This window comes from Scyliorhinus canicula, chromosome 24, assembly GCF_902713615.1.
Source record: "Scyliorhinus canicula chromosome 24, sScyCan1.1, whole genome shotgun sequence".
Classification (NCBI taxonomy): Eukaryota; Metazoa; Chordata; class Chondrichthyes; order Carcharhiniformes; family Scyliorhinidae; genus Scyliorhinus; species Scyliorhinus canicula.
This window is the reverse complement of record NC_052169.1, coordinates 12,725,259-12,797,347: the sequence shown is the minus strand read 5'-3', so window position 1 is coordinate 12,797,347 and position 72,089 is coordinate 12,725,259. Positions and strand designations below refer to the sequence as shown.

At 46.9% G+C, this 72,089-nt stretch overlaps 1 protein-coding gene and 2 pseudogenes across 2 annotated transcripts; 1 reads left to right on the top strand and 2 right to left on the bottom strand.

Moving 5' to 3' along the window:
* The window catches only part of LOC119956811, a 115,900-nt pseudogene extending 97,888 nt beyond the window's left edge, over positions 1-18,012 (bottom strand).
* LOC119956965 lies at positions 5,901-6,091 on the top strand (annotated as a pseudogene).
* A 15,556-nt stretch (positions 18,013-33,568) lies between the features above and the next one.
* Positions 33,569-66,268, bottom strand: rec114 (REC114 meiotic recombination protein). 2 transcript variants are annotated; one of them, XM_038784518.1, is made up of 7 exons: positions 66,079-66,268; positions 64,338-64,430; positions 52,053-52,136; positions 43,079-43,270; positions 39,876-39,962; positions 38,162-38,332; positions 33,569-34,125 (listed from the first exon to the last, which is right to left on the bottom strand). In XM_038784518.1, the coding sequence occupies exons 1-7, from the start codon at positions 66,256-66,258 to the stop codon at positions 33,961-33,963; spliced, it is 972 nt and encodes a 323-aa protein (XP_038640446.1). In that variant the 5' UTR covers positions 66,259-66,268; the 3' UTR covers positions 33,569-33,960. The 2 variants fall into 2 exon arrangements, with proteins under 2 accessions (XP_038640446.1, XP_038640447.1); XM_038784519.1 differs by lacking the exon at positions 38,162-38,332.
* Between the last annotated feature and the right edge of the window lie 5,821 nt (positions 66,269-72,089).

The window sequence follows — 72,089 nt, the reverse complement described above, 5'->3', positions numbered from 1 at the left end:
GTTTGGCCTTTCAATCCGCGCCTCCTGAAATTATTATATTGGCGACGAGGATTATGCACGGGACTCTGAGCAACCTGGTCGAATCATCCAGGACCTTTGTGACAATTAACACCCATAAGGGTTCATAGGAAGATACATGACTGCCCTTCAGAGTATTGTCCGCAGGTGCTATTTTTCAACACGTGATGGAGAACATTCTCCAAGGGCTCCTGAAGGTGGCAGTATACTTAGAGGATGTACTAATCACGAGAGCCACGGAAAAAGAACACCTAGCAAGCCTGGAGGTGGTTTTTGAGATGATTTTCTGGCACAGATGTCCGACCCTGGAAGACAATCAGGGCATATCTCTCCCAGCATCTGCTTGAATTAAATTTATTTGAAGCTCACCGACACTGTGATTGATTGATTGTGGCTTTTTTTAAACCATGACACCAAGAGAACTCAGTCCAACCAAAAGGGAGTCTGAATCTAAATAGTGATTGGAGGGCCAGTTCCATTATTTGATGGTAGCAACTGTGCTGTGCTAGGAGAGAAGGCCTCAATTGTGATGAATTTGAATTCCTCTTCCCGGGTGTCCCACGCCCCCTGCTCAACTTGCCACCTCTGCACCAATAGCTGGTTAAGGTTCAGTACTGAGGGAGTGCCGCACTGTGCCACCTTACAGATGAGGCATTAAAACCCAGGCTCTGTCTTTCACCAAAGATGGTTGATCAAAGAGCAAGGTGCTCCCCTGGCCAACATTGATCTCCCAACCCAACGCCATCACTAAAACAGGTTAAGCTGCAGATTCGGCACATCGTGGTGCGTGGGATCTTGCTATGCTGCCGCCTTGCCCTGTATTATGACTGCAAGTAAGACGTAGGAGCGGAAGTAGGCCATTCGGGCCATCAATTCTGCTCTGCCATTCAATGAGATCATGACGGATCTGATGTGATAATCCTCAACTCCACTTTCCCACCTTATCCTCAGAACCTTTGATTCCCTCACTGCCTATCTCAGCCTTGAACATACTTAACGACCCAGCCTTGACAGCCTTCTGCGGTAAAGAATTCCACAGACTTGGGCAGCATGGTGGCACAGTGGTTAGCATTGCTGCCTACGGCGCTGAAGACCTGGGTTCGAATCCCGGCCCCGGGCACTGTCCGTATGGAGTTTGCACATTCTCCCCGTGTCTGCGTGGGTTTCATCCCCACAACCCAAAGATGTGCAGGGTAGGTGGATTGGCCACGCTAAATTGCCCCTTAATTGGAAAAAAATAATTGGGTACTCTAAATTTATAATGGGCGACCACCTACTCTGAGATTATGCCCTCTATTCCTAGAGTCTCCCACAAGAGGAAGCATCCTCTCATCATATACCTTGTCAAGACCCATGAGAATCGTGTGATGAATATAGGAATTTCAGATATATTGTATTATATGTATTTGCTGCAGTAAGAATTAAAAGCCTGGGCTAGTATGTGCCTGCTGCAGTAATGCTTATAAAAATCCTGGTTTGCAAGACAGCCAGGCTTTGTGGCTATAGGAGGAGAAATTAAAATGTCATAAAAGTAAGGACCAGTAGAATTTTGTTTATGGAAAGAAGGTTCCCAGGGGTGTAGATAATTAGAGATATTGTGTTTAGTGTTAGTCAGATGATCTAGTTAATGGGAGGAACCAGAGGCTGAAGTAGCCAAATGTTAAGTTTGGGTTCAGGTAAAGATTTGACTGTGAACAGGTCAGCAGCTAATCTAAAAGCAATTTAGTTAAAAAGGCTTTGACTGTGAACAGAATAGCAGTTTCTGAAAGGCTGGCAGGTTAAACAGTAGTTTGACACAGGCAAGAATCTTCAAGCTGGTTCCTGAAGGGTCTCTCTATCAACGCAGTTTATCCAAGTCTCGCATTAAAGCAAGCATTCCTGGATTGGCTAACTGTATTTAAAAGTGGATTTTAACCTGATACAGGTCTTGTTTGAGTAGGGATAAAAGATAGCAGTTAGGAGTTAATGTTTCATTTAACTGGTAACTGTAATCTATTTTTTCTGTGATGAAAAAGTTAGTAATACTGTACTGTGTTAGTAATAAGTTAGTGTGTATATACCATATCCCTGTTTGTGTGTGGAATTACTCCTGGATCCAGATAAGGATGACAGATTTCCTTCCCTAAGGTGTGTTGTTCCTCGTGTCTTAATAAAGCTCGTAGTCTCAAAGTTGGTGAAGATGCTTTATTGTGAATTTGTTCTTTCTTCAGAGCTTAAGTTACGGCTACCTCAAATGCTGCCTGCTTGTGTCTGTGTCCTGCTTTCAGTTCTGCCTTCCGTGAAGTGTGTCCTCACTTCCTGTCCCTGTGTATATATATAGCTCTCCCGTGCTCCCTCTAGTGCTTGCTCAGTTGTATTGCATCTACTCAGATCTACAATCACCACATAAGGGGCATTGATTAACCAGATGGATTTATATGACAATCAACAAAGAGTTTCATGGGCATCATTAGACTTTCATTGCAGATTTTTATTGAATTGAAATTTCACCGTCTGCCGTGGTGGGATTCCAACTCAGATCCCCAGAATATTACCCTTGGTCTCTGGATTACTAGTCCAGAGAAAATACCCCAGCGCCACTGCCCCCCCCCTCCCTCCCCCCCCTTTTTTCCCCTCCACACTCCCCCCTCCCTCCCCCCCCCCACTCCCCCCCCCCTCCCTCCCCCCTCCCTCCCCCCCATCCCCCCCCACTCCCCCCCATCCCCCCCCCCCCCACTCCCCCCCATCCCCCCCCCCCAATCCCTTGACCTAGGAAGATGCAGGAATTCTGCGGAAGTCCCAAAGATTCAATCCAGCTTACCAAAGTAAACAAACAGCACCGTCCTGTTTCTGTCACACGGTATTCCCGATATTCCCCGCATTGCCACATTGCTGATTCTCCGGGGGTTGGGTAGCTCTGGTTCCTGTATAGCTTCGAGCACTCCATCAGCATAATTCGCAGGAAGCAGACGTACAAAGGGGGCACCTAGACGGAATGCAGCAAGACAAAATATTTTTGACAAAAGCCATCAAAACACCTCACATAAAACTTTAGCCGGCATGGCACCAGAACTGAGAGGCTACAACTAAAAGGAAGAACTGGACAGGTTAAAACAGAAGATCAATAGGCAATTTTTAGAGGTCTTTAAAGTTATGAAAGAGCTTGATCAGGTAGAATTAGAGATGTATTCCCTTTGGGCAGCACAGTGATTAGCACTGCTGCCTCACAGCACCAGGGATCCGGGCTCGATTCCGGCCTCCCGTGACTGTCTGTGTGAAATTTTCACATTCTCCCCGTGTCTGCCTGGGCTTCCTCCGGGTCCTCCGGTTTCCTCTCTCAGTCCAAAGACGTGCAGGTTAAGTGGATTGGCCATGATCAATGCGCGGGGTTTACGGGATGGGGTGGGGATGCGATCCTGGGTAGAGTGCTGTTTCAGAGGGTCAGTGCAGACTCAAGGGGCCAAATGGTCTCCATCTGCACTATAGGGTTTCGATAGAAGACCCAAACTTGGAGCCATAAATGTAGAATCATCACTAATAAAGCTAAAGGGGAACTTAAGAGAAATGTCCTAACCAGGAAATGTGGAAGTCTTTAACACTTGGGGTAGTTCAGGTAAACAGCATAAGTGGGGGCCACATAAGTACAAGTGGGAGCAAGGAATAGAGGGACATGCTGGTAGGGTGAGATGGTCGGTTAGGAGGAGGCCTGTGTGGTGCATTGACCAGGTGGGCCCAATGGCCTGTTTCCGTACTGTAAAATTTGACGTAAAACTTTTTACTATAGAGTGGTAAGCTCATTTGGCTCGATGGCTGGTTCGTGATGCAGATGGCGAAAACAGCGCGGTTTTGATTCCCGCACCGGCTGAGATAATTCATGAATTATCAACCTTCTGAACCATGCCCCTCACCCGAGATGTGGTGACCCTCATGTTAAATCACCAGCAGTTATCTCTCTCTCAAAGGAAAGAGCAGCCTACAGTCCTCTGGGACCGTGGTAACATTTACTGCTTCACCTCACCTATATTTTCACAGATTTATTATTTTGTTTTTCCAATTAAGGGGCAATTTAGCATGGCCAGTCCAGCTATCTTGCGCATCTTTTGGTTGTGGGGGTGAGACCCACGCAGACATGGGGAGAATGTGTAAACACCAAACGAATGGTGACCCCGGGCCGGGATCGAACCAGAGTCCTCGCCCAGGTGAGGCAGCAGTGCTAACAACTGCGCCACTTCACAGAATTTTTTTTAAGGCCGACGCAAGTTAGAAAATATATAGAACATAGAACATAGAACAGTACAGCACAGAACAGGCCCTTCGGCCCTCAATGTTGTGCCGAGCCATGATCACCCTACTCAAACCCACGTATCCACCCTATACCCGTAACCCAACAACCCCTCCCCCCCTTAACCTTACTTTTATTAGGACACTACGGGCAATTTAGCATGGCCAATCCACCTAACCCGCACATCTTTGGACTGTGGGAGGAAACCGGAGCACCCGGAGGAAACCCACGCACACAGGGGGAGGACGTGCAGACTCCACACAGACAGTGACCCAGCCGGGAATCGAACCTGGGACCCTGGAGCTGTGAAGCATTTATGCTAACCACCATGCTACCCTGCTGCCCCTTGTACTATATCTTGTACTATAATCTTCTCGGTAAGTACACAGTCCATGTTAACCAACAGGCCAACTGCGGTCACACCCACCCACTCCCAGAAACCAGGTGGTAGATGACACCCAATATTACATGGATTGGATTGGATTTGTTTATTGTCACGTGTACCAAGGTACAGGGAAAAGTATTTTTTTGTGAGCAGCTCAACAGATCATTTAGTACATGAAAAGAAAAGAAAATACAAAGAAAATACATAATAGGGCAACACAAGGTACACAATGTAAATACATAGACACCGGCATCAGGTGAAGCATACAGGAGTGTAGTATTAATCAGGTCAGTCCATAAGAGGGTCGTTTAGGAATCTGGTAACAGCAGGACGAAGCTGTTTTTGAATCTGTTCGCAGATGTTCTCAGACTTTTGTATCTCCTGCCCGATGGAAGAAGTTGGAAGAGTGAAGAGGCCAGGTGGTTTTCTCTTCAATTCCTCCCAGATGTTCATCCCACGGTGAGTCAACTGGTCTCACTGGAACCTGACTTCCAATCGGCTATTTCCAAACTCCCCTCTCCTTGGAATCTTCTCCCTAAGAATGCTTCCTCTCAGATGCCTCCAACAAAGATCCGCTTCCAGGATTTCTATCTCTCCTAGCATTATTCCTCTGCCTTGGATTTCCGTGTGTATTCAAGCTTCCACACAATCTCTCAGGTACCCGGCCATGTCAGCAGAACACCACTGCCTCACAGGCTGTATGAAGTTATCACCTATCGAAGTGTTACTTCAGATGTTTGGTTTCCCACTTTAAATCTGGTTACTGCCGCTGTCTCTTTACCACAGAGCACCCTCTCTGCTTGTTACTTTATCTTCACCCAGCAGGACCTTCTTCAACTGCTTGTGGATTGTTCCCTTCACTTAACTGTCTTCCTGAGGCATTTATCTTGTCCCAATTCCCTGGTTGTCTGGACATTGTCTCGTACTTCTGGGAAGTCTGCATTTCCCCGCAGCTCCTTTAGCCTGTCCAGCTTCTTCTGGCTCCAGCTTAAAACTCAACTCAAAAGTTCTTTCTAACCCATGGTGGACCCTGGTTGCTAAGCACCAGCCTCGTGTTTCTTTAGGCCTGTTTACTTTCACGCCGTAAACCCTTTCATCGCAATGCAGCCGCGGTTTGAAATGAAACCAAAACCCACAGACCTGCAGGTACCTTTGTTTAACATGGGGGTACCTGAAGTTTTCGCCCTTTCTTAGACAGAAACACAAAATTAAACTCACTTAAAGCTACACCCCAAAAACAGAGATTACTTAAAACTACCTCTGTTTCTTGACAAGTGTTAAAAAAAAGAGCACTTCTGCAGTCAAAGGTGTTTGAGCCACTGGTTTGTCAAAGTAATATGCCTGCACGGTAACCCCTTGTTCTGACGTGAATAAACTGTTACTTCAGGCTGTTTATGACATCAGAATTTCACTGCTGTGTGGAACATGTTTGTCAAAATCCATCTGGTTTAAATCTTGCGGAAAAATTTCACTTGTGGCGGCTTTTGCTTGGAGTTTCCCGCCGGCTCTGACGGTGAGTTCCCTCGCCAGCTGTCCAACCACACTTTTTGGGCCCTGGGTGATTTCTCACCAGTTTAGCCCACACTTAGAATTATTGTCACCACTGGGGAGCTGAACTCAGAGGTCGGGCCGCCATTTCGAAAGGGTGTCCCGATCCTGAAGTGAGCTCAGGGGCAATGTCACCCCCCTTTAACCCCCCCCCCACCAAATGTGAGGACAACTATGGGGTCCCTGGGGGGGGGGGGCTCCTCTCTTCAGGCCTCCCCCACACCCACTTACAGGCCCCTTTCCAGGACCCCCACCCATTACCCCTTTCCAAATTCCCAGAGGCCCCCTCCTTACCTGCTTTGCACCCCTCCACCCTCATACCCTCCTTTCATGAGTATGACCCATGGCAGTGCCACCCGGGCTCCCATGCACTGCTACCCAGGCACCCTGGCAGTGCTCCTACCAGCTTGGCTGTGCCACCTAGGCTCCTTGGCAGTGCCAAGGTGTCTACGTTCTCAGGGGGAGGGTCAGGGGGCCACCATGCACATATTTGGCCAACCAGGGGCCTCTGATGGCTTGTAGACCCCCTGGGTTCTGTTCTGCCTGTTCCTCGTTTGCATGGGCCAGTACTGAACAGCACCTGGCAGGTGACTCCCTGGGGAGGCAATTAGGGGGCACCGGTAGATCGCGGGTAAGTGGTCTTAGTATGTTTAAGGCCTACTTCTGCAAGCGTGGCTTGGTTTTGCCCATTGTAGGCGGCTTCCTGATCCTGCAAGGCGGAGTGACTGTCTGAACCAAGACACTCCTTTGTGTATGTTAGCCCAGTCGGCTGTTCCACACTGGGCTGTGGCTGTTTGGTCAGTCAGCATGGAGGAATATTTGCAACAATTAAAAGAAGAGTAACAGCACTTTGCTCGTGTATTCTCTGCCCAAAGGCAGGTCCTTGGCACATTGGCAGCTCGAACTGTTTTCTTGTCAGTTTTTGGCGTTGGTGGTTTGCCAATGCCTTCCACCATCAGGGACACGGTGAGGAGGCAGGCCCTCGATCTACCTCAGAATTTGTGTTACAATTGGATGTACCTCAAACTTCACTTCAATCACAGGAATCCTTTATCACAGTCGCGCCTGAGGATGACAGTAATTTAGACAAACCTGGAACAAAGAACAAAGAGTGCCGAACATTTTCTCCCTGACTAACATGGGGACCAAAAAAATTAATCTCTTACCCACTGTGCCCCTGCTGTGATGTGCGAGATTGTTGTACCATCCATCGTAACGCTGAATCTCCCAGTTCAACACAGCACCTAAACCAAAACGAGACAGCCCGATTAAAGTTGAAATGATCGTATTCATTAATACGTTGCTCTATTTCCGTTGTTAATAGAATTAAAATTGAACCAGTGAATGACGATTGCTAATAGACTGGTTTGGGGCTGGTTTAGCTCATGGCTAAATAGCTGGCTTTGAAGGCAGGCCAGCAGCGCGGGTTCAATTCCCGTACCAGCCTTCCCAAACAGGCGCTGGAATGTGGTGACTAGGGGCTTTTCACAGTAACTTAATTGAAGCCTGCTCGTGACAATAAGTGATATACATACATAGACATTTTTAAAAATTTGTACATTGGATATGGACATCACTGGCGGCATCACAATTAATAGTCCAGCCTTGATTGCCCTTGGTGGTCAGTAACCTTCTTAAACTGCTGCTGTGAGTGGGGTGAAAGTATAGCCTGCAGTGCTGGGAGCCAGGGCTTTCCAGAATTTTACCCTGCCTTGATGAAGGAGCGCCGATGCAGTTCCGAATCAGGGTGATGATGTGTGGCTGAGAAGGGATCTTGCAGGTGGTGGTGTTCCCATGTACCTGTCCTGTGAGAGTACCTTTAAGAAATAGGTGTTTAAGAAACATACCTTTATGAAATGGGTGTTTATCAGTGATGCCGAGAGTGGGTGGAGCTGGCCTGTCTGTGAGCTTTGTACTTTTGTTTTAGGCTGTTTGCTACAGGGTGTGTTTTAGTTTTGTTTTCAGTGTTGGAGCTGAAGCCAGACAGAACAGGTGCACTGTTGGTCTCTCTGCCATGAAAAGACTATCTCTTGATCATTCGGTGCATTCAGAATTATAAATGTTCTCAGTAGTGAATGTAAACCTAATGTGCTTCTTGTTAAAAGGTGTTTCTTTTGTCTTCTGGATTTTGTTTGGGAAGTTAATAAGGATTACTTAGTGTTGTTGTCTTTGGGGGTTGTATTTGAATTAATGGTTGCTAAGATGTTCACTGTATGTTTTCAAAAGGTTAACTTGAGTTCATAGAATAAACATTGTTTTACTTTAAAAAATGCTTTTCCATATCTGCCCTACCACACCTGTAAAGTGGACCGTGTACTCCCCATATCACAATCTATTAGAAGTTGTGGGTCAGGTGAACTCCATGATACACTTTGGGGTACTCGAAACTCTGGCCCATTACATGCCTGTTCCCCTTGTCCTTCTAGGTGGCAAAGATAGCAGGTTTTGGGGCGGGGGATTGTCAAAGGAGCCTTGGCGAGTTGCAGTTGATCTTGTACATGGTACACACTGCTGCTACTCTCTGCCCACTGTGAAGGGAGCGAAAACAGCTTCTTTCCCATTGTTACCAGGTTGCTAAATGACCCTCTTATGGACTGACCTGATCGCTTCACCCATCTTCTCTACACAGCAGTACTACCCTGCTGTATGCTTCATCCGATGCCTGTGTCTATGTTGTGTATTGATGTTTGCCCTATGTTTTATTTCCATGTATGGAACTATCTGTCTGGACTGTACGCAGAACAATACTTTTCACTGTGCCTCTGCACATGTGACAATAATCAAATCCAAATCGACAGTTGGCCATAGCATTTGACTTGGCTATCTTTTACTGCAAACAGCATAATTTTTAAACATTTTAAAAGTTTCTGTTGAATTTTATCCCTGTGCGGAAAGGTTACTGCACCACAGGGGTGATAACACTGACCGATAGGTATCTTTTATGAAAACAAACACAAAATTAACCACATTAGCAACAGAGAAATAGTTTTATAGTTAAGTTACAAGAGTTCTTAAGTAAAAACAACTTTAACTTACTTCCTAAACCTGCTACTATATTCCAAGTAAGCAAACCAATTAAATTCAAATATCACACAAAGATAGTTACAAACAGGTTGTTTACTTGCTTTTCTCTGCACAGGATCTTTGGAGAGAGAACCTTTCCGGACCAAAGCTGGTACATCTCTGTTCAGAGAGGCCTGGCTCCTCACCTAATACATCACCTGTACTCATAGCATAAGGCATTGTTTACCAGGACCAAACACAATACCCTTCATAAATCAACGACACCCCAGTTGTCCTTTAAACATAAAAGGTGCAAAGGAGATTTACCAGGACGTTGCCTGGAATGGAGAGTAGGTCTTACGAGGAAAGGTTGAGGGGCTGGTTTAGCACACTGGGCTAAATCGCTGGCTTTGAAAGCAGGCCAGCAGCATGGTTCAATTCCCGTGCCAGTCTCCCTGAACAGGTGGCGGAATGTGGCGACTAGGGGCTTTTCACAGTAACTTCATTGAAGCCTACTTGTGACAATAAGTGATTTTTCATTTCATTTTCTCATTAGAACGGAGAAGGATGAGGGGCGACTTGATAGAGATTCATAAGATGGTCAGGGGAATAGATAGAGTAGACAGTCAGAGACTTTTTCTCTAGGTGGAACAAACCATTACAAGGGGACATAAATTTAAGGTGAATGGTGGAAGATATAGGGGGGATGTCAGAGGTAGGTTCTTTACCCAGAGGGTAGTGGGGGCATGGAATACACTGCCTGTGGAAGTAGTTGAGTCGGAAACATTAGGGGCCTTCAAGCAGCTATTGGATAGGTATATGGATTACGGTAGAATGATGGGGTGTAGATTAATTTGTTCTTAATCTAGGACAAAAATTTGGCACAACATTGTGGGCCGAAGGGCCTGTTCTGTGCTTTATTTTTCTATGTTTTTCTATTAGCTAGCTATCTGTAAACATGTAAATGGTTCTCAAATCTATTAGCAGAACACGTCACCAACAAAATCACCTCACCTTTACCATAGAATCATAGAATTTACAGTGCAGAAGGAGGTCATTCGGCCCATCTAGTCTGCACCCTATCCCCATAACCCAGTAACCCCACCTAACATTTTTGGACATACTAAGGGCAATTTATCATGGCCAATCCACCTAACCTGCAAGTCTTTGGACTGTGGGAGGAAACTGGAGCACCCTGAGAAAACCCACGCAGACACGGCGAGAACGTGCAGACTCCTCACAGACAGTGACTCAGCGGGGAATCGAACCTGGGACCCTGGAGCTGTGAAGCAACTGTGCTAACCACTAAGCTACCGTGCTGCCCCCATGGCACCTAAATCACTGCTTTAGCAGGCATACTGTCTGTGTGCATCTTAACCGAGGTTTTAATAACATTACTGCATAAAATATGTAAAATCTGATTTCTTACATTCATCACACACCCCCATGAACCTCCTCTTCTTGTTATGTCCCTTGCCACCTCCTTCGCACTGTGCATCAGTGCTCTGTTCCAATTCTTCTACTCCTGCACACTCTTGTCTCTAGAACAGTTCAAAGGGCCTCTCACAGAAACGTTAAGTTGGCTTCCAACTGCTAATGAACCTGCCGCACCTTTCCTATTATTTTTAATGAAACATTTTTAATGTGTTGTTTGACAGTAGTAACTCGAGATGGTAAAGTAATATTCGCCTCTGCCTCTGAATTTGAAATAATCCTCTGCCGCCACTGTCAGGTGTAACAGAATACAAAAGCATGTTTGAGTAATTCAATCATGACCTGCCATGCAACATTCTAAGTTATTTTTTTTTGCTGCTATTAATTAAAATGCTTCTTGTCACGTCGCCCGTCCTGAGTTGGGTATTTATGATAAATTCTTTAACTACACACCTTGAAGTTGCAAAATGAAAAGCTGCTTTGCATTTCTGAGAAACGCCCCAGCAATGTTGCTGCCACTGTATTGTTGCGATGCAGGAAGGGGATGTGATTTTGAAAGCATCTTGAACAGACTAGAAAACCGAGAGTGACTCAGGATGCAGAATACGCAGTGTCCACGGTTACAGCGCTGCTCGCTCAACGCTGCACCCTCCTACCCTGAGCCACGGCTACTGCATGTTAACAAAACCCCCCAACCCTCCCCAAGCCCGTAAATAAAAGCTGCCTGGCAACAGGGAAAGCTAAAACCTGACCAAAGACCAACAATGATTTTTTTCCACTGCGAGTAATTGTGTTGGGAAAGAGCTATTTTCCAGCACTACAGCCTAAACTTGACACAAAATTGAACACAAAACGTAACGCAATAAAACACAAGTTAAGGTGCAATTAAGGCAATAAATAAGCTCACAGCAAACCTCCTTTGATGTAGTCAGTATGTAATTCATTGGCCAGATATAATGGTCCTGTAATTCACATTCATTACACTCCATGTCTGGTAAATACATTAATAATCTTTATTATCACAAGTAGGCTTACATTAACACTGCAATGAAGTTAGTGAAAAGCCCCTAGTCGCCACACTCCGGTGCCTGTTCGGGTTCACAGAGGGAGAATTTAAAACATCCAATTCATCTAACAAGCACGACTTTCAGGACTTGTGCGAGGAAACCGAAGCACCCGGAGGAATCCCACGCAGACACAGGGAAAACGTGCAAACTCCGCACAGACAGTGACCCAAACCGGAAATCGAACCTGGGACCCTGGAGCGGTGAAGCAACAGTGCTAACCACTGTGCCGCCCCTATACTGAAATTAACACAAAGAAGGGTGGGATTTCAAACAAGATAGGAAGATCTCACTGAAATGTCGTAAAAGATATAGAAAGACCACTCGGCTCATTGAGTCTGCACTGGCTCTTCAGAAGAGCATCCGACCCATGTCCACGCCCCCATCCACCAGGAGGAGACCTACGCAAACACGGCGAGAATGTGTAAGCTCCACACAGAAAGTCACCCAAATCCAGAATTGAACCCGGCTCCCTGGCACTGTGAAGCAACAGTGCTAAGCACTGTGCCACCCCCAGCAGGAAATCCCCAACTTGTGAACTTTCTTAGCAGAAGACGGGCTAACGAAGAGATCTCTGTCAGGTCAAATTTCACCAGATGTGTTCCATGCACACATCTCACATCCTCATCTGCGGGCAATTGTGCACAAACATGTCAATAAACAAATTAGAAAAAAAGTTTTTTTTTTTCATTCTTCTGTCACGGAACGTGGGCATTCCTGGGCATTTGTCGCTGATTCCATCATTGCCCTTGAACTGATTGGCTCATTAGGGCCATTACAGAGGGGCAGTTAAGAGTTAACCCCATTGTTGTGACTCTAGAGTCACATGTGGGCCAGACGAGGGAAGGACGGCACATTTCCTTCCCTCAGGGACATCAGTGAATCAGGTGCATTTCTATGGCGATCGATGATAGTTGCCATGGGTCACGATGGCCAAGACTAACTTTCAATTCCAGATTTAGCAATTGAATTTAAAATCCACCAGCTGCCGTGAGGGATTTGAACCCATGTCCCCAGGGCTTTACCCTGGGCCTCAGGATTACCAGTCCAGTGCCATTACCACAACGCAGTCATCGCCCCCACCATCGCTGCAGAAACGTGTGTCAGTGAAATTCAAGCCCCTTCCTATTTGTCTGACCGAATTTCTATTATCTTTCGTTTCTTGACATTTTAATCTCAAGCAGTCATTTTAAATTTAGGGAGGTAAAATTTTGGATGAAAATTCCGTAGAGCGCTTTGGATCACTGCAATTTCCTGTCGCCAAAACTTTGAGAGCTGCTTGAAAATCCGTCAGCATTTCGGGGTCACGATTCTGTGCGTCAGCAAGCTGCGTTTCTGTTAAATTAGATGCGCAACTTTCTGTTGCCCCCAACACAGGGTTAACTTTCCAGCAGATGTACAAATCTGCATTTGGAATTGCAAAATAATTATGACCTGTTGACAGTGCTATTCGGATTGGGTTTGGATAGGTTCCGAGCCATTCAGGACAGGATTCTGCAAGTTCACAAAAATCGCCCCTCAAGTACATAATTGCTCACGTGTTGAGCAAAGAACAAAGAGAAGTACAGCACAGGAGCAGCTCCTTCAGCCCGACAAGCCTGTGCCGATCTTGATGCCCTAACTAAAACCTTCTCCCTTACTCGGTCTGTATCCCTCTATTTCCTCCCTATTCATGTACCCATCCAGATGCCTCTTCTTAAATGTTGCTAATGTGTCTGCTTCCACCACATCCTCTGATAGCGAGTTTTAGGCATCCACCTCTCTGTGTGAAAAACGTACCCTGCACATCTCCCTTAAACCTTCCCCCTCTCACCTTGAACCTGTGCCCCCCTTGTAATTGACACTTCCACCCTTGAAAAAGCCTCTGATTATCCATACTGTCTCATAATTTTGTAGACCTCTATCAGGTCTCCCCTCAGCCTCTGCCTTTCCAGTGAAAACAATCCTAGTTTATTCAACTTCTCCTCACAGCCAACACCCTCGAGACCAGGCAACATCCTGGTGAACCTTCTTTGCACGCTCTCCAAAGCTTCCACATCCTTCTGATAATGTGGTGACCAGAACTGCACGCAATACTCCAAATGTGGCCTCACCAAGGTCTTATCCAGCTGCAACATGATTTCCCAACTCTTGTACTTAATGCCCCAGCTGATGAAGGTAAGCATGCCATATGCCTTATTTAATCAGGCGCAAATACCTTATTCTTTGGGCCTCCTTTATTTGAAAGGATGGCAGCAATAAATGCCACCATTTGTATTGCTCACGTTCCATCTCCCAAAATGCATTGGGAGTAGCAACTTACTGGTAAATGGAGAGCAACACAGGAACAGAGTCCAGGAAATGGCCCGTGGTATTAAATTATTCGTTACTTTCTCCATCTTCCAAGTTCAAAGGTTTAGGCCTGTGGAGTTTGGTGTCACCGCCCGCATCTGTCAAAGAAACGGATCTGGAAAAGAAAGTGTTAACGTTGTAACCTGTATGGAACTCGCTGTTACTCTTTTAAATGCAATGACATGAAATCTGACGCCGGTGCAATTCAATTTGTGCAGTCACGGGGGGTGGGGGGTGGATGGGTGGGGGGGTACCACAATTTTGGGACAGAGCAGCACTCTGAGAAGGTGTAAAAAAAAAGGAATGATAAGGATGACACCAGAGTTGCCAACCAATGACTATCAGCAAATATTGAACAGGCTGGGGTTCTTTACCCTGTGTAAAACCAAGCTGAACTAGGTAAGAAGTTCTTTGAAAAGATGAAAGCGTTTGATACTTGCTTCACTCGTGGGGTGTTTGGCGGAGTGGGTGGGGTGGGGGGTGAAATCCAAAACCAGGGAACATATATAGGAGATAGGCACCAATAAATCCGACTTGAGAATTCAGGAGGAACTACTTTCCCCGAAGAGTGGTTAGAAATAATATTGATGTATTAGGATATGAGGAGGAGGCACAGACCACCTGGGCCACATGGCCTATTACTGCGCTGTGGTCGTTGGACTAAATTATGCGAAGAGATCACAAAAGTCCATCGCCTACCGCTGTTTGCCACTTGCTGTTGACCAATACCTCGGCAAGATTGTGACGATCTAAGGTTAAAGAAGGCATACCCTTTTCAAAGAACACAGGCTTCAGTGTTTTTAGATGTTGTATATCTTGGAAATCAGATAGTATGGGTGTACCATTCAAGATCGGTGACATAACATGACAAGAGAAGTAGCAGAACAGGCTGTCAGCTCATCAGATTAATGTTTTACATTAACCTTCTCCCAGCCCAATTCATGTAACCTTCCATAATCTTCCATTTCTTTCTGTTCTACACGCACTCATCTAACATCCCCCTGAAGACATATTTGGCATTTATTTCAGCCCCCATACATTCTAACCATTCTGGGGAAAGAAATTTCTCCTCATTTCTGTCAAACAGCTGAATATCCAATCTACCAAATTAGGCAGCAGGAGACCTTCTGGTGGTTCACAACTGTTTTATGGTGATAATTGAGGACAAACACTGCTTTGCACTCTACCCTTCTGGATCCGCTCCCTGTCCAAAATGTGACGCGCCTACTGGGGGGAAAAGCCAGCTCCTACATCAGTGGGGCATCACCTGCTCTCATTTTCCTCTCTGAAGCTAGTCCTGGTTCACTCTGACAGGGACCACCATTTATTTTATCTATAAATTTAAAGTATCCAATTCATTTTTTTCCAATTAAGGGGCAATTCTGCGTGGCCAATCCACCTACTCTGCACATCTGTGGGTTGTGGGGGTGAGACCCACGCAGACATGGGGAGAATGTGCAAGCTCCACACGGACAGTGACCCAGGGCCGGGATCGAACCTGGGACCTCAGCACCGTGAGGCAGCAGTGCTAACCATTGTGTCGCCCGGCGACCACCATTTCTAACATTGTCAATTTCCCTCGTGGATTTGTTGGTGACCATCTGCTTTTAATGGTCTCTTGTTTGTGGACCCCCTCCGCTTGTTCCACTCAATCAAACCCATTTAGGATTTTAAACTCTGCGATTAGGTTACCCTGAGCCGCTTTCTTTCCAGAGAAAAGGGCCCTGCCCATTCAGTGTTTCCCAGCAGTTTTTATCACTCACTTGCGGTGTCACCCTCAGAAAGGAAGTAGTCTCATCTCAAAGCAACAGAGTAATATTCAGGTTTAAAGGTCAACATAAATAAGGAATTTACACCATTTTGTTTTAATAAGTTGACCATCATATTTTGCCTTTATACCCTTGCAGTTATTCAAACCAGTGTCTTCCCTGTGGGAAGTTGGATCCAGAGCCCATCATGAGGTCCATTCACTCATGGTTCAAACCCATCTACAACCAATAGTTTTCATTCCTCAGAATCCCTATCATACATTTTCTCCGTGTATTACTCCTGTCAATAGATGATGAGGTTTTCCTGGCTGTTGAATCATGTCAGAGCTACTTACTGCCGTCGTTCCCCAAAATGGTCGCTCTCGAAAACAGGTTCAGGACTCATCTAGCATCCAGCCTTGTTTCGTTGCTGCTTACGGTTGCACATTACCAGCCATGTCCCACCAATGTTTAACATGTCTATCGACAATTCAATCAAATGTAAATATCACCGCAGTCAGCTCTCCCCTTTTGAGAGCTGACCTCAGCCAAGGTGCAAAATTGAGAAGGCAGGGCCTTCATGAATAACCTCAGCCTGTACAGCAATTGAACCTATGCTGTTGGCATTGCTCCTGCATCACAAACTGAGCGTTTGCAAATAAACTAACCCTTTAAGTTCATCCTATCGCGGGTTTGCTGTGGGGTTATTAGTAGAGAAGTGGATCACAGCAAAACCAAGGGGTTTGGAAATATGATAAAAGCGGAAGAAAATCAAAACATCTTTCCTGTTTATCTATTGGTGGTGAGGAAATTAGTGCTGTTTAAAATAACTCCCGCCCCCGCATCGTAACAGTTGTAATATAATCACATGTGGTACACAATCCGCACAAAGCAAAGGCTTACAAATGGCAACAAGCAAATCTATTTTGTTGGTTGAAGGATTAGCAGGGGCTTAGCCAAAAGGTGGCACATCTGGCAATGCAACATTCCCTCAGTCCTGCACTCAAATATCTCAAGTATGTGCTCAAGTCCTGGCTGTGGCTTAGAAGTAAGATTGCTATCACTGCACCGGGGCTGTCGCTATGTTGTGGGTTTTCAACTCACAGTCTGAGTATTAAAACTGGAGATCAGCTGTCCACTATGGAAACTGCCTGTTTGTCATTGAGCTCAAACTAAATGAAAATCGAGTGATTATCATATCAAGCGGCTGGTTTAGAATGCCAGTTCGGCGCCCGGGTAGTGAGTTTATGTTTGCCAGACCGGTCCCCACCATAAAGTCCCACCGCCCATTAACTCCCACTGAAATGAGAAAACAAGAAAAGACAACACAAGAGACGGCCATTCGGCCCATTGTTTCCACGCCATTCAATCAGGGTCTGACTGCATAATCCCGTCTTCCAGTCAGAGAGACAGAAGGGAAGGGAAAATCAGGGAAAACGAAGAGCAGCAAAGTGTAGCCGAAAACAAATGCTGAAATAGCGGAAGCATGTGACTGGGGATAATGGAAATCAGCAACAGAACACCAGCTCATGAGATGTTACAGATGAGGGGAGAGAGATAGATAGAAAATAAAATAAATAAGACAAAAAAATTCACTGAATCATCCTGAACATTGTTCCACATTCTATATCTTATACAGCATTAACAGTGTCAGTTTATGAAAATTTTGATTTCCATTCGGACCAACTCTACATAACTGCTACTTTTGTTATGTATAAAAATGTTTTTAGATTATTTAAAATTGATTTCATGGATGTAACTTTTACATTGCATGTGAATTTCAGACTTTGCTCTTCATTTACAACGTAAAAGGTAAAAAAATTAAATACTGGAATCAAAAATGCTAAATGAGATAAGAACATACCTTTGTGAAAACTTGCTTGCTATCTGTTATACATACAGTCTCACAATCAACAGACAGCTAGATCACCCCTGCTGATTTGCTACACAGCGCTTGCTTTAAAGCCGATGAAGAACAATTTGGTCTGGGCTGATTTATATTCCTTCCAAAGAGGCTCAGGAGGAACGACTTGGGATTACACAAAATCTGTGACGACCTCATTGTGGCACATACTGCAAAGGAACACTCCTTTAAATGTGTCACTCGAGTCACTGTTGAAATAATTCCTGTATGGCACACCCCTTTTTAATTGACATAACAAAAGTATGCAACAAATATTTCATTCCAGTTTTCTTTTGAGAATCTTTTCCTCTATCCACCCTGCACCAAAAATGATTGTCTCAAAGCCAAAAGTTTCCAGCCGAATAAAAATATTTTAAATCCTGTTTCCCCTTTGTTTTTGTGCAATGGTAGATTTTCTGCTTATCTGAATCAATACCGCAGCCCACTTCATACCAACATTCTGGGCTGGATTTCAAATAGGGCAGAGTATTCTCCTGGTTCTCGAATATTATCCCCACAGTCCAGGACACCAAAAACAAATACTCGGATTATTTGATCTGGCATCTCATTGCTACTGATGGGGTCACACTGCAGTTTGTCCGTTTGAATAATGACTGAATTTCACATTGTGATACATTGTGTGAAGGATTGCTATAACAATCCAGTTGTTGTTGTAGCTCAGTGCACACACACACACACACACACACACACACACACACACCTGCCTCCCAATCAGAAGGTTCAGGGTTCAAAGTCCTGCTGAAGAAACTTTGGAATGCAAAATTCGAGGCTGACGCTCCAGCTCATTATTGTCGGGGGTGCAGTTGAACTGGGGCACCACAAGCTCAATGGATAAGATGACCTGCATTGTTTTGAAGAGCTGTTGTCCTGGTCAAAATTTAGCCCTTAAAGAAAAGACAAACCTCTCTGTATTGTACAGTAAGTGAACACGACCAGTAATGCACATAATTATTTATAATTATAAATACCAATAAAAAGATTTTTTTTTAAGTTTAGCCCTTAACTAATATCATTATATGGTCATTAGCTCGGTGTTATGTATCGGACCTTTGAGTTGTACAAATGGGCTGTTTTGATACCTTCAGTGACTGGAAGGTGCTGAGATCATCTGAGGCTGTGAAATACATGTACATGTTGCTTTTGAAGTCATGGCTCCAGACATAGGGGCTGGATTCTCTGATTATGAGGCTATGTCCCCATGCTGGTGTGGGAACGGTGGTGTTTTCCGCCAGATAAATTGGCCACCGATGCTTCGTTTGGCTGGGGGCTAGCATGCCGGCAGCGTAAAGCACCCGGCTCTAGCTGCCAATATGACCCGGGGAATTGCCGGGTGCGTGGCTGCGCATGCGCACGGCGGCAGACTGCAGCAGACCCAGCCCTCGAAATAGTGCCCCCCCCCCCACTTTGGCCGGCTCACGCTGCCCAGACCACCCCCCACCTCCCCACAGTGCCCCCAGCCGCTGATAAAGTACCCCCCCCCCCGCAAATCGGCCCTCCCCCCGACTGTGCCGATGCTGGACTGAGTCCGCAGTCGCCAAGCCAAGTTCCCGATGGGTGAGATCACACGCGACCGACGCCATCGGGAGCTCAGCCAGTTGGGGGCTGAGCATCGAGGGGGGGGGGGGGGGGGGGGGCGCCCTTAGGCAATGGCCTGAGACCGTCGATACGTGGCGTGGTATATTTGCCACGTACCCTTTGGAGGGGACAGAGCATCACGACGGCGGCGCCGCCCCCGACTCGGTCGGGAAGTTTGATTCTCTGGACAATCTGCGAACGCGTTTTCGGCATTGCCGACCGGAGAACCCAGCCCATATATGCCCACCCCCCCCCCCCCTCCCTCCCCCCCCCCCCTCCCCCCCCCCTCCCCCCCCCCCCCCCCCCCCCCCCCCCACCGGCTGGCGTGATCTCAAGAAATGGCTGAAGGCACTTGAGACAGCAATGGCTACGGCAGATCTGATATAATTTCCCTGTCCATAAAGAGCAGAGCAAATCCAAACTGGTCAATTTCTGTCCTCACTATCAAAAGCCAGGTCATCGACAGTGCTATCAAGTGGTGCTTACTCCGCAATAACCTGCTCACTGTTGCCTAGATTGGATTCCTCCACTTTGGCTCAAGGCCTCATTGGAGTTTGGGTCTAACATGGGTTGAATTCTAGAGGTCAGATACTGAAGCAGTCTATGACAGCGTGCTTTTTTATTGCCCATCCCTAGTTGCCCTTGAGAAGGTGGTGGTGAGCTGCCTTCCTAAACCGCTAAAGTCCCTGATGAGAAGGTACACCCACTGTGCTGTTAGTGAGGGAGTTCCAGGATTTTGACTCAGCGACAGTGAAGGGATGGCGATATATTTCCAAGTCAGGGTGGTGAGTGACTTGGAGGGGAACCTCCAGGTTGTGGGGTTCCCAGGTATCTGCTGCTCTTGTCCTTCTAGATGGTAGTGGTCGTGGTTTTGAAAGTTGTTGACTAAGGAACCTTGGTGAGCTACTGCAGTGCATCTAGTACATGGTACACGGCTGCCACTGTTCGGCCGTGGTGGAGGGATTGAATTGTTGTGGAAGGGGGAGCAATCAAGCGGGGTTACTTTGTCCTGGATTGTGTTGAGCTTCTTGAGTGTTGTTGGAGCTGCACTCACCCAGGCAAGTGGAAGGTAGTCTGTTACAATGTTTTTCAAACTTTTTTTCTCGTGACCCATTTTTGCAAAATAGCCGCCTCTCACAACTTTTGCCACGTTATGGATTCAATAGACAATAGATTCTCCACAGTTACTATTTTAAAACAACATGTTCATCGTTGGCACTTCTGTATTATTAAATGTAAAAAATTGTAAATGGAATTAAATGTTCTATTTTTGTTGTCATGTGGAGATCTAAATAACTTGTAATAAAAATATCTGCACATTTCAGTGAGCAAAACGTTTGATCGCAGACTCCTGAGGTGTTTGAGGCGGGAATGAGGCAATTGTTGAAAACAAGTCTGGATTTGGGGCTGATGGAGAAGGAAGGGGACTCACCACTGATCGCAAAATCACTGACTGAGAGAGTGACCAACCTCAGAAAGTGAGCGGAGAGTGGCTCCCCATTTTAAATATACATCAAACCCCTTATGCACGCACAGTACAACTTTAAACATAGATTGACATGGTTAAGAGTAACTGAGATTCAACAGACAAAAACAAGATTAACTGTCGCTGAAATTGAACCAACACTGACAACGTTAATGGTAACAGAAATTCAAGATTCATTGACAATGGTAACAATGGCAAACATTAATCCTGCATCCGATTCAGAACGTTAACCCTAACGTCAGTCTTTTTGTGTGATCATTAACTCTATGTTTCCTATGATCTGCACTTGGGCAGATGTATTTCCCCCTGACAGGGATGGTTGGAGTTCCCAACCCCACACCCATCGCTCCAGAGCGGGTTCGGAATGGGGCAAATATAAATCAGCTTTGTAAAAATGGACCAATTGAAAGGTGGGGAGAACCCCACAGGAGACACAGGAATTATCTGCGAGAGCGAGATCCAGTATAAGGGAGCACTCTGGCTATGAGTTACTGACTGGGGTACTTGTGGACAGATATTCCAGTCTTTGGGCTGGAGTGGAGGGCTGGAAGAAAAAGTGTGAAGCAATGCTGGAAACGAACGTCGTGCAGAAGGAGTATCTGCAGGAAATAAAGATAATTGATTTTTTTTCTTTTAAACTCTTAAGCTGTACGTACAGGTGCTGACTAACCTGGTCGATCAGCTGCTACAGAAACGGCAGTGGCTGCTGGAGGCTGTATCGGTGGCGGTGACTAAGAGTGACCCAGAGAGGCAGAAAGTCCACAGCACCTGCCTCTACCTCAGCCTAATATGGCCCCACACTGCACTGTAACCAGAATTCACCCAGGGAGAAAATGGGGAAAAATAATAATAATCGCTTGTCACAAGTAGGCTTCAATGAAGTTACTGTGAAAGCCCCTAGTCGTCACATTCCGTCGCCTGTTCGGGGAGGCCGGTACGGGAATTGAACCCGTGCGGTTGACATTGTGCTGCATTGCAAGCCAGCTATTTAGCCCACTGTGCTAAACCAGCCCCAAAAGGTCCCCGGGACCACTTTTGGAGACCTTTTGGCGACCCATTGTACATCATCCCATGACCCACCCACGGGGTTGCGACCCCCACTTTGAAAAACACTGTTCTATCACACTCCTGACTTGTGCCTTGTAGATGGTGGACAGGCTTTGGGGAGTCAGGTGAGTTACTTGCTGCAGGATCCCTAGCCTTTGAACTGCTCTTGCAGTCACTGTATTTACATGGCTAGTTCAGTTCAGTTTCTGATCAATGGTTAAGCCCAGAATGATTGAGCAATGGTAATGCCATTGAATGTCAACGGGCAACCAGACCTGGACAGCATTAAGGCTCGAGAGATCTTGGACAATTGGTTCTCTGGTAGTTATTCCTCTAAAAAGAATGCGAGTATATTCTCATGATTTGGCATTTTGGTGAGATCCACAATTTATTTCTGCTGGTATTTTTTACTGCAAATTGTGACCCCACATAGTCCCAGCCAGAATGAGGAGTTGGTGGCGTAGTGGTATTGTCTCTAGACTAGTAAACCAGAGACCCAGGATCATGGTCTGGGGACCCGGGTTCAAATCCCACCACGACAGGTGATGGAATTTAAACTCAATAAAATATCTGGAATTAAAAAGTCTAATGATGACCATGAAGCCATTGTCGATTAAAAACCCATCTGCTTCACTAATGTAATGGAAGGAAATCTACCATCCTTGACTGGTCTGGCCTACATGTGACTATGTGACTCCAGACCCACAGCAATTGGTTGACTGTTAAATGCCCTCTGAAATGGCCTAGCAAGCCATGAAAACACAAAAAAGGAATAAAACCGGACAGACCGCCCGGCCGTGAACCAAGCACCGGAAAATACAATGACAAAACACCACCCTGTCGACTCTATAAAGTCCCCCTTCGTAACATACGGGAGCTTGTGCCAATGTTGGGAGAGCTGTCTCACAGACTAGTTAAGCAACAGCCTGACATAGTCATACTCACAGAATTATACCTTACAGACATCACTTCAGGAGTTCCTCAGGGTAGTGTCCTAGGTCCAAACATCTTCAGCTGCTTCACAAATGACCTCCATTCCATCATAAAGTCAGAAGTGGGGATGTTTGCAACCTGGGGGTTACCATTGATCAGAAGCTGAACTGAACTGGCCACATTAATACTGCGGCTACCAGGCAGGTAAAAGGCTAGGAATCCTACGGCGAGTAACTCACCTCCTGACCCCCAAAGCCTGTCCACCATCTACAAATGGAAGTCAGGAGTGTAATGGAATGCTCTCCACTTGCCTGGAGGAGTGCAGCTCCAACAACACTCAAGAAACTCGACACCAACAAAGATAATCGCTTGATTGCTCCCCCTTCGATAAATATTCAAACCCTCCATCACCGCCGAACAGTGGCAGCCGTGTGTACCATCTACAAGATGCACTGCAGGAACTCAGCAAGGTTCCTCAGGCAGCACCTTCCAAACCCACGACCACCACCACCTAGAAGGCAAGGGCAGCAGATACCTGGGAATCCACCACCTGGAGATTCCCCTCCAAGTCACTCACCATCCTGACGTGGAAATATATCGCCGTTCCTTCACTGTCGCTGGGTCAACATCCTGGAACACCCTCCCTAACAGCACGGTGGGTGTACCTACACCTGAAGGACTGCAGTGGTTCAAGAAGGCGGCTCACCACCACCTTCTCAAGGGCAACAAATATTGGTCTAACCAGTGACACCCACATCCCGTAAATGATTTCTTTTTAAAAATGGGAAATTCCGTCATCAGTCAAACTGCACATAGCTGGAGTTTTACGTACATATTTGGCACGGTGTAACTATCGCCCCCTCATTGCATTTTGATGAAGAAATTATCAATTTGCGTCATGTAACTGCCCTCCACTCACTACATTTTGATGGAGAAGGAATGTCACTTTTATTAGAAGTACCTGTTGTAGTTTTGGTCATGAGCTCAGATGGCTGTATTTCGTGGAGACTTGAAATACATTGTTTGCTGAGTATCGACACACGACTATACTTCAAATAGACTGCTAGGTAAAGCGTTTCCGCTGTAAAATGAACTTGGTTTGCTGTCAATCCTGCCATAAGGTTTATCCTGTGTCCAACTCACCGACTGACACACAGGGGTCAAGAGCCTCTCTGTATATTTTCACTCTGTTGCCAAATAATTCATTTAAAATTGAGTAATAGTGAATGCCGTGGACCGATGCTTCAAAGGGAGGACAAGGCAGAAAGACCATAAAGAATGAGGTTTGCTCATCAGCATCGAGATTCTCATCGAATGAATAATCTCCCACTTTCATCTTCATTATCTGCAATGGGGCAGCTCTCTCACCAACTGCGCACAATTGTCGCATTGTTGTCAAGCATGGACACCCTAATTCAGTCGACAAGATGACGCTGGACTGAGGAAAAGAGAATGGGTTTGAACCTTTGTATCGATTTTCACTCCCCAAGTTCAGCATCAGTGTGCAATACCTTCAGCTTGGATTTTGTTTATTGTCACGTGTACCGAGGTACAGTGAAATGTATTTTTCTGCGAGCAGCTCAACAGATCATTAAGTACATGGAAAGAAAAGGAAATGAAATACATAATAGGACAACACAAGGTACACAATGTAACTACATAACACCGGCATCGGGTGAAGCAAACTGGGGTGTAGTGTTAATGAGGTCAGTCCATAAAAGGGTCCTTTAGGAGTCTGGTAACAGCAAGGAAGAAGCTGCTTTCGAGTCTGTTCGTGCGTGTTCTCAGACATTTGTATCTCCTGCCCGATGGAAAATGTTGGAAGAGTGAGTAAGCCGGAGGGAGGGGTCTTTGATTATGCTGCCCACTTTCCCCAAACATCGGGAGGTGCAGATGGAGTCAATGGATGAGAGGCAGGTTTGTGTGATGGACTGGGCTGTGTTCACGACTCTCTGAAGTTTCTTGCGGTCTTGGGCTGAGCAGTTTCAAACCAGGCTGTGATGCAGCCAGATAGGATGCTTTCTGTGGTGCATTTGTAAAAGTTGGTAAGAGTTAATGTAGACGTGCCAAATTTCCTTAGTTTCCTGAGGAAGTAGTTTGAATCCACCCGAAACCTCTTGGAAAATACCTTGGGCGGGCATAGTTGTCTGGCTATGCATCCATGAAGCAGAGTCACAGAACTGTCACAGCACAGTTGGATGTAATTCAACCTGTTACTCCAGTTGCATTTGAGGCACAGTAGCAGTGATTAGCACTGTTGCTTCACAGCGCAGAGTCCCAGATTCGATTCCTGGCTTGGGTCACTGACTGTGCGGAGTCTGCATGTTCTCCCCATGTCTGCGTGCGTTTCCTCCGGGTGCTCTGGTTTCCTCCCACAAGTCCCAAAAGACGTGCTTGTTGGGTGAATTGGGCATTCTGAATTCTCCCTCAGTATACCTGAATAAGGTGCCGGGGTTTGGCGACTAGGGGATTTTCACAGTAACTTTATTGCAGTGTTAATGTAAGTCTGCTTGTGACAACAATAAAGATTATTATTGTCCTCCCACTCAAGCCTTGTGCGGCTTCCATTGCCCCAGGTTGCTGTGGACCTAAGGAAAGAAAGATCAAAATATTGCAACGCATTCTCTGCGCATTACAATGTTAATTTACTATTTCACATAGTTCACATTCAACGCACAACAGGGTGAAGGGAAATTTGCCTCAAGCGATCTGTACACTCGCGGGAAACTAGTGTCTTCTTATTGTTATCTCAGTTTACCACCCTGCAGTAACAAAACAAGTACAATTTCGCAAATTCCCAATGTCCCTCCCCCTCTGCCTCAAGCTCTGTTGCTGCCTGATCAGGGGGCATTGCACGTGGATGTAACACTCACCTGCTCGCAGTATGGCTTCAGTCACTCTACGGACCACTCTCCTGTGACCTTCCTTTGCTTTCTTCAGTACGAAAAGCTTGAGAGTAGCATTTTAAAAAAATGTCCTTAAAAAAAAAGTTTGCGAAAGGTAATTTACGGTCTTTCCAGAAGCTTCAGGTCATTCACCTGTCAGCCCCATTTCTGGACAGAGATATGGGAAACCGATTTCAGCTTTTTATAATGGCATGTGCTTGGTCAGGGAGATAGGTCATTAGGCTCAATATTCACAGGGTCCCAAATAGTTCATAAGATAGAGAAGCAGAATTAGGCCATTCGGCCCAGCGAGTCTGCTCCACCATTCTATCATAGCTGATATGTTCCTCATCGGTTACCTACAATGCGACAGACCAAGAACTGGATTGCAAAATCAGCCAGAGCATCGCCTCCCTAGAACACATGACCTAGGAGCAGGAGTCGGCAATTTAGCCAACACAGCCTAAACACCCTCAATGTGATCTTGGCTGATCACATCCTAGCCTCAACTCCACCGTCCATAACCCTTCAACCCATTACCAATTAAACAATTGTCTAACTCCTCCTTAAATTTACTCACTATCCCACCATCCAATGCACTTTGGGGTAGCGAATTCCACAGATTCACAACCCTTTGGGAGTAGTTTCTCCTCAAATCTGTTTTAAATTTGCTACCTCTTCTTCTAAGATGATGACCTCTCGTTTTAGAATGCCCCACAAGAGGAAGCATCTGCTCCACGTCTACTTTATCCATACCTTTTACCATCTTGCATACCTCGATTTGATCTCCCCTCATTTTTCTAAACTCTGGACCATAGGTCTAAACTGTTCAATCTCTTCTCGTACGACAACCTCCTCCTCTCTAGAATCAATCTAGCGAACCTCCTTGGAGCTGCCTCCAATGGCACTACATCTTTACTCAAATAAGAGGACCAAAACTGTGCACAATACTCCAGGTGCAGTCTTACCAATGTCTTGTACAGTTGCAACAACACTTCCTTACCTTTCTACTCCATTCCTTTAGCTATAAATGCCAACATTCCATTTGCTTTCCTTATTATCTGCTGTACCTGTATGCTTTTTCTGTGACTCATGCACAAGGACACCCAGATCCCTCTGCATCGGAGCTCCCCGAAGTCTCTCCCCATTTGGATAATAAGTTGCCTTTCCATTTTTTCGACCAAAATGCAAGATCTCACACTTATCTACGTCAAACTGCATCTGCCACCATTTGGCCTACTCTCCTAACATATCTATATCCATTTGTAAGGTTCTTATTTCCTCATTGCAACATACTGTTCCCCCCCTGTTTTTATGTCATCTGCAAATTTGGCTATAGAACTCTCTATCCCTATGTCCAAGTCGTTAATACAGATTGAAAATTTTAGTTGTGAGGAATTGTGCATCTCCTTAAACAATTGCCACCGCTCATCAGCTGTCCTACCTGTTAGCCTTCCTGCCCAGTCTATATGGGCCAAATCTGTCCTCAAGCCTATGTAATTTCCTTTGTTTAATTCCAGAACACCAGTGTGGGACTCCACTTTCTTACACCCAAACTGAATCTTGAATTCTACCCCACTATAGTCACTATACCCGAGTGGGTCCTTAGCTAGGGCATTAATTAATCCCTCCTCATTACAGAATACAAAATTGAGTAGCCTCCTCCCTGGTTTGTTCACTAACATACTGTTCTAGGAAATAATCTCTAATACATTCAGTGAACTCTGCCTCCAGGTTAACCTTGCCAATTTGATTCCTCCAGTCTATGTGCATATTAAAATCATTATTGCCGTACCTTTCTTGCAAGCCCCAAGTATTTCCTGGCTTATACCGTGCCCCACTGTAGAACCGCAGTTTGGGGACCTATAGATGACTGCGACCAAGGCCTTCCTCCCTTTGTTACTTCTTATTTCTGTTTGAGGTGAGGGACGCCGTCAGTGTCCCTGCTGATTTCATCTGTGGGAAGTGCACCCAACTCCAGCTCCTCAAAAACCGTGTTAGGAACCTGGAGCTTGAGCTGGATGAACTTCGGATCATTCGGGAGGCAGAGGGGGTCATAGATAGGAGCTTCAGGGAAATAGTTACACCAAAGACTGGAGATAGATGGGTAACTGTAAGAGGGACTGGGAAGAAGCAGTCAGTGCAGGGACCCCCTGCGGTCGTTCCCCTGAGTAACAAGTATACCGTTTTGGATACTTGTGGGGGGGATGACTTACCAGGGATAAGCCATGGGGTACGGGCCTCTGGCACGGAGTCTGTCCCTGTTGCTCAGAAGGGAAGGGGGGAAAGGAGTAGAACATTAGTAATTGGGGACTCAATAGTCAGGGGCACAGATAGGAGATTTTGTGGGAGCGAGAGAGACTCACGTTTGGTATGTTGCCTCCCAGGTGCAAGGGTACGTGATGTCTCGGATCGTGTTTTCCAGGTCCTTAAGGGGGAGGGGGAGCAGCCCCAAGTCGTAGTCCACATTGGCACTAACGACATAGGTAGGAAAGGGGACAAGGATGTCAGGCAGGCCTTTAGGGAGCTAGGATGGAAGCTCAGAGCGAGAACAAACAGAGTTGTTATCTCTGGGTTGTTGCCCGTGCCACGTGATAGTGAGATGAGGAATAGGGAGAGAGAGCAATTAAACACGTGGCTACAGGGATGGTGCAGGCGGGAGGGATTCAGATTTCTGGATAACTGGGGCTCTTTCTGGGGAAGGTGGGACCTCTATAGACAGGATGGTCTACATCTGAACCTGAGGGGCACCAATATCCTGGGGGGGAGATTTGTTAGTGCTCTTTGGGGGGGTTTAAACTAATTCAGCAGGGGCATGGGAACCTGGATTGTAGTTTTAGGGTACGGGAGATTGAGAGTATAGAGGTCAGGAGCACAGATTTGACTTCGCAGGAGGGTGCCAGTGTTCAGGTAGGTGGTTTGAAGTGTGTCTACTTCAATGCCAGGAGTATACGAAATAAGGTAGGGGAACTGGCAGCATGGGTTGGTACCTGGGACTTCGATGTTGTGGCCATTTCAGAGACATGGATAGAGCAGGGACAGGAATGGTTGTTGCAGGTTCCGGGGTTTAGGTGTTTTAGTAAGTTCAGAGAAGGGGGCAAAAGAGGGGGAGGTGTGGCGCTGCTAGTCAAGGACAGTATTACGGTGGCGGAAAGGATGCTAGATGGGGACTCTTCTTCTGAGGTAGTATGGGCTGAGGTTAGAAACAGGAAAGGAGAGGTCACCCTGTTGGGAGTTTTCTATAGGCCACCTAATAGTTCTAGGGATGTAGAGGAAAGGATGGCGAAGATGATTCTGGAAAAGAGCGAAAGTAACAGGGTAGTTGTTATGGGAGACTTTAACTTTCCAAATATTGACTGGAAAAGATATAGTTCGAGTACATTAGATGGGTCATTCTTTGTACAATGTGTGCAGGAGGGTTTCCTGACACAATATGTTGACAGGCCAACAAGAGGCGAGGCCACATTGGATTTGGTTTTGGGTAATGAACCAGGCCAGGTGTTAGATCTGGAGGTAGGTGAGCACTTTGGAAACAGTGACCACAATTCGGTGACCTTTACGTTAGTGATGGAAAGGGATAAGTATACCCCGCAGGGCAAGAGTTATAGCTGGGGGAAGGGCAATTATGATGCCATTAGACATGACTTAGGATGTGTTGGTTGGAGAAGTAGGCTGCAAGGGTTGGGCACACTGGATATGTGGAGCTTGTTCAAGGAACAGCTATTGCATGTTCTTGATAAGTACGTACCAGTCAGGCAGGGAGGAAGGGGTCGAGCGAGGGAACCGTGGTTTACCAAAGAAGTGGAATCTCTTGTTAAGAGGAAGAAGGAGGCCTATGTGAAGATGAGGCGTGAAGTTTCAGTTGGGGCGCTTGATATTTACAAGGAAGCGAGGAAGGATCTAAAGAGAGAGCTGAGACGAGCAAGGAGGGGACATGAGAAGTCTTTGGCAGGTAGGATCAAGGAAAACCCAAAAGCTTTCTATAGGTATGTCAGGAATAAAAGAATGACTAGGGTAAGAGTAGGGCCAGTCAAGGACAGTGGTGAGAAGTTGTGTGTGGAGGCTGAGGAGATAAGCGAGATACTAAATGAATACTTTTCGTCAGTATTCACTCAAGAAAAAGATAATATTGTGGAGGAGAATGCTGAGACCCAGGCTATTAGAATAGATGGCATTGAGGTGCGTAGGGAAGAAGTGTTGGCAATTCTGGACAAGGTGAAAATAGATAAGTCCCCGGGGCCGGATGGGATTTATCCTAGGATTCTCTGGGAAGCCAGGGAAGAGATTGCTGAGCCTTTGGCTTTGATTTTTAGGTCATCATTGGCTACAGGAATAGTGCCAGAGGACTGGAGGATAGCAAATGTGGTCCCTTTGTTCAAGAAGGGGAGTAGAGATAACCCCGGTAACTATAGGCCGGTGAGCCTAACATCTGTGGTGGGTAAAGTCTTGGAGAGGATTATAAAAGATACGATTTATAATCATCTAGATAGGAATAATATGATTAGGGACAGTCAGCATGGTTTTGTGAAGGGTAGGTCATGCCTCACAAACCTTATCGAGTTCTTTGAGAAGGTGACTGAACAGGTAGACGAGGGTAGAGCAGTTGATGTGGTGTATATGGATTTCAGTAAAGCGTTTGATAAGGTTCCCCACGGTCGTCTATTGCAGAAAATACGGAGGCTGGGGATTGAGGGTGATTTAGAGATGTGGATCAGAAATTGGCTAGTTGAAAGAAGACAGAGAGTGGTAGTTGATGGGAAATGTTCAGAATGGAGTTCAGTTACGAGTGGCGTACCACAAGGATCTGTTCTGGGGCCGTTGCTGTTTGTCATTTTTATAAATGACCTAGAGGAGGGCGCAGAAGGATGGGTGAGTAAATTTGCAGACGACACTAAAGTCGGTGGAGTTGTAGACAGTGCGGAAGGATGTTGCAGGTTACAGAGGGACATAGATAAGCTGCAGAGCTGGGCTGAGAGGTGGCAAATGGAGTTTAATGTGGAGAAGTGTGAGGTGATTCACTTTGGAAAGAATAACAGAAATGCGGAATATTTGGCTAATGGTAAAATTCTTGGTAGTGTGGATGAGCAGAGGGATCTCGGTGTCCATGTACATAGATCCCTGAAAGTTGCCACCCAGGTTGATAGGGTTGTGAAGAAGGCCTATGGTGTGTTGGCCTTTATTGGTAGAGGGATTGAGTTCCGGAGCCATGAGGTCATGTTGCAGTTGTACAAAACTCTAGTACGGCCGCATTTGGAGTATTGCGTACAGTTCTGGTCGCCTCATTATAGGAAGGACGTGGAAGCTTTGGAACGGGTGCAGAGGAGATTTACCAGGATGTTGCCTGGTATGGAGGGAAAATCTTATGAGGAAAGGCTGATGGACTTGAGGTTGTTTTCGTTAGAGAGAAGAAGGTTAAGAGGTGACTTAATAGAGGCATACAAAATGATCAGAGGGTTAGATAGGGTGGACAGCGAGAGCCTTCTCCCGCGGATGGAGGTGGCTAGCACGAGGGGACATAGCCTTAAATTGAGGGGTAATAGATATAGGACAGAGGTCAGAGGTGGGTTTTTTACGCAAAGAGTGGTGAGGCCGTGGAATGCCCTACCTGCAACAGTAGTGAACATGCCAACATTGAGGGCATTTAAAAATTTATTGGATAAGCATATGGATGATAAGGGCATAGTGTAGGTTAGATGGCCTTTAGATTTTTTCCATGTCGGTGCAACATCAAGGGCCGAAGGGCCTGTACTGCGCTGTATCGTTCTATGTTCTATGTTCTATGTACCCAGACAGATTCGACATCTTGATCTCCAGTGCTTATGTCATTTCACCAATCCCTTTCCTCACCAGCACGGAAACGCCCCCTCATTTTCCTTTCACCCTATCTTTCCAAAATACTGCGTATCCTTGGATACTCAATTCCCAGACATGGTCTCCCTGTAATCACGTTTCAGTAATCCCCACCAAGTCATAAAACTTTTATATCTATTTAATAATGATAATCTTTATTATTGTCACAAGTAGGCTTGCATTAACACTGCAATGAAATTACTGTGAAAATCCCCTAGTTGCCACATTCTGGTACTTGTTCGGGTACACGGACGGAGAATTCGGAATGTCCAATTCACCTAACAAGCACGTCTTTCGGGACTGGTGGGACGAAACCGGAGCACCCGGAGGAAACCCACGCAGACACGGGGAGAATGTACAGACTCCGCAGAGTGACCCAAGCCAGGAATCGAACTTGCGACCCTGGCGCTGTGAAGCAACAGTGCTAACCCCTGTGCTGCCGTCTGCTCATTAAGTTCGTTACGAATGCTTCTTGCATTTCGATACAAAGCTTTTCAAATTGTTTTAATGTTAGATTTCCCTACTCTTCCATAATTTCTTGCTGTATAAAGACATTCACCTGTTCTGTCCCTGACTTGAATTTTCTGGGAACCATCCACCACATCGCTAACCTGCACTCTCACTTCCTCATTTAAATTGGGTTTTTCCCCTACAACTGAGCCCTCCCTCATCCCCCGTCATTTCAGCATTGCTAGTTCAGCATCCTAGCGATTCGCAGCAAAAACATTTGACGCGCAGTTCGGGGGAAAGCCAAATTACCGTCAATGGTCCACAGTTCTGCCTTCACACCAATCTCTGGCCCCATGACATTCATTGCTCTGCTTCAGTGTTCCAGCGAGGTGCGCTGCAAGTACTCTTTGACATTAGTGTTGAGTGGAAATAACCAATTAACACTGCCTACCACCAAACCCACCATTACAGCAATTTCTGGCCCGGTGTCACTGCCAAACAATCGGTTAGGAATATGCCTGCGAGCAATGAATGTGTCAAGGATGACGACAACATGTCTTTGTCTGGCTGAACTCTACACGTCGATGCCAGCGACAAGGAAGAATTGCTAAATTCCACAGTAATTACATTTCCTCCTCCTTTTACATAATGCAGAGCAATTGATATTCTTCCTCGTACACAATATCAAAAAAAAAAGTTGTTGAAAGGTTCTGGTTCAATAGGCTTTGGAAATTTATCAATGTTACTTTTAGACGATGAAAAACATTTCTCTAAAAGTTGTACAAATCTTCAAACCTTAAGGCATCTTTGTGCAACACTGCCTCCAGGTGTTTATTCCCACGACTCCTTAAATTCAGACATTGATTTGAATAAAGTTGATTTGCTTTGTTGTTTTTGTTTCCCATCTGATCCCTTGGTTTCCACTCTTACGCTTTCAGCCAGTGGGCAGAACTTCACACGCAACCCCTCGAGAGCGAGGTTCAGTCGGCTACTTAAAACACAGCAACACACTTTCAGGTTTAGAACTTGGGAAGCCTGATTCATTGTTTTCTCACATCATCCTGGGACATTGAGACCAATGACAATGATCCAACTGGAAATTCAGGAGGCATTCAATGTTCAACTAAGCGCAATTCACAGCGCCAGGGACCCGGGTTTGATTCCCGGCTTGGTTCACTGTCTGTGAGGAGTCGGTACGTTCTCCCCGTGTCTGTGTGGGTTTCCTCCGGGTGCTCCAGTTTCCTCCCACAAGTCCCGAAAGACGTGCTTGTTAGCTGAATTGGACATTCTGAATTCTCCCTCAGCGTAACCCGAACAGGCGCCGGAATGTGGCGACGAGGGTATTTTCACAGTAACTTCATTGCAGCGATAATGTAAGCCTACTTGTGGCACTAATAGAGATTATTATTAAATGAGCTGAATTTGCAGCCTTTGCTGCCGCAGGCCGTGTCTCCACCTCCTGGGCCAGCCCGCAGGGGAAAAGCAGCAGCACCAGATAGAAATGAGAAACCTACAGCCGGAATTAAGGTGCGACACATCCCTAAACAACTTACTCACACGAGTTTTGAAAACCTTAACAAAGTGATTGAATTTAACTTCTTGAAAACAAATAAATAAAGGCTGAAGTCGGTTAAATAATTTATTATTGTTTAACACTCTGGCAAACTATGGTTTAGAAATAAAAATGGGCTGAATTCTCAGGTCTCCCAGTGATGTGTTTTTCCGCGGCTCGCCGTTCGCCAGGATTCTTTCTTTCCGCCGCTGCCGAATGGGGATTTCCCACTGAAGCCATCCCACGCCGCTGGGGGTGCGCTGCCAGCGGGAAAAGAGAATCCCAACGGATGGAGAGTTCAGGCCAAGGTCTAAACTAAATAGAGACGGTACTGCAACAGATACATTGTCCAGAAGAAATTCAAACAGGGGATAAATTTAACAAGATGAAGGCAATTTGAAGTAAGCTCCTTTTCCAGCTGTATCCTGTATCACCAACTGGAGAAAAGCTAAACGTATTCCCCCGGTCACGCGTCTATCAATTTTTTAAGTTCCTGCTCCACTTGTTCCACAAATTCTGGGAAACCCTGATCCAGAAGACAGAGTCGCAGGAAAGGACCCAACTCCTCCGCGTTCAACGTTGATTGCTGATAGGCCAATGGCAGCTCAGGCGATGTAGCTCCCAGCATGGACTAGGGAAGAAAAGCCCAGGTTACGGAATTGAAATTATTTTAACAGATCTAAATGTTTTGTCATTCAATTAATTATGCTCTCTCAAGCTTCCGTAGCTTTTACCGGAATGCAGGCTATATCAATAAAAGTCCTAAATTAACTCTGCTTTTCAACTTCAAGTTAAAGGAAGATTAGCTTGCAACTTCTCAGCTCGTGAGACAGCATCTGTGAGTGAGAAATAGAGTTAACGTTACAGGCCAAGGGCCTATTTACAGAACCGGAGGGAGAAATGTAATAGAGGCGAGTGAAGGGGGTGAGGAAGGGGCAAACAAAACGGAACGTCTGTTATAGGGTGGAGGGATTAATTATCTGAAGATTCATGGTACAAAAGGGCAAATGGAGTGGCACCGGCTATGGTAAGATTTGCCCAAAGTGGGTCTGAATGGCAGGTTAACCAACAGTTGCGTCTGAAAACAAAAATGTGAAAAATAAGATTGAGAATTTACGGTCTGGAATTGGCAAACTGGAGGCTGAGTCCAAAAGCTGCAAAGTGTTGAATTGAAAACTTGGATTGGATTTGATTTTATTGCCACGTGTGCCGAGGTACAGTGAAAAGTATTATTCTGCGTACAGTCCAGACATGAAAAAACGTCGGACATTTGATAAATACACAATGCAAATACATAGACACAGACATCGGGTGAAACATACAGAGTGTAGTATGAGAGGCAGTTTCTCGAGCGAGCGTTGACCTTTATACAAACACTGCAGCAGGCCGAGGGCAGAAAAGTCTGAGGTAAGAGGATTAAAATGACAAGCAACTGGAAACTCGGGGTCATGTTTGCAGACCGAGTGTAGGAGTCCCACAAAGCGATCTACCCAATCTGTGCTTGGCCTCCCCAATGTATAGATCACATTGTCAGCAGCCAATACAGTACACTAAATTGAGAGGAGTGCACGTGAACAGCTGCTTCACCTGGAAGGAGTGTTTAGGGCCTTGGATGGTGAGGAGGTTAAGGTCAAATCGCAGGGGTTACATCTCCTGCGCATGCAATGGGAAGGTGCTGTGTTTAGTTCAGCTCTGAAGGCCTTTGGCCACGTCGCTCCACAGATGCCGCCAAACCTGCGCGAGTATTTCCAGCATTTTCTGTTTTTATTATCCCATATTAGCAATCTGCGAATGTCTGAACTGAACTACCTGCTTCATTTGTAAAACGGATATTGTTCATTAGCTCCTTGGGAAGTTAACCAGCACTCTGGCTCATTACACTGAAATCCACCAAATAGATGTTTCAACATCAGGGGCGGGATTCTCCCGTACCCGGCGGAGCCCCGGCGGGACGGAGTGGCGTGAACCACTCTGGCGTCGGGCCGCCCCAAAGGTGCAGACTCCACCGCACATTTAGGGGCTAGGCCCGCCCCGGAGCGGTTGGCGCCCCGCCGGCTGGAGCGTCAGCGGGTGCTGTGTCAACCCCGCGCATGCGCGTCACCTACGCATCGGCCATGGCGGAGGCTGATGGCTGCGCGTAGGAAAAGAGTGCCTCCACGGCAAAGGCCCGCCCGCGGATCGGTGGGCCCCGGTCGCGGGCCAGGCCACCATGGGGGCATCCCCCGGGGCCAGATTGCCCCACGCCCCTCCCAGGACCCCGGAGCCTACCCACACTGCCAGGTCCGACCGGTAAGGGACCTGGTTCAATTCACACCGGCCAGACCGCCATAGAAGCAGCGGGACTTTGGCCCATCTCGGGCCGGAGAATCGCCGGGTGGGGGCCCGCCGACCTGCGTGGCGCGATTCCTGCCCCCGCCGAATCTCCGGTGCTGGAGAATTCGGCGGCCAGCGGGGGCGGGGTTCACGCCGCCCCTCCCGGCGATTCTCCAACCTGGCGGGGGGGGGTCGGAGAATCCCGCCCCAGATGCCTTGTCACTGTTGCATCATTTTGACAACTCGAGTTTAAGAACAGTACTTCGGAAACGAGTATATGCTATGATGTTGCAACATAAACATGGATTTGATCATACTGATCCACTTAGCAAAATACAACAGCTTCCTTCATAGTAAACTTACACATACCTAAAGAAAGCTAATGTCGATATGCCAGAATACAAGTTGGCATATTTTCCACCTTAGTCATAGAATCCTGCCAGTACGGATGGAGGCCATTCGGGTCATCGGGTCTGCAACAGCCCTTCGAAAGAGCACCCGACCTAGGCCTATGCTCCAACCCCGCCAACCCAATAACCCCATCTAACCTTTTGGCCACTAAGGGGCAGTTTTGCGTGGCCAATCAACCTAACCAGCACATCGTTGGACTATGGGAGGACACTGGAGCATGTGGAGGAAACCCACGCAGACATGGGGAGAACATTAGGGGCAGCACGGTAGCATGGTGGTTTGCATAAATGCTTCACAGCTCCAGGGTCCCAGGTTCGATTCCCAGCTGGGTCACTGTCTGTGTGGAGTCTGCACGTCCTCCCCGTGTGTGCGTGGGTTTCCTCCGGGTGCTCCGGTTTCCTCCCACAGTCCAAAGATGTGCGGGTTAGGTGGATTGGCCATGCTAAATTGCCCGTAGTGTCCTAAAAAGTAAGGTTAAGGGGGGGGTTGTTGGGTTACGGGTATAGGTGGATATGTGGGTTTGAGTAGGGTGATCATTGCTCGGCACAACATTGAGGGCCGAAGGGCCTGTTCTGTGCTGTACTGTTCTATGTTCTAACATGCAAACTCCTCACGGACAGTCACCCGAGGCCGGAATTGAACCTGGGTACCTGGCACTGAATATATATATATATATATATTTTTTAAAAAATTTAGAGTACCCAACCAATTAGGTTTTTCCAATTAAGGGGCAATTTAGCATGGCCAATTCACCTACCCTGCACATCTTTGGGTTGTGGGGGTGAAACCCACGCAGACACGGGGAGAATGTGCAAACTCCACACAGACAGTGACCCTGGGTCGGGATTTGAACCCGGGTCCTCAGCGCCGTAGGCAGCAATGCTAACCATTGTGCCACCGTGCTGCCCTCCCCCATCACTGAATATAATGTGGGGAAATGGATTCCTATTTGAAATTTCTACACTGTATAATAAATAGCAGTGCTTGCGTTTTGCAAGAGTGTATTGATAATGATCTAAATATTTTAGCAACGTCATGCCTTCTTTTGTGAAATCACAAACCTGTTCTAAAAACATTCATGATTTTGTTGGAAAGATGAATCTCATCGCGAACACACCTTAACCAGAAGAAACATTTCCATAAACTCACTGACTGGAGGAAATCTTCCCACTGATTGCAGAAAATATTGGCACTAACTTACAGTAACTAGAGAAACTAGTTATTTTCACTAATGCCCTGTGGCCCAGAGGAAATGATCGGGGAAAACTTTCTACTCCATGATAACGGGCAGCACGGTAGCACAAGTGGATAGCACTGTGGCTTCACAGCGCTAGGGTCCCAGGTTCAATTTCCCGCTTGGGTCACTGCCTGTGCGGAGTCTGCACGTTCTCCCCGTGTCTGCGTGGGTTTCCTCCGGGCACTCCGGTTTCATCCCACAGTCCAAAGACATGCAGGTTAGGTGGATTAGCCATGATAAATTGCCCTTAGTGACCAAAAGGGTTAGGAGGAGCTATAGGGTTACGGGGATAAGGTGGATGTGAGGGCTTAAGTGGGTCGGTGCAGACTCGATGGGCCGAATGGCCTCCTTCTGCACTGTATGTTCTAAAAAAAAAATAACTCGGGAAATTCATTCAAAGAGTGTGGGGCAACCAATATCCCTGGGTTGCTATATTTTTGCATTAACTGATTAATTTCTCACCTTTCAGTCCATATCTTGAAAAACTGCATTGTCTTTGTTAACAGAGACTCTATCCTCCATAAACACGAGAAGTGTTTTGGAGGGATTGGCATAGGGACAGAAAAGGCTCAACTCCTTTGATACTGAGAAACTCAACTTTTCCTGTCAGAATTGGGAATGATCAAGTATCCTGTCACATATCTTGTCTTTCAACACATCGAGAGGTACAAACAATAGGCGGCAGATTACGATACAGCAGAATAACCTTTGTTCTCGGAGGGCAGCATGGTGGCCCAGTGGTTAGCACTGCTGCCCAACAGCACCAGGCTCCAGGATTCACTTCCAGCCTCGGATGACCACATGGAGTTTGCACCTTCTCCCCGTGTCTGCGTGGGTTTTCTCCGGCTGCTCTGGTTTCCTCCCACAATCCAAAGATCTGCAGATTAGATGGATTGGCCGTGATAAATTGCCCCATAAATGTCCAAAGATGCGCAGGTGAGGTGGGGTTGTGGGGATAGGGCGGGGGAGTGGGCCTGGGTAGGGTGCTCTTTCAGAGGTCGGTACAGACTCGAAGGGCCGAATGGCCTCCTTCGGCTCTGCAGGGATTCCATGGATTCTATGTTTTGCGATGGCATGAAACAAAACAGAGACACATCCTTTTCATTCTCAGCTTTCTAATTTGTGCCTTCACTTTCCCCGATTTCCATTTTTTATTGACCATCCATTCCCCCTTTTCTCCTTAGCTGTTGCACCAGCTAAGTTTAGAACTGACGTGGAGCTTAAAGTAAAATGTCTTAAAAATGCCTTGATCAAAAATTACACAGTGAAAGCAATTAGTCAACAAAGGACGAGAGCAAGGTTGCACTCATATACGTACTTTTCAGGAGGAGGTGGTAGCATAGTGGTATTGCCACTGGACTAGCAAACCAGAGACCCAGAGTAATGCTCTTTCACCCAGGTTCAAATCCCGCCACTGCAGGTGGCAAAATCTGAATTCAATACAAATCTGGAATTAAAAGTCTAACTAATAAAAAGTCGTAAAAACCCAACTGGTTCACTAATGTCCTTTGGGGAAGAAAATCTGTTGCCCTTACCTGGCATGGCCTACATGTGACTCCAGACCCACAGCAACGTGGTTGACACTCAACTGCCCCCTCAAGGGCAATTAGGGATGGGAATTTGTTCTTACTTCCCAAGAACAAATAAAAGAAAAATACATCGGGTCTCCTAAATTGCTTAAAATCTAATCATAGAATTTACAGTGGCGAAGGAGGCCATTTGGCCCATCGGGTCTTGGAAAGAGCACACTACCCAAACCTCCACCTTATCCCATAACCCCACCCAACACTAAGGGCAATTTTGGACACTAAGGACAATTTATCACGGCCAATCCACCTAACCTGCACATCTTTGGACTGTGGGAGGAAACCGGAGCACCCGGAGGAAACCCATGCACACACAGGGAGAACGTGCAGACTCCACACAGACGGTGACCCAAGCCGGGAATCGAACCCTGGAGCTGTGAAGCAATCGTACTAATGACTATCCTACCGTGCTGCCCTAATCCCTTCTGAACTTTTTTCATTGCTGTACAGTGAAATATGAAGAGTAAGATACCACTGGATTAAATAAGATAATTTTTTTTAAAGCATCTGGGTGAGTCTCATATTCGGCTCCCGAATCTTTTAAGAACTGAGCCTGGACCACCCAGACTGAGCTCGAGACCAAAATCAGCATTTAGCGTTAAATCGCGAGTCAGAAGACCACATTTGGCTTTCAAAAGCAATTTTAATCACCCTCCTGGTCTGGGAAATGTCGTAACGTCACTGGAACAAGGAGGTTCACACTGCATGAAATCGACCCAACATCCTTTCTGAGAGTACCTTCCGTCTGGACTGATTTACAAAAATTAGAGGAGGATTTGATTCAAGGTTCCAGATTTTCTACATAGTTGAAGGGGGTTGGTTGCTCCTACATACCTTTGCTAGTTGTTTCATGGATACCCTGCCCTCGAGAAGGGTACTTTGCGCTTCTATTTGCCCCACCTCCAGGCCTCGTCCCTGTGACTAAAAGATTAAGAGTCAGAATGTTAAAATGCTAAAGTTAATGACAGAACCGCCTCAACCAGGAGTGCCGTGTGGCAAATGTCAAATCAAAGCTTTGTAGCTACCGTGTAGTTAGCATCTGTGCGCACAGAGCTAATCTCAGCAGTACCTGTGTGATAACTGTTGCAATTGTTAGCGGCTTTAAACCAGAGTTCGCCTTACGGCAGGTGGGCTGCCTGTGCAGATCACAAACAAGCCACACGAGAAATTGAGAGGTGATTCTCTTTCTGGTTTTCCCTCTCCTGTGGACGTCAGCAAGGCTGCTGCCTCCTCCCACCAGCACAACTGACACTGGGGCCTCCGAGGATCAGGCAGCCTGAACCCAGTGCTAACTACTTTTTATGCACTGTACATCGACACATTCAGGCCACTCACTGTAAATGCCAATGTTATCATGGCTTTGAATAATTCATATCTCCAGGGGGAATACCTTGAATGAAACTGATGGTAAAATTGCCTTGTAATTACTACCCAATCATGGAAAAAGCCAGTGAGCTGCTCCTGCCTATAAATTTCTGTTTTGCATGTATATCCACTCATTCTGACTTCAATGTGAATGGATTCTTTTTTATTTCAAGGAGATGCAAAGGAACAAGTATTCAGTTCAGCTGGATGAATTAAATTATGTATTGGATATGTTGTTGGATTTTCAGCTTTCTAGTTATCCAACATATATAATCCCTGATCATGTTCCAGATTACGCAGGGAATTATTAGTCACTCGTTCGCATTTATTACTTTCCTGAAACAAAAACAAGTCTGAAAGATTAATTCTCAGGAGGAGTGTTTTGCAACATGGAAAAAACGAGAACAAGCAGGTGTATCAACTCACCCACCTTTGTCCTGCCCACCTCCCAACTACGTGTCTCTGAATTTTGTGGCATTTTGATCTCTCTGTAGACGGGGCTATCCCGCCAATCAAGGCAATAGCAAAATCCCTCCATTTAAATAATAGGGCCTGCTGATCTAAAAGGGATTTTTCACAACTACTATCAAATCCTGCTTTAATTTCAATCTTGCGCTTTCTCTCGGCGACAGTAGGTAGGTAGGTGGAAGCAGCTGGAACATCAACAATTTATCAGACCGCGGGGAAAGAGGGAGAATGGGAGAAATACTGGATAAAAGAGGGCGGGAAGAAGTTTGGAAAAAGTGGGATTCATGACATTGAGTCATTCTCTCCAGCAGGACCTCGGCGGCATGCCAACCTGAGCTGACGGGCGATAGGTAACACTGGCGTGACACAAGTGCCAGGCAACGATGGTCTTGATGGTCATCTTGTGACCCCCAAAATCTCTTCACTGTCTACAGTACTCAGGCCAGGTGCAAGATGGAATGCTCACCACTAAGTATGTTCAACAGAGAAAATCAACACCCAAGAAGCTCTGTCCCAAGGACAGATGCTGATGTCAATGCCTTGCATGCAGGCATTGTGACTGAAAATTTCACATGTGGGATCTTCCCAATGGTGACAACTTCGTAAACAAACCAAACTCCAGCCAGATGTTTACCATAGACGAGCTCAACCCATGAAACAAAACCCAAGTCCTTATTCACGCAAAGCAGGAATAGTCTATAATGAATAAAATGTAACACCTTTCCCGACCGTGCAGTTCAATATCTAACAAAAATAATTAATTGCTTTCTGGACCATTCAGATCATGCAATCAGAATACTCATGCTCATTCGTGTCCCCTTTGAATTTTTAATCTTTTTAAATCCCTAGGCCAAGTGTGATGAAGCAACGTTCTATTTATTATTTTTCCCTAGCTGCCCTGCAATGGACCTGGTCCTCACTCTCGCCCTTGAACACTGTCGTCTTTGTGATTATGATGCTCCCATAATGACACTAAGCAGATAATTCAAAGAGGCAGATCAAATGAAGACAATGGGATTGTGATCTGTGCCCAAAACAAGATGATGTATGACTTTAAAGGGGAATTTGGAGGTACGGGCCGACAACACTGTTCCTCTTGGTTTTCTCAGTGGGCAGAGGTCACAGGGAAACAGAGTGCTGTCGATGAAACGTGGAGTGAATTGATGTAGTGCATGCTACAGCCACAGAGCACTGGTAGATCAGAGAGTGCATTTTAAATTGGGTGGTGGGGAACCAATTAAATTAACTGCTCTGCCGTGGACAGTTTCTTGAGTGTTAGTTTTTTGTTGCACATACCGAGCGGTGAACATTCCATCTTGCACCTGACCTGAATATTGCAAACATTGAAGAGATTTTTTTTTTCGGTTGGCACAAGGTGAGCTTTTTCTTTCCTCAAGGTCATCGTTACCTGGCATTTGCATCACGCCAGTCACTTTTCAGCTCAAGTCTCGATGTCATCCTGTTCTTGTCCTGTTATAGGTTTGTTTCAGCATCAGAGGAACTGTGAGTGAAGGTGAAACTGTGGAACCGACAACAAGCAGCCCTCTTCCTGACCTTATGGCAAGGGGTTTACTAATGGACCAGCTGAAGATTACCAAGGAACTCCTACCGGTTCCTCAGCAAGCAACTTCCTCTGTGTCAGACCATTACAATTTCCTGTCCTGTCCCTCCCGATTTGCTGCCCATTGCAATCATTTCAGACATAACAGGTGGCATTGTTCAAAGCTAATAAAAGGGCAAAGGTAGTCTCAATGATCCCGGCAGCTATCACAATCTCAGTCGTACCCACTTCGTATGGAAAAGGCTGGGCTGGGCTTGATAAATGTCATCGCAGAGGATTGCTCACAAGCCAGCACTTAGCACGAGGTGGTAGTTTAAAGAGAAGGGCATTAAAGCTAATAGATGGGATCACTCACCAACATCAACATGAATAGCAATGCTTCTCACAGCAGTTTTTTAACGTGACCTACTCTGCAACACCCCTTGTAGATAAGCTGATCGTCGGTGGTTTAAGGGATTTCACATGTACAGGGCATTCATGATATAGAGAGGGGCCATGCTGAAAGTTTTGATGGCATGTTAACGTTACACGCTGATAGAGGTTTCAAGTAGATTCAGCTCAATCACGGTGTTATAACATTAAGTTGCAGCAAAATGAACTGGGATGCCACAAGCGGGGCTGTTTTCCCCTCTGCTAATCCTACCTCCAGCTCCAAACTTCCAGAGAGGCTGATGTTTGTTGGCTGGCTCAACTGTAGGGCTTGGTTCTGAACGTTTCCATCAGGATTCTGTACATCGATATACTGAAGGAGCATTTGCACACAGGCGGAGCAGCGTTCCAGTGCTTGCTTGTGCAAATCTCCACTGAACTGCACTCGGAACATGCGGCTTTCGTTCTAGAGGAGAGCAAAAGGAGAAAAAAGGGCAATCATAGATGTGGGTCGGGAATCCCAATCAGTCAGAGAATTCACGTCGGCCCAAAAGCGGGATCAGCGCCCAGCAGCAGACCCGTCCCCAGTCCAGCCCCGCCTATAGTGTGCTTCCTGTCGGGATAATTCAAACAGCTGATATTTATTCATTTAGAATGCGGTTAACATGCTGGAAGCCTAAATCGCCCACCTAATTATACTCCCGAGCTTCACAGCGGGTGCTCCATTGGGCCGATCTTGGTGCAAGTATTGATGTGCGCTGTACTGGCTTGTTGGATGCCGGGGGGGGGGGGGGGGGTGGGGGGGGTGGGTGGGGGGGGGGGGGGGGTGTAAAGACTATTGTTACGTGCCCCTCTACCTCTGCCAGGCTGCAGAGGGAGGGTCTGCCAAGAGTCCAGGGGTTGGGTGGGTCTGTGCTGTGGATAAGGCATCGACCCCGGGACTCTCGTTGGGATGGAAGACCAATGTCTGGACTGCTCCTTCCAGTCCTGGACAACCTGAAGATCACTCTTGGCATGGTAATCTTTGTTCAAAATCATCATCCTTGTCTAACCTGCTTAAACTCTGAAGTGACCTTCTCACTCTGAACTGCTCTGCCTGACAGCTGGGCGGCACGGTAGCACAGTGGTTAGCAATGTTGCTTCACAGCGCCAGGATCCCAGGTTCGATATCCGGCTTGGGCCGCTGTTTGTGCAGAGTCTGTGAATTCTCCACGTGTCTGCATGGGTTTCCTCCGGGTGCTCCAGTTTCCTCCTACAAGACGTGCTCGTTAGGTGACTTGGACATTCTGAATTCTCTCTCCGTATACCCGAACAGGCACCAGAATGTGGTGACTAGGGGCTTTTCACAGTAACTCCATTGCAGTGTTAATGTGAGCCTACTTGTGACAATAAAAATTATTTTTATGAGATAAGACGGTTGACAGCGAATGAACAGATCAGACGGTTCATTGAGGATGCAAGCCAAGAATACTTTTCCTGCCTCACATCTGCTCCCCCAACCCAATGCTGTTCAACTGTAAATTCTGCACTGTAAATTCTATGATGATTCTATGAACTGCTGCTTTTTCAAGTGTCAGAGCCTTCCTAGAAAGCCCACATCTCTTGAAAAGCCTTGAAATCTGCCTAAATCCTTTGAAATGCCTTGCATTCAATTTCACAGTGCAGTACCTTTAACTCGCCTTTAATTGACCATCAGGTTTAAACGCAACTACTAGGCGGTTTGTTTATTTATCTTTCCCTTCTCGCTTGAACACACCTGAAGTATCATCTATTGATCCTAACTACAATGTTTATAAACATTCTTGTTCTGACTGACAGCTGCTGGCCACTTCAACAATCTTAAGCGCTCTCACTTTCTCTTTCACCAACCGCAGAAAGCCGGAGTCAAAGCTCCAGGTTTGGGTTCCACCCCAAGACTTGATGGCCAAGGAAGGTGTGGTCATAATGCGGCCACAACAGGTTGATTATCAACCTACGACTGCATCAATGGCAGGTGGTAAGTGCAGGGGCTGTTCTTGGTCAGTCATGTGATAGAAGGAAGTTGGCACCTTTAGCATCACTATCCTCCGTATTGTCACGATCCCAGTTGATGTTATAACTGGATGGGAGGATCCCAGAATGGTACCCTGGCCCAAAAGACCATAACTTTTGATTTTCTTTATAAAATGTGGAGGAACAGAGACACAGGATTATTAATTAGTTTCAAGAACAAGAAGAAAATATTTATTGTCATTAAAAAATTGGATTATAATACAATACTCCTCCCTTCACTTCACAAATCCACACCGATTTAAAGATTAATACAGACTACAAAATACATCTAAAGCTACAATGGTCTCATTAACACAAAAAGTCCCTTTTGAGCACACAAAATGACTGTGGCCAAATACACACTCTGCTCTGAACCCAAATTATTGTCTGTGGATTTCTCCTTAAAATCCCCCCAGATAACCATCACGTTAGAGTTTTCAAACTCCTCTCCGAAAAACATGCATTCAGATCTTCACTCATAAGCTTTCCCCTAATTTTTAATAATCTTTATTATCACAACTAGGCTGACATTAATACTGCAATGAAGTTTCTGTGAAAATCCCCTAGTCACCACATTCCGGCGCCTGTTTGCGTCCAAAGAGGGAGAATTCAGAATGTCCAATATATCGAATAGCACGTCTTTCAGGACTTGTGGGAGGAAACCGGAGCACCCGGAGGAAACCCACGCAGACACAGGGAGAACGTGCAGACCTCACACAGACAATGACCCAAGCCGGGAATCAAACCTGGGACACTGGCGCTGTGAAGCCATAGTGCTAACCACTAAGCTACTGTGCTGCAGACTAGTGATTTGCACTGCAAAATGCAGATCAGGGCAAAGATTCTCCCCTACCCGGCAGAGCGAGGGGTCCCAGCGTGTCGGAGTGGCGTGAACCACTCCGGCGTCGGGCCGCCCCCAAAGGTGCGGAAGTCTCCGCACCACTCCGCCGGCTGGCGTTAACGGCCTTTGGTGCCACGCCAGCCAGGGCCGAAAGGACTTCGCTAGCCGGCGTAAGTCCGTGTATGCGCCGGAGCATCAGCGGCTGCTGACGTCATACCAGCGCATGCGCAGGGGAGGGGGTCTCTTCCGCCTCCGCCATGGTGAAGACCATGGCAAAGGCGGAAGAAAAAGAGTGGCCCCACGGCACAGGCCCAACCGCCGATCAGTGGGCCCCGATCGTGGGACAGGCCACCTTGGGGGCACCCCCCGGGGTCAGATCGCTCTGCGCTCCCCCCAGGACCCCGGAGCCCGCCTGCACCGCCAACCCCGCCGGTCAGGCAGGTGGTTTGATCCACACCGGCGGGATAGGCCTGTCAGCGGCGGAACTTTGTCCCATCGCGGGCCGGAGAATCGCCGCGGGGGGGCGACCGACCGGCGCGGGGGGCCCTCCGACTGGGGGTCGGAGAATCACGCCCCAGGTTTTTCAAATTACGTTTTTAAACAAAGCTTCTGCTCCACTGAACAACAAATACAGTACGGGAATTTGCACTAAAGCCTTTAGGATTTCTTTGTCTTGTCTGCTGTGCAAACTGCTTACATTGCTTCAACTTTCAATTCCCAGGCTGTATTAAAATATCAAGCATTTCATCCACCTCAGATGCCTGTTGTCCCACTTTAAATCCAGTTACTGCACTGCCTCTTTAACTCTTTGTTTACTCTCCCTTGAATTCCTCCAACAATGCCTTGGACTCTATTCACTTAACTCAAGATTTTTTAAAGATGCATTTCGAGTACCCAATTATATTTTATCCAATTAAGGGGCAATTTAACGTGGCCAATCCACCTAACCTACACATCTTTGGGTTGTGGGGTGAAACCCACGCAGACACAGGGAGAATGTGCAAACTCCACACAAACAGTGACCCGGGGCCAGGATAAACCCGGGTTCTCAGCGCCTTCGGCAGCATTGCTAACCACTGTGCCACCGTGCCGCCCCACTTAACTCCAGACTTCTTGGACACTTCTCTTTGTTTTTCTAGTTTCCTGAACAAGCTGGACTTCAGATTTCCAGCATCTGTTTTCTTAAACATTACTCCATGGTATGGCTTTTCTTCTTGCAAGGCTGAGACATATGTTCCCTCTTTAGTCTTCAAAAACCAACTGAATCTAGAAGAGCTGTGAGAGCTGTCTTCTCCCTCACTACCTGTCGCCAACTGCAATCAACTTAACCAAAGGAAAACTTAAAAGCGTCTCGACCATGCAAGGCCTCAATTACTAAGCAGCCACTGCTGGTTTATTTACTCTTGATGTTGTAGCCCTCTCGAAGCACAATTGAATATAGAACATAGAACAGTACAGCACAGTACAAGCCCTTCAGCCCAAGATGTTGTGCTGACCATTTCTCCTAAGATCAACCTAACCTACACCCCTTCAATTGACTGCTGTCCATGTGCCTGTCAAAGTCGCTTAAAAGTCCCTAATGACTCTGACTCCACCACCTCCGCTCACAGTTGCATTCCACGCACCCAACACTCTCTGTGTAAAGAGCCTACCTCTAACATCTCCCCTATACCTTCCTCCAATCACCTTAAAACTATGTCCCCTCGTGACAGCCATTTCGGCCCTGGGAAAAGTCTGTGCCTATCCACTCTATCCATGTCTCTCATCACCTTGTACACCTCTATCAAGTCACCTTTCTTCATTCTTCCCTCCAGTGAGAAAAGCCTTAGCTCCCTCAACCTTTCTTCATAAGACATGCCCTCCAGTCCAGGCAGCATCCTGGTAAATCTCCTCTGTACCCTCTCCAAAGCATCCACATTCTTCCTATAATGAGGCGACCAGAACTGGACACAATATTCCAAATGTGGTCTCTCTAGGGTTTTATAAAGCTGAAGCAAAACCTCGCGGCTCTTAAACTCAATCCCCCTGTTAATGAAAGCCAACACACCATACTCCTTCTTAACAACCCTATCAATGTGAGTGGCAACTTTGAGGGATCTATGTACATGGACCTCAAGATCCCTCTGTTCCTCCACACTTCCAAGAATTCTGCATTTAACCCTGTATTCAGCATTCAAACTCGACTTTCCAAAATGAATAACTTCACATTTATCAAGGTTGAACTCCATCTGCTACTTCTCAGCCCAGCTCTGCACCTTCTCAGCCCAGCTCTGCATCCCGTCAATGTCCTGCTGTAACCTGCAACAGCCCTCAACGCTATCTACAACTCTCCCAACCTTCCTGTCATCGGCAAACTTATTAACCCACCCTTCCACTTCCTCATCCAAGTCATTCATAAAAACCACAAAGAACAGAGGTCTCAGAACAGATCCCTGCGGGACAACTGGATCACGGTTGGAACTGAAACCAAAACCGCACATACAAACACCTTTGTCCAGCAGCATTAATCTAACGATAAGTTTCACCCTTCCAATTACAGGAACATTAAACCCATTTAAAGCTATATCTTATTTCTAATGTTTACCAATACAAATATAAATCCCTTAAAACTACCTTTGTTTTTCTAACAATAGTTCCATGCTACAGCATGCATGTAAAAAGCTCAGAATCCCTGAATGAGCTGTCTGAAAGACCAGCACTTCATGATTTGCAAATGGAAAGGCATAATGTTTTAATGTTTTTAAGTCTTAGATATCACAGCATGAAATCTCAAATTACTTTGCAGTTAGATATTGTGCATCTGTCTGCAGTACGTACATACTTTAGGCAATTATCGTTATCAGTATGATGCCATGAATGGACGCAAACCTACAGTCATGAGGAAAGGCTCCAGAAAGAGTCAGGAATTATTTCCATTAGAGCAAAGAAAGCCAAGGAATACCAAAACAATAGTCATATTTTGAAAATGAAATGAAAAATGAAAATCGCTTATTGTCAGGAGTAGGCTTCAATGAAGTTACTGTGAAAAGCCCCTAGTCGCCACATTCCGGCACCTGTCCGGGGAGGCTGGTATGGGAATCGAACCGTGCTGCTGGCCTGCTTGGTCTGCTTTAAAAGCCAGTGATTTAGCCAAGTGAGCTAAACCAGCCCCTAAATGAAATGAAAATTGCCTATTGTCACGAGTAGGCTTCAATGAAGTTACTGTGAAAAGCCCCTTTTCACAGCACATTTCACAAGTTTGTAAGCCCCAAAGTGCATCACTGCCGCGAAGTAGTTTGAAATGTCGTCACTGTTGAAATATTGAAAATGTGGTTGCCAATATCCTAGAGAAGTGAAGACTTTAAAACATAAAAGGTTCTGACAAGAATAAAGAGAAAATACTTCCTCTGATTGGGTAAGAAGGGCGCATCAACTGTTACTTTTCGGGGGATGTGGGCGTCGCTGGCTGGGCCAGCATTTATTGCCCATCTCTAATTGACCTTGAACTGAGTGTCTCGCTCAGCCATTTCAGAGGGCATTTAAGAGCCTTTCACATTGCTGTGGGTCTGGAGTCACATGTAGGCCAGACCAAGTAAGGACGGCAGATTTCCTTCCCCCAAAGACACTAGTGAACCAGGTGGCTTTTAGGACAATCGACAATGGTTTCAAGGTAATCAGTAGATTTTTAATTTGAGATTTTCATTGAATTCAAATTTCACCATGGTAGGATTCAAACCCAGGTTGATTGATTGATTGCTTGATTGATTAATTTATTGTGACATGTACCGATGTACAGTGAAAAGTATTTTTCTGCGGCCAAGGGAACGCACACAGTAGGCAAACGAATAATCGACAGAGTACATTGACAGTGGTGCATCAACAAATAGTGATGGCTACAGTGCGGAACAAAGGCCAAACAAGAGCCGCAGAGGGCGTCGTGAAGTGGTCTTGCAGGGAACAGATCAGTCTAAGGGAGAGTCGTTGAGGAGTCTAGTAACTGTGGGGAAGAAGCTGTTCCTCTGTCTGGATGTGCGATACTTCAGACTTCTGTATCTTCTGCCTGATGGAAGGGTCTGGAAGAGGGCAAAGCCTGGGTGTGAGGGATCTCTGACAATGCGGTCTGCCTTTCTGAGGCAGCAGGAGGTATATACAGAATTAATGGGAGGATGGCAAGCTCCCATTGCAAGGTCCCCAGAGCATTACCCTGGGTCTCTGGATTACTAGTCCAGTGACAATACCACCCCAGCCACCGCAGAGTAAGAAGCAGGGTAAGAAGTAATTTATTAATGCAGTGGGTTATTGGACCATGGAATGCTCAGCAAAGGGTACGTCTGAGGTGGAGATCACTACATCTTTGAAGTGAAAGAAACAGGGCAGAGAGGAGAGCAATGGGATTTGTTTCGGATTACACAAAGAGTTGCGACAGGCACAAGAGGGTGAAATTTAAGTTCGATGGGGACGCAAAATACAACCTCTTGCATATCTCATTTTCAATGTAGTAGAAAATGGGAAAGGAGTATAACTGGTGACCAATCCATTATTGAATTCTGCAAATGCCATAGTTGAATTTCGACCGCATTAGCACAAATGGTCTTGTTCCAAGTTGTAAAGTTCTATAGTCATATCAAAATATAATGGAAGCCCATGGAATAAAAGGGAAAAGAGCAAGATGGACATGAAGTCAGCTGAGTGACCGGAAACAGAGAGTCCAGGTGAATGGATGTTTTTTTGGACGGGAAGAAGGTTTGTAGTGGAGATCCCCAGGAGTCAATGTTGACACTCTTGCTCTTCCTGATTGACCTAGACCTTGGTGTCCAGGGCACAATTTTACAATTTGTGGATGGCACAAGATTTGGAAGCATTGCGATCTATGAGGATAGCGCAGAACTTCAAAAGGACATAGACAAGTTGGGGGACAAATGGCAGATAAACATCAATGCAGAGAAATGTGAAATGATACATTCTGGTAGGAAGGACACAGAGGGACAATATAAAGTAAAAGGTACAATTTGAATGGTGCAGGGACAGAGGACCAGGATATACATGTAACTAAGTCACTGTAGGTGTCAGGATAAGTTAAAAGCATGATTAATGAACCATATAGCTTCCTAGGCTTTATTGATAGGGGCATATTGCACAAAAGGCGCCAGCGAATAGGCTGTTAAACATGCATAAAACAATACTTTGGCTTCAACTGGACTATTACAACCATTTATACGTGCTGTACATTCAGAAAGATGTGAATGCATTGGAGAAAATGAAGAGATTCACGAGATTGGTTCCAGGGAGATTGGAAAAATTGGAACAGTTTCCGTTGGAGAAGATAGGCTGAAAGGCGGTTCAATAAAGAGACTCAAAATCAGGAGGGGGTCTAGACAAGAGTAGGTAAGGAAGAACTGTTCCCACCGAGAACGAAGAGGCACCAATTTAAGGTAATCGGCAAAAGAATCAATGGCGACACGAGGAAAAATATTTCCATATAGCAAGTGGTTAGCATCTGGGATGCGCTGTCCGAGAGAATGGTGGAGGCAGTTTGAACCAGGCTTTCAAAAGGCAATGAGATTATTATCTAAAAAGGAAGAATGTGGAGGGTTACGGGGAGATGGCAGGAAAATGGTACTAACTCACTTCAAAGGACACGACGGGCTGAATGGCCTCCATTTAATGTAACAATTTTGCGATTTGGTGAATTCATTTATTCGACACTGAGCTTTAATAAAAGACTTATTAACTTCCGCACCTTAATGTGAAATAAAACTTCCATAGAGCTAAATTAAAGGCGTTATAGTCAAGGAAAACTGAGTCACTGTTCTTGTAATGCTGCACTGTATAATCTTTATTATTGTCACAAGTAGGCTTACATTAACACCGCAATGAAGTTAGTGAGAAAAGCCCCTGGTTGCCACATTCCGGCGCCTGTTCGGGTACACTGAGGAAGAATTCAGAATGTCCAATTCACCTAACAGCACGCCTTTCGGGACTTGTGAGAGGAAACCGGAGCACACAGAGGAAACACGCAGACACGGGGAGAACGTGCAGACTCCGAACAGACAGTGGCCCAAGCAGGAAGCAAACCTGGGACCCTGGCGCTGTTAAGCAACGGTGCTAACCACTGTGCTACTGTGGCGCTTGGTGGCGGTGAAGTGAAAAATGTTAAGATTGCAATAGTACCAGATCGAGCGGAAGGAGAAAGAAAAAGAAGAGAGGAAGTCCCAGTGGAAAACCCCGAGAGAGAAACTTTGTACCAGACAATGAAAATTCAACAGCAAAGAGCAGCAAAGGATGTGAAAATAGCTGCATTAATCAGAGGCAATCAAGCTTAAAATTAAAACAAAGAAGCTGGAATAGGGTGGAGCCCACTGGTTTGGGGAAAAAAAAATTACTTGCAACTTCTTACCTTAACTTTGGATCCGAAGAGCACACAATCCGCTCTACGTACTGCTTTCCACCATTTGTGAGCATCAATCAAGGAAAATCCTTCCTGAAAAATTAAGGGCATCAGTACAATTTTCAACGCAACACAGTACATTAGGACAATGTTGTCTGGGTTGGGATAAATTCCAGAGGAGGGTTCGCAAGTTTTTGTTTTCTGCAGCTTCGGGATTCGATGGCACGTTGGTCATGTGACTGGGCCGCTGAATCCACAAGGTCTGGACTCCTTGATCCAGAGACATGAATTCAAATCCCCGGCCGTGGCGCCGGAGGAATTTAAATTCAATTAATTAAATAAATCTTACCCAGGGGTTCTGGCCCACAGCAGCGAGGTTCAAACTTAGCTCCCTCCCTCTGACAGAGACCAGCGGATCTCGTCAGCACCTTCTCAGGGCCAATAAATGTTGGCCTTGAAAGTGAAGTCCACATCCCATGAATTCATAGAATTTACAGTGCAGAAGGAGGCCATTCGGCCCATCGAGTCTGCACCGGTGTGGACTTGGGTAGGGTGCTCTTTCCAAGGACCGGTGTAGACTCGATGGGCCAAATGGCCTCCTGCTGCACTGTAAATTCTATGAACCCAGTGGCTTGCAAGCATAAATAGATGGCTGTTGATCTGTATTGGGTGAGTGCCTTTGGAAATCGCTCCTGGAAAAGGTGGTGGAAGCACAGTTTTTGAATATTTATAAGGCACAGCTGGATAGATTCTCGGTAAGTGGGATCGCAGATTTGAGGTTACCATCAGATCCGTCGTAATCGTATTAAATGGCGGAGAAGGCTCAAATGGGCTGAATGGCCAACTCTTTCTCCTCGTTTGCATAATGAGGGCGTTTGATTGGGGGGGGGGGGGGGAGGAAAGAGCTGACCAGTGGCTATTTAAGCTGAAGATCACTACACCTCAGGCGAGGGGCAAGGTTGTGAAAGCGGGGATCTTCATGAGTGACCTCAGCCTTCGTATAAGGCACTGGTGAGCCCTCAGCTAGAGTATTATAGAACCACAGAATCCCTACAATGCAGGCGGCTATTCAGCCCATCAGGTAGATACTAGCCCTCCGAAAGAACATCCTACCTAGGCCCAATCCCCAGCCCTAGCCCCGTAGCCCCCACCATTGTGTCCAATTCCAGGCACCAATTTGGGAAAAGGTGCCAAAGCTTTGGTGAGGGTGCAAAAGAGACCTGGACAGAAACTGTGATGTGCTGAAATGCGCAAAAACTGGGATGCCCCTGTGGGTTCAAATGAAGAGTGATGAAACTAGAACGTCAAGATTTGCAGGTTAATAAGACATCTGATCCAACTTTTAAACTGATCCAACTTTTAGGACAGCCTGTTTAACAAAAACAATGTCAGCAAGTCTGACAGCACGTGTCTGTGAGCTGGAACTAATGTTTGGAGTCTGGATGACTCTTTGTGACATGTTTCATTTGGATTTCACTATCTATAATCTCTATTGCCAATGATAAAAACTACTTCTGTTATTGTATTGGTGAGAGTATTCAAATTTATAATGGATCATGATAACTATCTGAAGCACAATATGAAACGAAACGGGGCGGCACGGTGGCTAGCACTGTTGCCTCACAGCGCCAGGGACCCAGGTTCAATTCCAACCTCAGGTGACTGTCTGCACGGCGTTTGCACTTTCTCCCTGTGTCTGCGTCGGTTTCCTCCGGGTGCTCCGCTTTCTCCCCACAATGCAAAGATGAGCAGGTTAGCGGATTGACCATGATAAATTGTCCCTTAGTATCCAGGGATGTGCAGTTTAGGTGGGATTACGGGGTTACCGGGATAGGGCGGGGGAATAGGCCTGAGTAGGATGCTCTTTCGGAGGGCCAGTGCCGACCCTGTGGGCCGAATGACCTCCTTCAGCACTGTCGGAATTCTCTGGTTGTATAAAATGGGATTGGATTAGACAACTGCAATGGAACAGACTTGATGGGCCGAATGGCCTCCTTCTGCACTGCAGGAATCCTGTGGTTCTATAAAATGGGATTCGATGCAGCAGAAGCACCGGCTCCTGGGCTACAATTTTTCAGGTATTTACAAATGCTCACACAAAATTAAACTCTGTTGTAATAATCTGCGAGAGAGAATATTAATCAAATAATGTATTTCTTTTCAACGTTTGAAATTAATCTTCCTACTCACATTAAAGTAAATCAATAAAAGTGAGGAATATTCTTTAGTGAATGCGACATATGTTACCATTAGTTTTAATATAGTTGTTCAATTTACAGACGTATCTTCCACCAGGTCTCTCTATCGCCCGGAGCAGTCTTCGGAACACTCAATTGTCATGTGAAGGTCGACAGGTTCAAAGAGGGGAGACATACCGGACTTTCTCAACAAGTCAAGTTGCGTATTCTGCAATTTTGTCACGTCACCGCATATCAGGGTGTTGCCTGACTGCACAGTGCCACTGACATTTCAAAAGGGCCGATAAAGCAGGTAAACGACCTTCTCCGTGGTGCTTTCAGGATGTGCAAGGGGTTGACGGGCCAGCAGCAACCAGTGGGATGATGCTTTTACTCCCCCAGCTTGCGTGGAGGTGACCTCCAGAGGAGGATCCTACCACGGGCAGGCCCTGTGCAAAGTTAGCAAAGCGCGAGATTTCAATCGCGGGTCTGGTCTTCAGGATCTCCGACACGGCTCCCAACTCGAGCGTCCTCATCGCCCCCATTCCACACCTCCCGGTGCAAATTTGGGAAACTGGACTGCGGAAGACTTTTCTGGGCAGACATGAAAGAACACTTTTATTAACGGACATGCTATGCATGAACAGATTTTTATTCTCCTGCTTGACTGATCAGAGAAAGAATAACTAATGTATTTACTTCAAGCGTGGCACGCAGATAGGAATACAGATTATCCATGTGATGTGCACAGCTTCACTTATTATTATGCAAGATTTCATGAATATGCACAGGATGCTATTATTTCCTACTGATAAATAATTTTAAAATAACTGTGCATACTACTGAGCAGAGCTTGGATTAACAAAAACATGCAGGATCCCCAGCCTGGAAGGCATAAGTAATGCACGTAAAGTCGTCTGGGCCCCAGAAGACCTTAGACTGCTTACCCCTTTAAGGGGAAGAGCTGACTGGCGGTGATTTATGCTGAGGATCACACCTCAGGCGGTATGGGGATTGAACCTGCGCTTGTTCTGGCACCTTGCTGTGCATCACAAACCAGCTGTCCAGCCAACTGCAGTTATCAGTGCTTTTCTCCTGGTCAGCAGACCATCCTTGTGAGAAGGGTTGTTGTGTAGCTATGTTCAGTGCAGACCTTTGTTACCTCTATATTGTTATGTTATTTGAGTAACATAAGTCGCTACTAACCGTAGACAATGTTGAAAGATACTCCAGTCCTCGAAGTAAATTGAAAGTATTTATTTAGTAACAACAAAGCTATTCGTTGAGATCGACACCCTGCTGATCTAACTCTGGTAACACAGTAAACTTGACTAGTTGTACAAACTGTATCTCAGCCACGTGGTGGCGTGATTGAGATCTATGCTGCACTCCTGTTGTTCCTCCAGTCTCTGCTGCGTGAGTGAGGCGGAGAGCCAGTGTGTGTGTTGTGTTTTATAGTGGTCATGTAATGCCCTCTAGTGGTGATGCTACAGCAGGGCTTTCTGATTACCCATGGTTACATGTCTTGTTCTGATTCCCCATTGGTTACATGTCTATATATCATTACAACCTCTACCCAACATTAGATTTGGCCAGATAGTAATTACAGTCAACACCCGCCGTTAGCCACCCCACCCCCCACCCACCCCATCGCAAATGTTTACCTGCGCGAATGTGGTCGCACATGTCACCGTGGATCACGGTCCCAAAACTTCAACTTTAGAAGGTTAAACTCTCACCTTTCCCGCGTCCAAACCGCGCACTGTGCAAACGGCAACGTTACACCTGCGCAGGTTCACCGTTTGCGATTTTAGTTTGCGAGAGTTCGTGGGAACGGAACACCCGTGTGCAGCGGGGGTTGAACGTGCAGACATGCTTCCCAGTCTCGACATCTCTCAGAAACTCTGTTGCATTGTTACATTTCGAGTCTTTTCTCATGCTAAATAAAATAATGCTCAAACTGAAGGTCTTATTTAACACACAAGGTTGAAATGCCGGTGTTGGACTGGAGTGGGCACGGTAAAAAGTCTCACAAACACCAGGTTAAAGTCGCTCCTTCATCGGGTGAAGTGACCGTGCTCCGAAAGCTCGGGATTTCAAATAAACCTGCTGGACTTTAACCTGGTGTTATACTTCTTCCTTCTTCAACACAGGTCATTTCTGTTTCAATAAAAATCAGCCATCGCTGTCACTGCAGCGGTCACCATTATTTTTCTGTACTGCGCACTTCAAAATGTTCTGTTATTCCAGAACTCTCGCACCAAGAATAAGTCAGATTCATTTACATTTGTAATGGTTTATGTTACCCCCGCCCCATACCCCCACCCCCTTAAAACGATATGTTTGAATAACGTCAGCTAATAGCTAACTGGATATTTTTAATTATCCACCATGGTAATTTATCAAAGATGACAGGATAATTACAAATGAGGGAGGCCCATTTGAGTTCTTCCAGCTGGAAAAGCCATTGAAAAGAAAGATTTGCATTCATGTAGCACCTTTCATGGACTTCAGGATGTCCCAAAGTGCTCTGCAGCCAATGAGGTTTTTGGAGCCCGCAAACGGGTCCAGGCCGAGTTGCTTTATACAGAATGTATTTTATTATGTGCAACAATATTAACACGATAGTCAGGTCCCTGCGGGTCAGTCTGGTCAGTACACATTCTGCCCAACTTTACATTGACCTCAACCCCCAAGTGATCAGGGGCGCTCGTATTCTGCAAGGCTCAGGGAGAGACAGATTCGCCAACTCAGTAAGCTTTGTTCTTGTTTTAACATCCCTCCCAACCGCCCCCCCCCCCTCCCCAAAAGTCCGATGATTCCTCTGACCACTGCAGAGTAGGAGGGCATCGGACACTCTTCGCATTCAGCTGTGCATCATGCATCCACGTATCTGAATCTGGCGATGTGTCCTTGAAACGCTCCCGCAGAGTCAGTGAGCAACCCCACCCACAGTTGTCCTGGCCATTCCCACGGATGGAGGGATGCGGCTGGTGAAAACTTTTGATGCTCCTGATATACGCCGCATGGCAGGGCTACTTTACAAATATCAGCACGCAGGCCCGGCCACCAAACCTAGCTCCTGGTTAGCATTTTCATTTTCAACACCCCTGGGTGTCCCATTATGTAGATCGCGCAAAATCAAGTCCTGGCTCTTTTTCTTGGACCACGATGCACATTCCCCACGAGAAGATGCCGTCCTCTACACTGAGCTCAGACATCTTTGCCGCAAATGACCTCAATTCACCTGGGAAACATCTATGTTGCCACCACCCCCCCCGCATTGGACTACGTGCCAAACTTTTGATAGAACTGGGTCGGGTCGGTCTGTGCACACTCTCGGATATGAGACGCTGTCACCGGTAAGGAGTTCATGGAGTTGAGTGTGGCCACAACCTCGTCTGTCCTGGGAGAAGGCGGGCATGCCGGCAAGGGCAGTCAGCTCAACGCATCCACGTTCATGATCTGGGTGCCAGGATAATGCTTAAATGTGTACTCGCAGGCAGCCAGCAGGAGGGCCCAACGTTAGATCATCCAGAAGCGATGGCTGGGATAGCCTTGTCTTCTGTAAAAAGACAAGAGGAGCTGCTTGGGATCCGCAATAATTGTGAATCTTCGACCATACATGTACTGTTGTTTACGGCAAAGATGACTGCCAGACCTTCTTCGATTTGCACGTTGTTGCACTTGGCAATTGCCAATGTCCAGGAGGCAAAAGCAATCGGCCTCTCTTCTACCTTGCATTTGATGCGATAAAACAGCGCCAATGCCGAATGGTGATGCATCACACGTGACGATCAGAGGTTTGGTGGGATCTTAGTGTGTCCATAACTCAGAAGACGTCAACTGCTTCTTTACATGTCGGAAAGCTTCGTCCTGCTGCTTTTTCCACGCCCATTCCGGATTATTTTTTCAAGAAGATATGCAAGGGGGCTAACATTATCACGAGGCTGGAGATGAACGTACCATAATAGCTCAGCAACCCGAAAATACCTTAGTTCCATGGCATTTGTAGGGGTAGGGGCCTGTTGAATGGCCCGAACATTTTCTGCAGCCGGCTGTGATCCCTCTTGGTCCACCCGGTAGCCCAGATACACCACTTCCCTCGCATGGAAAACACACTTCCCTCTCCGTAGGCGAACACCTGAAAATCGACAGAGTTCTTTGTCGAAACTACTCAAATGCTCCTGCTCGGTAGCTCCTGTGACCAGCATGTCATCCAAATATACATCCACTCGCGGTAATCGTCATATATTTTATACCACCCGCTGAAATATAATGCAGGCAGATGACCCGCCAAAGGCAGCCTGGTATATTCGTACAGGCCTCGATAAGTGTTGATGGCGAAGTATTTGCGGGAGGCCGGGTCCAATTCCAATTGTAAATTGGAATTGCGCATTGCTCATATCAAGCTTGGTAATGAGTGTCCACCGGCCAACTTTATACATATGTCCTCTATGAAGGTCATCGGGGCAGCGTTTTAGAAGGGAAGCCTGGTTAACTAGACCCCACAGAACCTGACTAACTTATCTGGTTTGAGAACTGGGACCACTGGCTCCGGCCAGTCGGCAAAGTGCACCGTTCTGATGATCCCTAGGCCCTCGAGCCTGCTAATTTCGGCTTCCACTCGTCAATAGAGCGCAGCAAACTGGGCAAGTTCTGAAGTATCTGCGGTGGGCATCTGGATCAATGTGGGTCTTGGCCACGGTTCCTTTTATTTTTCCAAACCCGGGTTGAAAAACGTTGGGATATTTCCCTAATACTTCACAGAGGCCCGGCGCCCCATCTGAAAAATCTGTTCCGATGCCAGATGCAGGCGCTTTAGCCAATCACGGCCGAACAAGCTGGGGCCACGTCCCTTGACCACAATTAATGGAAGGCGCACTGACTGGTTACGTAAACTACTGAGGTCATGGTTGTCCCCGCAATGGCCATAGGCTCACCTAGAATCACAGAATACAGTGCAGAAGGAGGCCATGTAGCCCATCGAATCTACCCTGACCCTCTGAACGAGCAACCTACGCAGGCCCACTCCCCTGTCCCAACCCTAACCGTTGGACACTAAGAGGCAATTAATCATGGCCAACCCACCTAACCTGCACATGTTTGGACCGTACAAGTTGCCAGCCTAACGCCAGCGTCTCTCAGGTCCAAAGTGTCGTAGCCCCGATTTTATCTTATTGAAGGTCTGCTTGCCCACAATGGAAACGGCGGCGTCTGTATCGAGCTCCATCTTTGATGGATGCCCGTTAACCTGTACTGTCATCTTAATGGCGGCTACTCAGTGTGCCGCAGCACAATATAGCCATAAACACTCCAAAATCATTCTGCCTTCTGGGCAGTAAGTAAACTGGTGTTGCAGATTGCATCATTGCACAGAAGAGGGTATGAGGCCCACAAATGCAGGCATCTCCGCAATGGTCTCATCATGGCAAAAGTTTACATTCTTTTAATGAATGTGTGGTAGCGATGATCATTCTGGTTTCTGAAGGTCGATGTAGTTGTTCTTCTCAGTACACAACAAAGTCACAACAAAGGACTGCTCCTTATGTAAAATACACTGAGCCAAGTCTTTATTTTCCCCATTTAAAGCATCTACAGACTGCAGATCAGAAAGTCGTGTTAGTTCATAAACATTTCACAATACTGATTGGATAAGGTTACCTCCCAAGTGCGGAATTGCAGGTTTCTCTCAGAATCACGGAGCTCCTGTGCGAATAACTTGCAGGTAGCAGATACTGGGGGCGATTTTGAGCCCGCATTAGCGCTCCGCGAATCGCCGACGCGGGAGGAAAATCCGGAGAGAATTGGGAAACGCGATTCCCTCTTTTTTACTTCGTGACAAAATGGACAGTTTCACATTCTCCCACGTTATATGTCATTTGCCAGATCTCTGCCCACTTACTCAACTTATCTGAGCCCTGTGTAGCCTCCTTATGTCCCCTTCACAACTTACTACATACATTTGTCTCACCGCAAAATTTAGCACCCAATGTCTGGAGTTTGTGTTTTGCCAAGTTTGAATTTCTCATTAGCTTGGTTTTGAGATTCTAAAGCATAGTGCTAATTTTTTTTCCCACTAGCTGCACATCTGTCTGACTTTACAAACTGCTAATATTGTCGATGCTGGCGGCTAACTTCAGTAATCAAGACACAAAACACATATCCATTGATTAATTTAAGGGGAAGCTGGATCACAGAATTGTTAACATGCAGACCATTCAGCCCACCGGGTCTGCAATGGCTCCCTAAATAAGCATAATGACTTAGTGCAATTTCTCCTGCCTTTTCCCCGCAACCTTTCACACTCATGCCCTCTTGAATGCCTCAATCGAGCCCATCGCCAGCACACTTCCAAGCAGTGCAGTAGATGAACAGATCACACCATCCTGACTTGAAACAATACCGCCGTTCGTGGGTGGCACAGTGCCAGGGACCCGGGTCAAATTCCATTCTTGGGTCAGTCTGGTGTGGAGTTTTCACTTTCTTCCTGTGTCTGCGTGGGTTTCCTCCGGGTGCCCCGGTTTCTTCCCAAAAGTCCCGATGTACTGTTCGGTAATCTGGACATTCGGAATTCTCCCTCTGCGTACCCAAACAGGCGCTGGAATGTGGCGACTCGGGGCTTTTCACAGTAACTTCATTTCAGTGTTAATGTAAGCCGACTTGTGACAATAAAGATTATTATTATAAGAACATACTGATACGAGGGTGAGATGAAGAGAGGCATGAGAAGACTTGAGGAGCACAAACATTGGACTGGTTCAGGTGAAAATCCTGCTTCTGCGCTGTACAAACTATGTCGTAAGTTTAACAGTAAAAATTGAATAATCTTTTTTCCTGACAGGAATTCATTTTAATTAAAGATATCTGTTAACGTTCTCCCCGTGTCTGCGTGGGTTTCGCCCCCACAACCCAAAAATGTGCAGAGTAGGTGGATTGGCCACGCTAAATTGCCCCTTAATTGGAAAAAATAATTGGCTAATCTAAATTTATAAAAAAAAGATATCTGTTAAAACAGATCGATTCTCAAAATACTTTAACTCACTTCCTTGATATCTTTAAGTTAATGCAGAAATTAAAATAAAAAGCTTTATTATTTTGCATAAATTAAAAAGAAATCAGTGAGTGAAAGATCAACTTGTCAAATGAAGGTATTTTCCCATCATGGCATCTACCAATGAATTATTAAAGAACATGGATGTAAATGAATTGCTTTGGGTCTCTGCTCTGCTGGATTTTTCCTGCCCCACATAACACTGTCATCGTAGCATAATCCAAGAGCAGTTTGATGTTTACAGGAATGTTAATTACATTTCTTGATTGAAACAGTGAACCACAGCTAAACTCAGGTAAAGCCTGCGGAGCGGACCATTCCTCGTACTACTGACGACGCCAACTTCGGTCAAACTTGAAGGACGTTCAAGTTGGATACATCTATCCGATTGCAAGAAGATAGTCTCCAACCCAGACGAGAACACAGGATGAAGATCTTCAGTATAATTTTTGGACTTTCTGGACTATTTAGCCTTAATGGCCACTCGGTAGTAAAAAAACGAACTAAACGAGACCTGCCTTCCAATACCTATTTACATATGTCATATCTTTATGCCGAAAAATTGAATATTAGCAAGTGTTGGGTTTGTACCCATATCCCTGTCCATTCAAGGGAAGGAATACCTCTCCAATCCCTCCCCTTTCATACCGCAGAAACAGTTGAATGGATTTAACAACAAAATCAAACAGGCATCAGGGGAGATAGGGGGAATATGAAAATATGGAAGTCTGCTGGCTATGACATGACTAAATTTTCAGCTTCGTATCAACCTACCTATAATCATGCCCTGACTCCACCCTCCCTCACTGTCCACTCGTATAATGTTCAAGGTTCCATATGTTTTAATAAATCAGGGAAAGGAAAGTTAATAGGGCAAAGTAGTTGCAACCTTACAATTGACTGGCAAAGACTGGTACCAGGCATTTCCAACAAGGGCAGGTTTAACTGTGATTGGCCCAGGGTATGGAATATAACCTCCAATAATTAGTGGGCAGCACGGTAGCATGGTGGTTAGCATAAATGCTTCACAGCTCCAGGGTCCCAGGTTCGATTCCCGGCTGGGTCACTGTCTGTGTGGAGTCTGCACGTCCTCCCCGTGTGTGCGTGGGTTTCCTCCGGGTGCTCCGGTTTCCTCCCACAGTCCAAAGATGTGCGGGTTAGGTCGATTGGCCATGCTAAATTGCCCGTAGTGTCCTAAAAAAAAGTAAGGTTAAGGAGGGGGGGGTTGTTGGGTTACGGGTATAGGGTGGATACGTGGGTTTGAGTAGGGTGATCATGGCTCGGCACAACATCGAGGGCCGAAGGGCCTGTTCTGTGCTGTACTGTTCTATGTTCTATGTTCTAATTCATGGGGACAGACATCCTCAATCCCCTGGATGACATCAGCTGATGATTTTACAGCCTACAATGGAACCTATTTCATCTACGGCACTAAAGCACTAAAGCATATCTGTGGCTCCCCATTGATTGGACAGGATCCTGCTTTTTGGGATATGCCATACCCCAAATGCGTCACCTACCCACCCTTAAGCACTCCCCCTCGCGAGCAAAAAGAACTATTTCTAAAACGGAACAGTTCCTTATGATGGCCTTTCCCTTGTACGGAACGGGCAAGACATCCGACGAACTGATCAACATGGCCTCAGCATTGGAACATCTGGCAAACGTAACAGCAACAGAAGCCAGGGACACTGGACAGGCACTGGCCGAGGTCTCAGCTGAGCTAGTGGCTGTCCGGACCGTGGCATTACAAAATCGACTGGCTTTGGATTATCTGTTAGCCTCGCAGGGAGGAACGTGCGCTATCATAGGCCAAGAGTGCTGTACTTACATTCCAGATGGCTCTGAAAATATCACTAACAGGGTTTTCCTCTTGAAATAAAGAACTGGTTTGCTCGATGGTGAAGGCATGCAAGCAATTAACTGGGAAAACCATTTAGAATCATGGAACAGTGACAGCACCCAAGGAGGCCGTTTGCCCACTGTGTCTGTGCTGGCCCTCTGGAGGAGCAATTCACATTGCGCTTTTCACCCCATAGCCTTGAAAATGTATCCTTTTCAGACAATGGTCCAATTTCCCGAAAGTCTTGATTGACCCTGCCTCCATCACACACTCAGGCAGTGCCTTCCAGATCCTAACCACCCGCTGCACTGAAAGCTTTACCTCGTGAATATTGCTTCTCTAGCCGGACACCTTAAATCCGTGACCTCTGGTTTTCAATCCTTTAACCGATGAGAGGTTTCTCCCCATTTAAGTTCCAGACCGCTCATGATTTTGAATATTTCTATCAAATCGCTTCTCAGCCTTCTCTCCTCCAAGGAAAACAATCCCAACCTCTTAAATCCTCAAACGCAACTCAGGTCCCTTATCCCTGGAAACCTTTGCTGCATTCTTGCCAATACCCTCACATCCTTCTGAAAGTGTGGCGGCGCCCAGAACTTTAGCTCACTGAGCTAAATCGCTGGCTTTTAAAGCAGACCAAGCAGGCCAGCAGCACAGTTCGATTCCCGTACCAGCCTCCCCGGGCAGGTGCCGGAATGTGGCGACTAGGGGCTTTTCACAGTAACTTCAGTGAAGCCTACTCGTGACAATAAGCAATTTTCATTTCAACTGCAAGCGATACTGCAGTTGCGGCTGAACTAGTGTTCCAAACCAGTTTAACATAACTTCTTTGCTTAGCACTGCTGCCTCACGACGCCACAGACCCGGGTTCGCTCCCAGCCCCGGGTCACTGTTCATGTGGAGTCTGCACATTCTCCCCTTGTCTGCGTGGGTCTCACCCCCACAACCTAAAGATGTGGAGGTCGGTGGATTGGCCACGCTAAATTGCCCCTTAATTGGAAAAAAAGAATTAGGTACTCTAAATTTATTTATTTTTTTAATTTGAAGCATCTGTGTGCATCCATTCCTCTGAGGAAATGTAAGAGTAACAGCTCTAATCAACGTTGCTCACTTAATTATCTCTTCTCAAGTCGGAAGCAGTAGTCAGGATTTTGGCAGCAGGGCTTTGCATGCGCATTGTGTTACACATGAACAGTAACAGAAAACTCCACCACACTTACCAGTAGGGTTGCCCCACCTTGAGAGATGAGGAAGTGGCCCGACTGCACAATCGTCAGGGACAGAAAACCCTTTTCTGGAATGGACTCAAAAACCTAGAAAGCAAAACAAAACTGTCTTACTGCATCGAAGGTGAACATGTCAAACCCGTTTTCGCAGCAGTTAATAATCCACTTCCTTTCAAGAGGTTCCCGGATTGCGCCCAGAATGCCTGCTTTATCATTCACCTCTGAAACCGTGAGCCAGATTGGAAATTTGTGAACCAACAAATGTCTCACAGAGTCCACGAGTACGGACAAGAAGCATCAGCCTGCTTCCTGCCATCTCACACCCCTTCACAATCTAGCTATTGCCTTTCACTTCAAAATATTCCATCTCCCATCACCCTCATACAGCCGACTTAATCTCAGAATCCCCCTCATATCCCACCTCCTGCTATTTCACAGTTCCTTCATATGTCAGTCATAATCTCATACCTCCTCGCATACCATCTGCCCTGTTTAATATCTTTTATTATTATTGTTTACAGATATTAGAACAGAATGGCTCCAGCGGAAAAGGCTGGGTATTTGCAGTTGTTTGGGCATTATGGGCACTTTAAATTGGTTGTTGCACCCTGTAAGCGGAGGCGAAATGAACAAACTTTCTGGTGCAGGAATCCAACATCAGTGACTCAATGTATATATAAACTCGCTTTCTCCATCTGCCATCTTCAATTACGTTTGAAGAAATAGGTTAAGGTCGGGGACGGGCTGGGAGAAACTCTAGGAAATATCCCATCCACCCGCACAAAAAATCCACTCCGACACCACCACCTCCGCAATAAGAACCCACCCCAAAGCCCCAAAATATCCCATCCTATACCGCCCCCACAGAAAATCCACATCTACACCACCACCCCCAATAAATACCTAACCACAGCCACAAAATATTGCCTCCTACCCCACATTTCCCTTCCTACCCCAATCCTGCCCAATATCTCCTACTACCCACAAAACGTCCCCCCGCCCCCCAAAAACGTCTCCCCCACCCACCAGAAACGTGCCCCCTTACCCTGCCCCTCAAAAACATCCCCACCACCCCACCCCCCCAAAAAATGTGCTGCCCTACCCTGCCCCCCAAAAATGTCCACCCCTACTCCCCCCCAAAAAACATCCCCCTATACCACCCCCAAAAACGTCCCCCCTATACCACCCCCCAGAAACGTGCCCCCTACCCGCCCCCCAAACACAGCAGGGTAGCATGGTGGTTAGCATAAATGCTTCACAGCTCCAGGGTCCCAGGTTCGATTCCCGGCTGGGTCACTGTCTGTGTGGAGTCTGCACGTCCTCCCCCTGTGTGCGTGGGTTTCCTCCGGGTGCTCCGGTTTCCTCCCACAGTCCAAAGATGTGCGGGTTAGGTGGATTGGCCATGCTAAATTGCCCGTAGTGTCCTACAAAAAGTAAGGTTAAGGGGGGGTTGTTGGGTTACGGGTATAGGGTGGATACGTGGGTTTGAGTAGGGTGATCATGGCTCGGCACAACATTGAGGGCCGAAGGGCCTGTTCTGTGCTGTACTGTTCTATGTTCTTCTTAAAACTCTCTTAAAACATGCTCCCCTACCCCACCCCCCAAAAGGTGCCTCCTACCCCGCCCCCCAGAAACGTAACGTCCCCACCCCACCCCTCAAAAACACCAACCCCCACCCCAAAAACACCAACCGCTACCCCCCCTCCCCTCAGAGATATCCCTTCCTCTCTCTCACCTCCCAGCTCCTCGGGCCTCCCCCCTGCGGCAGGAACCGCCCATACCGCTTCAGCGGCCACTGGGTGCTGGGCAGCACCGCCTCAGGCCGGCTGCTGTGGGCGAGCAGCGGCCCCGCCTGAGCCCCGGGCCCCAGCTGCACCTCCGAACGTGCGGCACCGCCTCTCTGAGCCGCCGCCATCAGCACGCGGAGGGCGGGGAGGGGGGGGGGGGGGACAGTACGACCAATCACAGCGTGGGAGCAGCCAGGGGCGGCCAATCACAATGAAAGGCGATGGCGATTGGTGGAAGGGCGGCCACCAATTAGGAAGGCGCTTTGGTAACCAATCAGGGTTTCCGGCGGGAAACTCAACAGCCAATGCTTTTTGCAGCTCTGTGCGCCATTGTTTGAGGCTAATCTTCCCCCTCAACATACCCCCTGTATCCTCACCCGGCCCACACACCCCAATATACCCCACTGTACCCCCACATGGCCCACACACCCCAATATACCCCCCTGTACCCTCACATGGCCCACACACCCCAATATACCCCCCTGTACCCCCACCCCGTCCACACACCCCAATGTACCCCCCTGTACCCCCACATGGCCCACACACCCCAATATACCCCCCTGTACCCCCACCCCGTCCACACACCCCAATATACCCCCTGTACCCCCACATGGCCCACACACCCCAATATACCCCCCTGTACCACCACCCCGTCCACACACCCCAATATACCCCCCTGTACCCCCACATAGCCCACACACCCCAATATACCCCCCTGTACCCCCACCCTTCCCACACACCCCAATATACCCCCCTGTACCCCCACCCGGCTCACACACCCTAATATACCCGCCTGTACCCCCACCCGGCCCACACTCCCCAATATACCCCCCTGTACTCCCACCCATCCCACACACCCCAATATACTCCCCCCATACCCCCACCCATCCCACACACCCCAATATACTCCCCCCATACCCCCACCCAGCCCACACTCCCCAATATAACCCCCTATACCCCTATTCGGCCCACACACCCCAATATACCTCCCGTACCCCCACATGGCCCACACACTCCAATATACACCCCATACCCCCACCCGACCCACCCGCCCCAATATACCCCCCTGTACCCCCACCCGGCCCACACACCCCAATATACCTCCCCTTGTACCCCACCCAGCCCACACACCTCAATATACACCCCTTAACCCCCACCTGGCCCACACACTCCAATATACCCCCTGTACACCCACCCACCCACACACCCAATATACCCCCCTGTGCCCCCACCCGACCTACACACTCCAATATACTCCCTGTACCTACCCCAGCCCGCACACCCCAATATACTCCCCCCTTTACCTCCACCCAGCCCATATACCCCCTGTACCCCCACACCTCAATAATGTATGTGAGGGCATGGGGTAGATGGGTGAAGGAGGTAGGAGGGAGAGACTGGGTGTAGGAGGAGGTCTATTGGGTCGGGGGATATGAGGGAGTGTATTGGTGTGAGGTATATAGGGTGTGGGGGCAGGAGGAGGTGTATTGGGGTGTGGTTTATGAGGGGGTCTATTGGGTGTGAGTTATATAGGGTATGGGGTAGGAGGGAACATATTGGGTGTGAGGGTTATATTGGAGTGTGAGGTTAGATGGAGTTATATTGAGTGTGGGGGTGTATTGGAGTGTGGGGTTAGGAGCAGATCTTTTTGGATGGGGTATATATTGGAGTGTGGGGGTAGATGGGGTAGATTGGGCTTGGGGGTAGGAAATGGAGTATTGTGGCGTGATGGGTATATTGGGGTGTGAGGGTGGCGGGGAATATTTGAATACGGGTAGGAGGGGGTATATTGTGGTGAAACGTAGGTGGGTTTTAGTGGGTGTGGGAATTAAGAGGGGGCATATTGTAAGGATGTGGAGTAGGTTGGATGTATATTGGTATGTGGGATAAAAGGGAGATTAAAAACAACTTTTCCCCAAATCCCCATTAAATCTTGTGCCCATTACCTTAAATCTATGCCCCCGAGGAAAGATTCCTTAGACAGCACCTTCCAAACCGATGACTTACCATCTCGAAGGAGAAGAGCACCAGATACTTGGGAACCCTACCACCTGGAGGTTCCCCTCCAAGTCACTCACTACCCTGACTTGGAAATATATCACCGCTCCTTCACTGTCGCTGTGGAACTCCCTCCCTAACAGCACAGTGGGTGTACCTGCACCTCAAGGACTGTATCTAAGAATACAGTGCCACCTAAAGTATTTTGGAACAGCTGATCAAATGTTTGGTCAAAGCGAGAGGCTTTAAGCAGCAAGTTATGGAAGAGAGAGATATCATGAGGCAGTGACGTTAAGAGAGGCAGTACATAAGCTTAGGACTGAGGTAGCTGAAGGTGTGGTCAGTAATGACAGTGCCTAGGAAATTGGGATGCACAAAGGGGACAGAATTGGAGGCAGGCAGCTATTTTAGGGTGTTTTAGGAGGTTTCAAAGAAAGGGAAGGGAGAGGCCATGGTGGAATTTGCGGACAAGGGCGAGACTATAAAATTCAGATATTCCCAGTCTGGGTGCCAACAATTAAGAGCAAGAACCAAGATAATGGGTAAAAGCAAGGGGTTGGTGCATATCAGGAAATGGGCAGAGTTTCCTTGAGACACATGCTGTGCGTGGCTGAATTTCGCCACTGACACAATTTCAACTTCAGTGACTAGGTTAGTACCAACTGGTTTTGAGTCAATAACTGTAGGGACAACATAGACGTGTTTAGTCATCACGTGGTGGGTAAAGCACAGTGGCATTTTTATGAACAATTATTTGAATTCTATCCCATAAATGTGATGTATGTTCAATGTTCAATAAATCAATAAATATAAAACTAACGGTAGCCATGACAACTATCAACAATTGCTGTGAAAACTGGTTCGCTAATGCCCATTGGGGAAAGGCCAACATGTAATTCCAGGCCCATAGCAATGTTACGGACTACACACAGCCATGTTGGTACTCATTTATTGATACTGTCATAGAAGTGTCGCTTTAAGAAATGTATTTATCTTATTACATGGCTTCAGTGATGTCATTGTGTGGGTGGAGCTGGGCTGTGACTCTGAGCGTTAGTTTTACTTTCGCATTGAGTTTGAACTGGTTTGTACAGCACAGGTTGAAAAAGGAATGTCTCTCTTTCTGCATTGTAAAAGCTGTTTCCAGATTGTTGGATAACTTGAAAAGAAATAATTGCTTTCTGGAGGAATTCAAACCTGCTGTTTTGAAAAGGAAACAAGAGTATATACCAGGTCTTGAGTGCTGTGTGCTGGACCACACCTGTGAAAAGGGGGTTTCTAGTTTATGGGATCTTGTTATTAAATTGGAACAGTTAAAGAGGGAATTTATTAATGGTTATAAATAGATTACTCTAGCTGTGTGGGGTATTTATGTTTGTAGTTGATAAAAATGCTTACTATGTGTGTTTATAAAAATGTTAACTAAATTCATTGAATAAAGCTTGGTTTTGATTAAAAGTGCTGAAGGCCTCTGTTGACTAACACCGGAAAGGCAGGCCCTCGTACTCATCATAACCAAAAGCAATAAATATTTGTAAGTCAGGTGAACTTCATGATATACTTTGGAGCTTTCTAAACCCTGGCCCTTAACAATACAAAACCAGTTGGTACTAACATAGGGCGGGATTCTCCGTCCCGCCGCACCGGGGGCTGTGGCGTTTTACGATGCCAAAACCAGCGTCAAACCCGGAGTCAGTGAGGGGGCTAGCAACGGCGCCTGGTAGAACTTCTGGCTCCACTGCCAAAGGCGGCTGGAAAATGGCTGGGTCTGTGGCCATTCATGCGCACAGCCATCACGCCGTACAACATGGCGCCGGCCGTGCGTGGATCCGACCTGCCAAATACGGCCCCACAGGACAACCATTGGCCAACCCCCACCAGTCCCCCCAGCCCTCGCGGATGCCCCCACTCCCCCAGTGAGCGGCATGGCTTCCGGATGACTGTGGCAGCGCTGGACACAGTCTGCGGCCACCACACCGGGTTCCCGATCGCTCAGAGCAAACGTCAACCACGTGGTCGGAAACTCAGCCCATTGGGGAGGGCCTGCTGATGGTGCGCCAACACCGTTCCAATGGCCTGCCGCGCACCACGCGGTGACACCATTTTGATGCGGGCGGAGACTCATAAATTGGCATCAAACCAGCGAAGCCCCCAATTTGAACGTCGGAAGGCATTCCCCACCCAATCGCCGATTACAATATCGCCATGGGACAACAGAGAATCCCGCCCATGATTTCTGGTGCAGCGCGCTCCTGCGATTCTCCATCTCACCAGGTGGCAAATGGGCATTCCCATCGGGAAAATCCTCGGGCTGCCATCGCAATGGAGAATCCGGACAGCGGAGAATCTCGACAGTGGAGAATCCAGCCCAAAGTCTTTGAAGTTTAAATTGTGCCAGCACATTGCAGCATGTGACTCTTGACACCCCTCTGAAGTGATCGAGCAAACACCTTGGCTCAAAGGTTCAAAACACCAAATATTCAACTCCCAAGGTGCATGTTTGCCACGCAAGCCTCGGGCTGAGCCGGAGAGGCAGAGATTCAAGAAAACTTTCAGCACCTCGGACAGCAGCCGTCAGCCGCAAGGCGGCAAATACCCAGCTACAGGTTCCAAATCCTGCATCCCTGGGCTCAAAGCTTTCAGAATCCTCTCCTCCAACACCTCCTTGCTCCTCATGCACCCCCCACCCTCCATTTTGCTTTCAAACGCACATTTTAGGATAAAGTGATATCAGCAGTGATTGCTGGATGAGCTTGCCCAAGAGCTCACCTCCCCTGCCTGCCCTAAGCTAGCTGTCACCTTTTAAAATGTGTGAAATTGGTAGGCTGGATCCCAGAGCTTTAACGGAATCACACACATACACACCAACCCCCCTGAATTCTCTCATCTCTCCCTGCACCCTGGGGGTTTACTTCTGGGTGAATGGGAACAGGAGACGGGAGAGAGCGGGAGCAGCATGGGCGGTGGATAATTGAAGCAAATTTTGCAACGAGACTTGGCAATCGATTTATGCGCATGGACACACATGGAGCGAAAAGGGAATAGCCCCTGATAGTGGTGCATCTGTGTGTTAAAAAGAACAGGGGAACTAAAGGGCGCTTGCAAGATGGAAAATGACTGAACTCACATAGATCCGTTAAGAGGTTTAATCCAACCGCCCTCATGACAATAAACACTTTGCTGTGACTTTGTGGCAGATTGGAAAGTGGGCAGATTTGTGGGGTGCAGGAGGAAGGGGCAGATATGAACTCCCCCTGGTCATGTACAGGGCATCGCCCACAGTACACGCATACCACAAGTTTTCATGACATCCAATCAGACATCTAGAACATCTTACCCAGCACTTAAGTAAAACCATAAAACTTTGGAAATCGTTGCAAAGTAAACTGAGATTAGATTGCATGCAGCTATCTTGCCCCGTCAACAGAGAGTCCATTTGATGCAACCTTTCTCTGGGGATTTGCCTGAGAGTCATGTTTCTGCCTGGAACTTGAGGGCTAAACTGTTTCTAAATGATATTATGAGCCGTTCACTGACAAGAGAAAAGAAGAACTTTTGACAGAAGTGAGAGATAGGAGCAGCGAGGAGACAGTACCTGAAGTCGCTGTTTGGGTGGATTATCCAGAATCCATCTTTTTTCACGCGCTCCTGCTCCCTCTCCGCTGCCGTTTGGCTGCCAAACATCCTGAGGGAAAACTTGTTAACTCCCGGCTGCAGCATGGCCGCAAACTGTCTTTGCATGAAGCCCGCTTGGCTGGCCCGCAGATCCTCATCCAGGAAGATCTGCTCGGTACCGTCCACTTTGAGATAAACCAGGTTGGGCTCCCGCTCGCCTGCTGCCCCCTATTTGGTGTCTAGTTCGCTGCTCTGGTCGGACGCCGAGCTGCTGGGGTTGGTGTCCTCGCTGGGGGTGGACTGGCCCTCCACGACCGAGGGGGCGAGGGCAGGGGTCTCAGCTTAA

Excerpts from the sequence above, each read along its gene's own strand:
- rec114 (XM_038784518.1), bottom strand. The coding sequence starts at position 66,258 with ATGGCGGCGGCTCAGAGAGGCGGTGCCGCACGTTCGGAGGTGCAGCTG. Across the intron at positions 64,431-66,078 it reads GAGGCCCGAGGAGCTGGGAG|GTTTTTGAGTCCATTCCAGA; the intron begins GTGAGAGAGAGG and ends TTTGCTTTCTAG. Across the intron at positions 34,126-38,161 it reads GCTGCCCTCCGAGAACAAAG|TCCATGCTGGGAGCTACATC; the intron begins GTTATTCTGCTG and ends TTTCTTCCCTAG.